The sequence below is a fragment of the Microtus pennsylvanicus genome, chromosome 5 (assembly GCF_037038515.1).
Source record: "Microtus pennsylvanicus isolate mMicPen1 chromosome 5, mMicPen1.hap1, whole genome shotgun sequence".
NCBI classification, from domain to species: Eukaryota; Metazoa; Chordata; class Mammalia; order Rodentia; family Cricetidae; genus Microtus; species Microtus pennsylvanicus.
The window spans coordinates 66223362-66295450 of NC_134583.1; positions in this window are offsets into that span (position 1 = coordinate 66223362).

A 72089-nucleotide genomic window follows, 5' to 3' on the forward strand; every position below is an offset into this window, starting at 1 on the left:
CCAAACATGCACAATGGCTTAAATACCAAATATAATATATGATTGTTTCTCCTATGTATGAAGTCCAAAATGGACACCATACACAAGTGGGCCATGCTCCTCCGCATGGTGATTCAGGGCTCTGATTTCTGACTAGCTGTGCCTTCTGCATCTTTGACTCTGCTTATCTGTTTGGAAAGAGAAGTATAGGTGAGTTTTATGGATTGGATCTGGCAGGCTTGAAATATCATTGGTTAAAAAGCAGCCTCAAGTCATCTCTTGCATGAAAATTTTTCCATACCCTGTCTTTTACTTTCTGGGTTCTCAATCCTTTCATAAAAAATTCATGCCGGATAAAGGGTTTTACATACCAAACAGGCCGGAGATTTAGGGGGCCAGCTTAGTGTTTCAAAAATGTTCCACTGCTTTTTCAAATTTTTACTACAATCACTCTGAAAGAAATCCCTATTGCTTGATATTAGCAAATGTAGCCATTGAAGCAGATGCACATATCCGAAAACACCAGGAGAATTAATTACCTGCAGTTACATTCGTCTCATCCTTTCTCTTCCTGGGCAGTCTGTGAAGTTGGATGATTTTTCTTCCACTCAGCCACTGAGCTGCGAGCCTTGTATTGTGCAACAGGGCCCAGCAGGCAGTAAGATGACAAGAAGATGTCATGATGGAATCCCCTCGGCACAGCCCTCTGGCTGGATATGTCGGGAAATGAGAATCGTCCTCTAATTTAACTACAGCAAGTCTGAGGCGATTCCTGCAGGCATAATAGTTAGAAAAATGGCATCTCACGTGTGGCCGGAACCTCTACTTTACAGAAGAACCCGCTGGCTTCCACCAGGGAGATAATCTGAAATTACAATAACACTCTCTCTAATTTTGTGCACTTATTACATGGCAAGCATCGCCTTTAGCACTGTGTGGCACTGCGGTACAGCAGCTCAGCTAACGCCTGATGGTCTCATCACCTTTACACGAAGAAGGAGGAGACAGAAGAGCACAGAGTTACGTAACTTCCTCTAGGAAGGGCTGGAGCCCTAGACATCTGAAGTCTGGAAGCCTCGATTTAGTCATAGACGCTGTTATTTGGGGCAAAAAAAAAATCCCTGGATTAAGAAACTATCCAAAATGTAATCCAAATTCTACCACAAATAAATTGGGATTTTTTTGGTTTGTTTGTTTGTTTGTTTACTTCAGGGGTACTATGGATAAGCATGCAGGCAAGACTGTATCACTGAGCTATGAGCCTGCCAGTGGGTTTTTAAGACAGGGTTTCACCATGCAACCCAATCTATTTTCAAGCCTATGAAACCACTGGAGTGCTGGATTCCCAAATATTCACTGTCAGCCCAGTGACCAAACGATTTTAACACAGAGAAAACTGTTACATTTCTCTTCAAAATAGCATTCCTATTCTTGGTGTGGTAAAGCATTTGTCTACTGTGTGGTATTCAGGTCCTCCCTTCTCACACTGGCACTGAGCTTGGTCAAATGACATATTATGACCAACAGGATAATAACAGAGGTGAACTTGCACAGTGGGACTTGTCCTACCTTGCTATTTTTGAGTACCCACGATTGTCACCCTCATGAGTCACAAGCTCTCTAGGCAATAAGATGTGTGCCGCCATTTCATTGCACAGTTCACTTTGAGCCAGTCTCATGCCATGTGGATGAAGTACCCAGCCAGCCCAGCCCAGAAGAGCCAACATGCCAATCCACAAAGCCAAGGATAACAGATACTGTGTAAATCCACTGAGAGTTATGTTTTATTAAGCAACAAAAGCTATCTGGTATAACCAGGTAAGATTAGTTTCCTAATCCTGTGACTGCTTTGGCTCCAGCCATCTCTTATGTATACCAGGGTCTAAAAATAAGGCAAATAAGAGCATATCTTGATGATGTGCCCTGGAAACAGTATTTGCTTACTCATAACAGTTCTTTGGCTCATTTTCTGTTTGTCAAATCTTGATTGGTAACTGTCCTTGTTCTAGGAAGGGATGCATACAGAAGAGCAAAATGGGTGCTCTGCCATTTGTAATGGTGGATGCTGGGAGATGCCCATTGCCAATTGTATATGCAGAGTGCCCATAAACAGGGGGATTGCTTTCTGCTAATGACCATATGTGAGTGATAGCCACATGGAAGGGAGGAATCAAGCTAAAGAAGCCAGAGCTCTAAGAGGGTCTATGAATGGATGATCTGACTGAAAAGGCTGCTTGCCTCAAACTGGGTAAGATGGACAGATAGACAGGTTTGAGTGATATCAGACAGGTAAATGGAGGAGACAGTGATGAATAACTGGCTGGATACCAGCCACAGGCCTTGTCAGTCTTACCTCTAGCCTAAGCGCCCTGGGTTCCCACCAGACCTTCCAGGCACTACAGAAACTTCTCTCCAGTTCATATCAGAGCCGTCCATCAGCACACTCCCATAGGTTTGCACATGGGAGGAGAAATGAGCACCATTCCAGGTCTTCTAGAAATGCTTGTCCTTTGGAAACATCGCGTATTTCCTCTCTGAGATGGAAGAGATATTGGAGGCTGAAGGCTGAAGTCTGGATCCATGGAGGCTGAAGATTGAAGTCTAGATCCATGGAGTCTGAAGTCTAGATCCATGGAGTCTGGAGTCTAGATCCATGGAATCTGAAGTCTAGATCCATGGAGTCTGAAGTCTGGAACAATGGAGGCTGAAGTCTAGATCCATGGAGTCTGAAGTCTAGATCCATGGAGTCTGAAGTCTAGATCCATGGAGTCTGAAGTCTAGATCCATGGAGTCTGGAGTCTAGATCCATGGAGTCTGGAGTCTAGATCCATGGAATCTGAAGTCTAGATCCATGGAGTCTTAAGTCCAGAACAATGGAAACTGAAGTCTGAATCCATGGAGGCTGAAGTCTGGAACAATGGAGGCTGAAGTCTAGATCCATGGAGTCTGAAGTCTAGATCCATGGAGTCTGAAGTCTAGATCCATGGAGTCTGAAGTCTAGATCCATGGAGTCTGGAGTCTAGATCCATGGAGTCTGGAGTCTAGATCCATGGAATCTGAAGTCTAGATCCATGGAGTCTTAAGTCCAGAACAATGGAAACTGAAGTCTGAATCCATGGAGGCTGAAGTCTGGAACAATGGAGGCTGAAGTCTGAATCCATGGAGGCTGAAGGCTGAAGTCTCTGCTCCTTTGCACCTGGTGTTCTCAGCACAGGGTTTCTACTCTTCTTGCCAATGTCTTAAACACCTGTTCATTCTTCCAGACACACTTCATGCCCCCCAACCTTATAAGTTTTTAAGCACCCTCTCTTTTAACTCAAAGCTCTTAGAGTGTCTTTATTCTCTTTTGCCAGAAGGTGACAGCCAGAGACAGGGTAATTGGGGGTTAAAAGGAAGTGAAGTTCTTTCCACTGATTAGGAACCTTGTAACCTGACCCTGGACAGATGATTTAACTTTTCAGAGATGTTATTTGCACAGTCCCAAAATAAGATAATGACAGCACCATCTGAAATTAAATAAAGATGCACAAAAGTTCTTTGTGTCGTATTTTGCTAAATAACAGCTACACATTTTATTGATAATGACCTTGAAAAACTTTAATTTTTCTTTCTGTAGAAGTAGGAGTCATGATTTTTAGGAAAGGAGGAATTAAGAGTTACCCAAATCCATGTTCTAGAAAAAAAATGCTCATTCTGTGCTTTATGTGTTTTATATGAATATTGGAGGAGGAATAGATGAATGTGTGGATATAGATCAATGGGTGTGTGGACAGGTCAATGGATGTGGGGAAGGGTAGATGGGAAGGTGTGTAAATTGGCAGACAGATTAATTTATGAATGTATTTATGGTTGGGGAATGGATGTGCAGATAGGAGGACAGATCAATGGACGTGTAGATAATTGGGTATGTGCAAAAATAGATGGATGGATGATGGAGGATGGATGGATGGATGGATGGATGGATGGATGGATGGATGGATGGATGGATGGGCATGTGGATGGGTGGGTAAGTGAATAAGAAGTAGCCAGATGAATTTACAAATTGATGGGTGGATGTATGGATGAATGACTTGATCCATCAAGCTCAGTGAACATGGATTTTTGGTTTTTCTTCCTTTCTCCTCAATATTCTACAGTTTCCAGTGCTTTACCTTTCACAACCATTGCTACATTGACTCCTTTTTAATTTTCAATGAATATTCATTTGTAAATTATTTTCCAGAGAGCTCTTGTTTGTGTATACAAATGGTATTAATATTTGTATAGTGAAGTAAACACATAGAAATTATGGAAGATGCATCAAGCAAAAAGACCAATGGTGAAGCAAAGGCTCCAGCTGCACAGAGCAGACCAAGAGGTGAGTTATCAGCCATCCAGCTGGGCACTCCACCTTCTAGACCCTCGGTACCAGAGCAAAACTCCGGGCCCCTCCTCCACCTGCCTCAGCTTCACTAGCCGGGCAACAGGCAAGCTTCTTGCAGGCAGGCTGCTCCAACATCGATCTGACCCTGTAAGCTACAAGGCCCACTTTGCCCCCAAACCTGCCCATCCCCCATGACCTCATAAAACTCTGAAGCACAGACTGCAACTGCACAAAGGGAAATAAGAGAGCAGGCCAAGAGAGACCCCAGCGGCTCCTGAGACACAGATAGTGACGGCACAGAGCAGACCAAGAACAGCTCCCTAAGACACAGGCAGCAACTGCAAGGATTGGGCCAAGAGGCAAAAACACTGCCAGCACCAATTGGAGGAAGAGATGGGTATCCACTAATACAAGGATTCATTCAACAACCTAAAAAGCAAAACAGTAACAGCAGAACCCAGTGGACATACAACAGAAGACATGATCATCTTAACCCAGAAGAAGGAGAATAAAATGATCTTAAATATAATGTAATGAAGATGATAGAGACCCTTAAAGGGGAAATGAAAAATCCCCTTAAAGAAATGGAGGAAAAGACAAAGAAAAATTGAAGAAATCAATAAATCTCTTAAAGAAAACCAAGGAAAAACAATCAAACAGGTGAAGCAAACAGTTCAAGGCTTGAAAACTGAAATAGAGGCAATAAAGAAAACAATCCAAGGGAATTCCGGAAATAAGAAATCTGGGTAAACAAACAGGAACTACAGATGCAAGCATAACCAACAGAATAAAAGAGATGGAAGAGAGAATCTCAAAAGTTGAAGATACTATAGAGGAAATAGATTTATCTGTCAAAGAAAATGTTAAATCCAACAAATTCTTAACAAAACATTTAGGAACTTCAGTACACCATGAAATGAACAAACTTAAGAATAATAGGGATAGAAGAATGAGAACTCAAGCTCAAAGGCACAGAAAACATATTCAACAATATCATAGACAAAAACATTCCCAACATAAAGAAGGATATGCCTATGAAGGTACAAGAGGCTTAAAGAACACAAAATAAGGATCAAAAAAAGTTCCTTCACCATATAATAATTAAAACACAAAACATTTCAACCCAAGCAAGCTAACTATACCAAAAAAACCCTCACAAACAACAGATAACCTCACACCAGCAAACCCAAAAAAGGGAAACACAATACACTACCACCAAAAATAACTAGAATTAACAATCAAAGGTCATTAATACCTCTTAATACCAATGGACTCAATTCACCTATAAAAAGACACAGGCTAACAGAATGGATAAGAAAGCAGGATCCATCCCTCTGCTGCATACAAGAAACACACCTAAACCTCAAAAACAGATATTACCTCAGAGTAAAAGAATGGGAAAAGATTTCCTAATCAAATGGATCCAAGAAACAAGTGGGTATAGCTATCTTAATATCTAACAAAATAGACTTCAAACTAAAATTAATCAGAAGATATGGAGAATGACGCTTCATACTCATCACAGGAAATTTCCATTAAGATGATGTCTCAATCCTGAACATCTACACCCCAACTATAAAAACATCCATATATGTAAAAAAAAAACTAAAGCATAAATCGCACATCAAACCCCACACATTAATAGTAGGAGATTTCAACACCCCACTTTACCTAATGGACAGGTCAACCAGACAGAAACTTAACAGAGAAATAAGAGAACTAACAGATGTCTCAAAAGGACTTAACAGACATCTATTGAACATTTTACCCAAACACAAAAGAATATACATTCTCAGCACCTCATGGTACCTTCTATAAAATCAACCACATACTTGATGACAAAGCAAAGCTAAATATATATAAAAAAGAATAAGAATAATCCCCTGTATTGTAATCTGATCACTATTGTTTAAGGTTAGAATTCAACAACAATACTAATTGAAGAAAGCCTACAAACTCATGGAAATTGAACAGTGCTCAATTGAGTCACCCCTGGGTCAAGGAAGAAATAAAGAAATTCAAGACTTCCTAGAATTCAACAAAAATGAAGACACAAAATACCCAAACCATGGGACACTGGGAAAAACACTGGTAAGAGGAAAGTTTTTAGCACTAAGGGCCTACATAAAGAAAGTGGAGAAAGCTCACACTAGGGACTTAACAGCACACCTGAAAGCTCTAGACCAAAAAGATTGAGGCTCACCCAGGAGGAGTAGACAACAGGAAATAATCTCATTAAGGACTGAAATCAATAAAATAGAAATAATACAAAGAATCAATGAAACAAAGATCTGGTTCTTTGAGAAAAATCAACGAGATAGATAAATGCTTATCGAAACTAATAAAAAGGCAGAGAGAGAACACCCAAATTAACAAAATCAGAAATAAAAAGGGGGACATTATTAGAGACACTCAGGAAATCCTGAGAATCATTAAGTCATATTATAAAAACCAGTCTTCTACAAAATTGGAAAAAATAAAAGAAAAAAAAACAATTTTCTGGATAGGTACCACATACCAAAATTAAATCAAGACCAGGTGAACAATTTAAATAGACCCATAGCCTGCAAGGAAACTGAAACTGTCATCAAAAGTCTTCCCCTGCCCCCCATAAAAAGGCCAGGGCCTGATGGTTTTAGTGCAGAATTCTACCAGAACTTCAAAGAAGAGCTAATATCTATACTCCTCAAAGTGTTCTACATAATAGGAATAGAAGGAACATCGCCAAACTCTTTCTATGAGGCTACATTTGCCCTGATACCAAAACCACACAAAGACTCAACCAAGAAAGAGAATTACAGACCAATCTCACTCATGAACATTGATGTGAAACTACTCAGTAAAATACTGGCAAACCAAATCCGAGGCCACATCAAAAAAAAAAAATTATCCACCATGATTAAGTTGGCTTCATCCCAGAGATACAAGGATGGTTCAACATATGAAAATCCATCAATGTAATTCACTATATAAATAAACTGAAAGAAAAGAAACAAATGATCTTCTCATTAGATGCTGAAAAAGCATTTGACAAAATCCAATACCTGTTCATGATAAATGTCTGAGAGAGATCAAGGATATAAGGAACATATCTAAACATAATTAAAGCAATATACAGCAAGCCGATAGCCAACATCAAATTAAATGGAGAGAAGTTTGTAGTGATTCCACTGAAATGAGGAACAAAACAAAGCTCTCCACTCTTTCCATATCTATTCAATATAGTTCTTGAAGTTCTATCTAGAGCAATAAGACAATTAAAGTAGATCAAGAGGATACAAATTGGAAAGGAAGCAGTCAAATTTTTATTTGCAAATTATATGATATTATACATAAGTAACCTCAAAGGTTCTACCAGTAAACTCCTACAGCTGATAAGCACCTTCAGTAATGTGGCAGGATACAAGATCAACTAAAAAAAATCAGTAGCCCTCTTATATACAAATGATAAAAGCTGAGAAAGAAATCAGAGTACATCACCCTTCACAGTAGCCACAAATAACATAAAATATCTTTGGGTAACACTAACCAAAGAAGTGAAAGACTTGTTTGATAAGAAGTTTAATCTTTGAAGAAAGAAATTGAAGAAGATATCAGAAAATGGAAAGATCTCCCATGCTCTTGGATAGATAGGTTCATCCTAATAAAAATGATGATCCTACCAAAAGCAATCTACAGATTCAATGCAATCCCCATCAAAATCCCAAGACAATTCTTCACAGTCCTTAAAAGAACAATACTCCACATGGAAAAAAACCAAAATAACCAAAACAATCCTTTATAATAAAAGAATTTCTGGAGGCATCACCATCCCTGACATCAAGCTCTACTAGAGAACGACAGTTTGGTATTGGTATAAAAACAGACAGGTTGACCAAATCGAAGACCCCGATATTAATCCACACACCTATGAACACCTAATTTTTGACAAAGAAGCTAAAATTATACAATGCAAAAAAGAAAGCATCTTCAACAAATGGTGCTGGCATAACTGGATGTCAGCATGTAGAAGAATGCAAATCGATCCATATCTATCACCATGCACAACACTCAAGTCCAAATGTATTAACGACCTCAATATAAATCTAACCATATACAACCTGATAGAAGAAAAAGTGGGAAGTAACCTTCAATGCATGGGCATAGGAGACCACTTCCTGAATATAACACCAGTAGCACAGACTTTAAGAGCATAGTCAATAAGACAAAAAAGGCAGCCTACTGAGCAGGAAATGATATTCACCAACCCCACATCAGACAAAGGACTGATCTTCAAAATATATAAAGAAATTAAGAAATTAGACATCAAAATATCAAATAATCCAATTAAAAATGATGTACAGTTCTAAACAGAAAATTCTCAAAGAAGAATCTCAAATGACCAAAAAGATACTTAAGGAAATATTCAACATCCTTAGTTATCAGGTAAATGCAAATGAAAATGATTCTGAGATACCATCTTACACCTGTCAGAATGGCTAAGTTCAAAAACACCAATGATAGCTTATGCTGGAGAGGATGTGGAGTAAGGGGAACACTCATCCATTGCTGGTGGGAGTCCAAGCTGTACAACCACTTTAAAAATCAGTATGGCAGTTTCTCAGAAATTTTGGGAATCAACCTACCACAAGACCCAGCAATACCACTCTTGGGCATATGCCCAAAGGATGCTCAATCATACTACAAGGACATTTGCTCAACTATGTTCATAGCAGTAAAATTTGTTATAGCCAGAACCTGGAAAAAACCTAGATGCCCCTCAACCAAAGAATGGATAAAAAAAAATATGGTACAGTTGTACAATAAAGTACAACTCAACAGTAAAAAATAATGACATCTTGAAATTTGCATGCAAAAGGATGGAACTAGAAAATAAACATCCCGAGTGAGGTAACCCAGATCCAAAAAAATGAGCATGGTGTGTACTCACTCACAAGTGAATACTAGCTGTAAAGCAAAGAATAAGAAGCCTATAGTCCACAAACCCAGAGAAGCTAAGTAACAAGGAGAACACTAAGAGAAACGTACATAGATCCCTTTGGGAAGGGAAAATAGACAAGCTCTCCTGACAAAATTGGGAGCATGGGGCTAGGGGAAGAAGGGAAGGCAGAAGGAGAGGAGGAGGGGAGAAAGTGAAGGGGAGACTAGGGAAGGGGGAGAAGAACTTGAGGGAACGGTATGGTCAAGATGGGGGAAGGACAGAGATAGAGAGCAAAGAAAGAGATATCTTGATTGAGGGAGCCATTATGTGACTAGCAAGAAACCTGGCATTAGAGAAATTCCTAGGAATCCACAAGGATGATCCTAGCTAAGACCCTAAGCAGTAGTGGAGAGGGTGTCCAAACTGGCCTTGTCCTGTAATCAGATTGATGACTATCATAAATGTCATCATAGAACCTTCATCCAGCAACTGATAGAAGCAGATACATAGATCCACAGTGGATCACTGGGCTGAAATCCCAAAGTTCAGTGGAAGAGAGGAAGGAGTAATAATATGAGCAAAGGGATCAAGACCATTATGGGGATACCCACTGAAACACCTTACCTGAGCTAATGGAATCCCAACAACCCTGACCTGACAGCAGGGGCACCAGCATAGGACCAAACTAGCCCCTTGGAATGTGGGTGACAGTTGATGACCAGGGCAGACTGTGGGGCCACTGGCCGTGAGATCATGATTTATCTCTACTGCTTGTTCTGACTGCTTGGAACCCATTCTCTTTGGAGGGATACCTTGCTCAGCCTAAATATAGTGGGAAGGGCCTTGGTCCTGCCTCAAAACAATGTGCTAGACTTTATTGACTCCCCATGGGAAGCCTTACCCTCTCTGAGGAGTGGATAGAGGGTAGGAGGGCGTAAGGTGGAGGGAGCGGGAGGAGGGGAGTGGGAATTGGATTTGGTATGTAAAATTATAAAATTAAAAAATAATTATTTAAAAAACACCAATGGTGATGCCATTGAATAGCTATGCTGGTGGAAAGACACTGAGAAGATTCCAGCAACTACTCTTGAAAACTGTCTGAATATGGAAAGGTAGAACATCAAAAAAGAATCTGAAATTTCTGGCTTAGGTGGTGGGGTGTGGTAGGGATACTCACTGAGAAAGACAAAATAAGAATGTTCTATTGAACCCATTCCCATCCATTCAGACTTTCTCCTTGAACACAAAAGCATAAATTATATTTTGCTTTTGCTCACCTTAAACAACATGGTTCATGATCAGACTGAGGTCAGTCTCTTTGCAGCCAAGGAACCCAGTTCAGTACTGTAGGGAGAAAGGAAACCAAATTACACAGAGCACTGTAAAATGGTTCCATTAGTTTCTGACAAGTGTTTTTTTTTAATGAAAACAATACAGACAATTTTTCACTAAGTTAGTTTTATTAAAATCTTAGAAGAACGACCTTTACTCTGATACTCCGCCTCTTCCCCATTTTCATGTAAGGATGTCCTTTCTGTGCAAATTAAAGATAATAACTGGTAGTTCTTATATATTTTTAATGATCTATTCAGCAAAATTAAAAATCAGTAACCTTCCTGGTGTGCTTTCTTCTCCTTTTGGTTTAATTTAAATAGCACTGATAGAACACTAGCCAGCGGGCACCAGTAGCTAAGCAGACACTGCTCTGTCACTAAGTGTATAATGGCTTCTTCCATGTCCATAGTCACCCTAGAAGCCAACACTATTCTAGTTCACACTTCCTGGTGGGCACACTGATATCAGAGATGTTGCCCAGGGTCAGAGAGGGCAACTTGGTAAGCTGATTCTAGTTATCTGTTCATTCCCAAGTGTATCCACTCAGCTACCGTCTTCAGGGATTCGGGGACTCCAATAGACTATGGAGACACCACAGTGACCCTGTGGACAAGGTGTCTGTCTTTCTGAAACTTGAAAAGTAACACTAAAGACACAAATGGATCATCTGGGCTCAGAGCTCAAATAGGGAATAATGGCTTTCTGTGACGTCATAAGGGCTTCATATGAGAGGATCGAGCAAGTGGTGATGGATGGGTGTGTGAGTGGAGTGGTCAATGAGTAGACGGATGGGTATTCTGTTTTGTCTTACCTTTCAGAAAGTCCCTTTTAAAAGATCCTATTTCTCTCTGAAGAGTTACCCCATCTCCTTATGAAACTGGCTTCACACAGATCTTGAATCTGGAACAGAGCGTATCTCGTCCATCCAAATAACAACTTGGTGGGATATCAGAAAAGCCCAGCAAGACTGGTAAGTCTCCTAATTTAGACAAATGGGGTCCTTAAATCACATACCTGAAGGACTGAAAGAGACCGTCATTTCCCCTGGTCTTTTAGTTCATGGTAATCAATGGCTCCTCTGTTTTGATTAGGTCTAGTCTCAAAGCTGAATAGACTGAATGGACTTGACACAGTGAGTCAGCTCGCAAACACAGCTCCCAGACTTTGGTTCAGCAGCATGTGTTACAATAAGTTGAAGGAAGGGATTCCAAAATGCAGATCACAACAGTAAATTGCATGCCGTTTATATATTGTTTAGGCTCCCCCAAACAATCCCCATACACATCAGCGTGGGAAAGCTGATCTGAGCATCCATCCTCCCCAGCCTCCTACCCCAGTGTTCTACCTCTCACTTCACTTTTCTGAGGGTGAGGGGCTAATGAGCACGCGCTGCATTGTGAGTCCAACTCTTCTGCAATCCTTCCATCAGGTTCTGAACACAGCAGCCCCTTACTGCAAAGCGATGTGTTGTTTGCTGTTGTTCTTCTTGTGTGACACTCTCTCAGGATGCCATTTTCAGAGGCCAGACTGTGAGTAGACAAGCCAGGCAGCCCTGGAATCTAGCTGAACTCTTGCAGAGCCCTGCAGCTTCTACTCACAGCATTCAGCTCTCTTCACTCAGGTGGCTAGCGCATCAACTTCATGAAGCACAGACCACGCTCTTGGGGAATTAGCAGGGTGTCATCATCCACGGCTGACAGCAGGTTTGAACTGGCAGTTTTAGGCTCTGCCAAGATTTGTCTTCATCTCTATGATGCTAACATCTGGTCCAAGTTCAGCAGATGGGGGATTACTGCAGAGCTCACAGCTGTTTTTAACAAAATTGATTAAAGAGAAAGTCCAGGACTGAAGATGTAGCTCAATGGTAGAGCACTTGCCTTGCATATATGTGTGTACAAGGCCCTGGATTCAGTTCCCAGAGCCACAAAATTGGAAAGAGGGAAAAGGAGAAAGACTAAGAAAAAGAGAGGTCTTGTGGAGAAATAGGATCCCATTGTGAAACAATAATCTATATTCCTACCTAATCAGATTTGCTTGAATCCAGCCAAAGTTATTGGGGTTACAGATTAGAGTCAAAGGTCTGTATGTAGAACTCCCTACATCAAGGTCTCCTCCTCCTGCTATGGTTCAGCTATGGTGACTTGAAGACTTTGTTCCCAATACAGAAGCTTTCAGAGCTGGGGCTTTCTGATCATTTCTGAGTCTTGAAGGCACTGACTTCCCGAATGAATCAACCTCTTGACAGATTCCTAAGGTGGTAGTAGTAGGAGGCAGAGCTCATTGAAGCAAATAGCTTACTAGGGATGTGCTCTGAAAAAATAAACATTGTCCCTGGTCCCTTCACAGTCCATTCCTCTCTGTGCATTCCACATTTCCTGCCATGACGCTCAGCATTGCCACAGACCCACGGCAATGGAGCCAGCTGACCATGGACTGAAACCTTGGAACTCTCAAGCCAAAATAAATCTTGCTTCTCTTCATCTGTTTATCTCAGGCATTTACCACAGCAATGAATGTCTGGCTGACTGATGGGCACACCTCCTTAATTCTCTTTTGGCTTTATTTGCAACTAAGGGGCTCACATATACTTACCCCTATCTGAGCCATTGGGGCTGTGCGCCTCCCCATCAAAAGGTAGATTCAGCACTTAAAGATTTTATCAGTAAAAGATAGAGAAGGATGGGTGGTGTTGTCATGGAGAGACTGCGGTGTTCTCTGGGATGGAACCTCAGTGTCCACATTTGTAAAGGAGGGCCAGAACTGCCTGCTGCAGAGTGCTTGGCTTGTGACAGGGAACAGATGGTATTCCGATATTGTGTGTTTTCGATTGTTGTTGAAGTTTCGGCCGAGTTATCACACAGCCAAAGAAATAAAACAGAAACAAAAAGGCAAGTTCTTGAACCACTCTGGCTCTAGAGGACAGACTTGCCCAAGGACCTGGGCAAAAATTGTTAGGGAGGAAAGCTTCTGTTCACAGAGTGACAGAAAACTGTGGTCGGAACTTTGAAAGAGGAACTTCTAATGAATTGGGATAGATTTTTTTTTATAAAAACACAAGATTTTAACTTGTTTTTGGAATAGAAACAGTAGGAAAGAGACATAAAAGGAAAAACACAGATGAGGTAGCACCTAATGGGCTCCAGTAAATAGCCTCAGCCCTGCGTGTGGGAGAGCAAAGGCAGAGCCAATTTGAGAGGCAGCTTTTAGGTTCAGAATCCTGGCAGGAAGGACATGAAAGAAGCTGGGAAGCCAGAGGGATATGGAAACGGCATGCAGAGAGGAAACTGAGAGAGACCCATTGCAATGGGACAGCAGTAGCCAGGAGAGGCAGCTATGCTCACATCTGAGGAAGGAAGGTTGCCCAGAGCCTGAGAAATAAATTCAAAAGCTAAGGGAGGAAACGTTGCAGGGAAACCATGGGCTAGAAAAGATTGACTTTCAGGAAACCTGGGGGTGTTTATGTACAGGAAAGCTGCATCCAGCAGGAGAGTACTTTTTGAAATCTGAAGTCCAGAGCTTTGTGCAGAGCCCCTGCGTACCTTGGTCTTGGCACTGGCATTCTGTGCCCATAGTGCAGAGGGATAAAAAGACATTTAAAACACGAAAATGCACAATGCAGACAGTAGGAGCCAAAGGAAAGCCATGAAACTGGAAACAGCCGCATTGCGGAAGTTCACTCAGCTCCTACTTACCTACTGGATATTAGCAGACATCCCCTGTGTCTTGTCTCTTCATCTGCAGGACTGCAATTCAGTAGAGGTAGTAAGGTGCTAAAACTTTTCTGTGGAATTTGAGAAGCACGCTGTTATGCTTAACCACGTGCATGTGTGTGTATATGTGTGTGCATGTGTGTGTATAAGTGTGGTGCACACACATATGTGTGTGAGTACACTTGGCTATGCATGCACACATTGAGACCAGAGCATGACTTCAGGCATTTTCTGTATCTTTTGCCACCCTGTTTTTATTTTATTTTGAGACAGCTCTCTCCATAAATCTTTGTTTTGGCTAAGCTCACTAGTCAGTGAGCTCCCAAGAATCCCGTTTCCCTCCTCCATCTCTGGGGTTACAGACAGGGCCTACCCTATTCAACCTGTGCCTATGCACTCAAGTTCACATCTGCATTACAAGCGCTTTATTCACTGAACCATCTCCCCAGCCCCATAGTCAACCTTGGAATTGGTGATATCTATTTGGATTTAAGTGTAGCACAAAGTTTCTGTCCCACCCAGTCCTGCTGCCATTTAGTTCCAAAGAAACACACAGAGGCTTATACTAATTATAAGCTGTTTGACCTACTGTTCAGGCTTATTACTAACTAGCTCTTACAACTTAAGTTAACCCATAATTCTTATCTATGTTTAGCGACGTGGCTTGCTACCTTTTATCAGTAAACCATTCTCATCTTACTTCCTCTGTGTCTGACTTGAGACTTACTCTCTGCCTTTCCTCTTCCCAGAATTCCTCTAGTATGGTTGCCCCACCTAACTTCTTGCCTGGCTACTGGCCAATTAACATTTTATTAGATCAATATGAGTGACAAATCTTTACAGTGTACAAGAGCGTTATCCCACAGCATTTAAGTCTTGAGAACTGTGGATATCTCTGACCAATCAAACTAAATGTAAAGCAAAAAAAAAAAAGCCACCCCTTTCTTCTCACTCAATCATCACCATGCACTTTCAGAGAGTTTCTAGTCTGTGGCAGGCACAGAAATGGGAAGACTGCGGAAGCTATGTGGAAATCTCCGGGGAAAATGCTATTATCTAAGGGAGTTTGCTATAATCTTGGCGCCACCCCTCCGACTCCACCCCAGCCACACACTGACCTCCACATTGCTTCCTAACCACCTTTTCAATATCTCTTCCCACTATTGGTTGATTGATTATTTTTCCCCTAGGTACTAGTGCAAATGCAGGCCTTACGTGTGCTAGGCAAGAGCCCTACCTCAGACCCTGCCATTCTTTTAAACTCGCATGTGGGGTATAGCTCAGTGGTAGAGCATTTGACTGCATAAACTTGCATGTACCCATAAGGTCCCTCATCTCCCTCTCTCAGTCTACATTTTTTCTTGTTTCTTTCTTTTTTATTGAAAATTTTCCACCTCCTCCCACTTCCCTCCCCTAGTCTGCACTTTTTCCCACACATCCCATACATTACACCTCTAGCTTCCTGTCAGTCCCCTTGTAAGGATGTGGTTCTCATGGGAACAGAGAGCTGGGGTTGCTTCATTCACTGCTATGTTCCAGGTACCTGAAACAGTGTCAGGCTCCTAGCAGCAGCACTCAGTGGTCATTGCTAGAGAGAATAAATTAACTCAAACTTAAGAGCAAGAAAACTGGGGCAACAATGGCACAGAGCGATTAAGGGAGCAGCCTAAAACTCTAAGCCCAGACAATCTGGCCAGCACATTTATCTCCTCAAAGAGACACAAAAGATTAATCATAATGCAGCTAAAGGTGATTTCTATTAAAACTTCCTTTCCCTCCATAACTACTTTCCATAGACACCTGCTTTCTCATCTTCTCACATGGATAGGAATCTGCACCTTACAGAAAATGCAAGAGAGAATAGATGAAGAGAGGCAAGGAGCAGGCAGGCGGGGAGATCAATCCTGGGCTCTTTTAAAATTACATTGATTTGCACAAAAAGTCCCAGAACCACCTTGCAGCAAGCTGGAGACTGAATAAGGTGCAATCAGAAGCAGAACAGTCCAGTTCCATTTTAAAAGTGAGTTCCTTTCGCTCACATCCACGTCCCGTGATGGTTCAGTACCCCTCGGATGGACCAGGTATTTTTCCAACCTTCACAGACAGGCCTTCAGCATGCTTTTGGTTCAGAAGCCCCAGAGAGCAGGTGCCCCTCACTCTACTCTGCTGTAGTAGAGTGACTTCTTGAGACAAGCCCCAGGAGGGCCTGAAGGTCCATCTCACTTGTGTGTATTTAATCACCTGCCAAGATCTGAGAGGCAGGTGCAGAGGCGAGACTTCTCTGAAGCCCCGTATGTCTCCTCTGCAAAGCTGGAGCGTTTTTGACTGACCACACCTCTGGCTAAGACCATGATGCTCATGGGAGAAAGAATATGAGCAGACATCTCCAGTCTTCTCCATCTCTGGGCCTCATTTCAGGAAGGTAGGCAACTACGTGCACATGCAATAACGTGCATTTGGATCATGGCCCAGGAAAGGAGTATACTTTTCCTAGTTAGTGAGCTCTGTCGCACCCAACGTTCCCCCTTCACCTTCCTTTTCTGGCCAGCCGACACGGCCATCAGATACTGCTATAGAAGGAGAAAAGTTCATCTTTCTCCTCAACGTTTTATGTATCTGCTTTCTGCACCCCTTCTTTACCCCTGCCCCATGCCTTCGCTGGAGTTCTCATTCCTATGAGAGCAGCAATCCCATACGACTAGGCACACTGATCATTGGAAAACCTAATACAAAGCAGACAGACCCCCAAGGCTGTGCTTTCCTCAGTCTGAGGCTGACGATCTCACTGGTTCCTCACTCCCAGTACCCAGAACTCCGAGCATTGGTGCCTACACACCTGAGCCTAGAATTGAAACTCTCCGCACTCTCCCACATAACCTTGTTGCTGACTTCCTCCACTGCGCCCACATCCCAGTAGTTAGAACTGAGATCCCTCAAGCAGAGATAACCATGTTGTTCTGCGATAACATAATACAACAGACTGGGTCATTTATAAAGGCAAGAAAGGGATTTTTTTTCATAGTTTTGGAAGCAGCGATGTTCAAGATTGAGGTGGCAATACCTGATGAGAGCCCCCCTGTTGTATCAATCTACAGAGGACAAGGAGAACCCATGAACAAGAGATGGATTCATATCCTCCAGGCCCACTAGGGTTGGTCCTTTCATGAGGGCAGAAACCCCACCCCCGGGGTTTAGCCACCTCTCCATTACCATCGCCTCGTGGTACTATGTTGAGGAGCTGGTTTCCAACACATTTTTTTTTCAAAGACAGCATACCCACTTCACTTCACACAGAGTAATTTCCCCTAGGAAACTGCAAAGCCTTTATGTGAGATCCTTTCAACCCCTACCCATGGTCCTCTTCATCCCAGGAAATGGAAGCATGCAACTACGCAGATGGACAATTCTCCAAGAGACATTCCTGCCGGGTGCAGTTTCGCACAGGGAAGCTGACACCCTGTCTTCAAACATTTTTAATTGCCCTGTCGAGCTGACAATTATAGAACTAATTATTGAGGAGACAATACCAGATACACTGACTGAATCAAGCGTCAACTGAGTTTTTATGTAATTATGCAATTTAATGAATTGAAGGCTACAGTAATGGACTATTGCTAGTTAATTAGGGACTCCCTTTATGCTAATAATGCCATTTATTTTCAACTCAGGGTATTTATTTTCAGCATCTAAAGTATTGGACATATCTTCCTCTGATGCTGGCATGTCGAGTATTTTTCCAAGCGCTTTGTCTAACAATTATGTTATTTATAGGCAGCCATCTTCTTCCATTCTCTGGCTGAAGAACTCCAACTGGCTTCTATTTTATTACACGTATCTCATTTCAACCCTTGTGTCTACTGGGTGAAGTGCTCATGTTTTTCTTTCTGGGTTGTGGAGAAAAGTAAAAGATTGAGGCAGAGGGTCAATGGGTTGCATTCCACCAAGGTCAAGCCCCAAAGGGTGGTATCTATCATCCCTTTGAACTTTGGACATCTCTGTATGTGGTACTGGGGAAGGAACCAGGCCACGTCCGCAGCACTGTGGTCTGGTCTTCAGCCTCACAACCTCCTTGATTTCTTGCCTAACGTATTGTGTTCTCAAACCTTAGAGAAACAGTTTTCAGTCAGGGGCATGTTGGGTCCCGAAGGTGGGAGGGCGGGGCTTCCATGTGGAGATGCTATGGGCTGTCACGCTGAGGACATTGCTAGTCGCATCTGATGAGTGAAAGCCTGGACGCTGTTAAACATATAGCAACACATGGGACTCCCAGCACAGGCTCGGCTTGCCCAGTGTCTTGTCAATTATCTTGTCAATGTGTCTGAGGCTGAGAAAGTCTGGCACTGAGTATCAATAACCATGAAGTATGTCGATTTTCACCAGCCCAGCTTTAAGGAGGAAAACAAATACTTCACAGCATCGCAAACATGATAGAACTGTCAAAAGTGTGTGAAGCCGGCAACATAAATTGTGAAGCATGAATCACAGGGATGTTTGTTCTTCAGCCCTTAAACATTTGGAGAGTATATTTTTTTTTTATTTTATGAAAACAGAAAAAAAATGATGACGGCTGTCCCATGGGAGAAGCGAGGGTCTCTGGTGCCTAAACCCGGTTGTTCCAGGTATGTCTGAAGCAAAGCCATTTATTGGTGGAGGACACAGAACAACCTGGTCAGGGTCCGGTTATGCTGAATTCATAGAGCTCCCCCTTTGAAGAGTCTATCCTTCGAGCTTTCCAAAAGGATAAGCTATGGACTCAGTATTGCTTTTCTCACGCGTTTTTTGTCTGTTGGTTTGGATAGGACTGGATGTGAGGTTGACAGAGCCAGGAGATTCATGTCTGACTGATCTTTGAGACTGCTCTCTGGTGCCATTGAGCAGTTGTGTGGGTTTGAGGACCAAGGAGTTAACCCTTGACTGTTAATGAACATCTGTGTGGACCAAACTCATTGTTCACCTGGAACTTGAGATGGCGACACCTTGAAGCAGATGGATCTGCCTTTGCTGTCCCAAGGAGAAAGCTACCCCAAGATGGATCATCACCACAGGGAGAGGAGATGAAAAGGAGGGGGCAGCAGAGGAGGAGAAGCAGAAGGAGATGCAGCAACCCTACCAAGCCTGCATCATTGCTCCTAAGGACTCTGCCAAGGACCTCTCCTCTCCACTCTTCTTCTTCCGAAGACTCTGTCCCCTTTTCTTCAGTTACCATGATCAAGCAGAGGACTCTTGACCTCACAATCTCAGGCCTGCTAGACATCTTCAATTACATCCCCCAGCAACTCCACAAAATGCACAGCTGTGTCCCCTGCCCCCCAGCCCTCCTCCGCACCATCCTTGGTATATTACTTCTGCCACTGCTTTGCCTTTCCCCCTCCCATCTCCACCCCTCCACTCTTTCTTCATCCCTCTCCACACACTGCTACCAAGCTTACATGCTTGCTCAAATGCCTTATCCATTCCCTTTTCCTCAGATCCGACTCCAAAGATCTGAGGGGCTTCTTCCTTCATGTGAACTATTCCTTTCCACAGAAATAGTTCACTTAGGTCATAACTACAGTGACTCTACTTCTTATGTGTCGCCCTTTACCAGTTATCCGTAACGCTCATGGCATGTCCTTAAACCAAGGCATTATTAACTCATTTCTACAAATGAGGAAACTAAGATTAGGCACCTTAGGTCTATGGCTCAAAGGAGAGTAGACAAAAAAATCAGCCTCATTCAGATGGCAATCTGTTTTGTCAGGCTGGCCATGAAGCCCTAGTAGTGAGGTGGGTCTGCCACACTGTCTACCCTGTCTCCCACACCAGAAAAGCAGGTCCTTGAAGATAGGGTGTATATCTTTATCTCAGTGTCCCCACTACCCAGAAACGCTAGTGAGCATCAAGAAATGTTTGGCTGGCTTAATTAGTGGAAGGACAAATGGAATTCCCCTCCTCTTTTGGAGCACTACAAACTTTTTTCTGTAAAGGATGGGGCTGAGTCTCCGTCAACACTCGGATGCTATTATGCTGTAACTCTAATGAGCTCTGTCCAGCTCATAAACTCCAAAAACTAAGTGGCTCATCTGTTTCTGTCCTTGCTTCAGTCGCTTTCCATCTAGAAAGAGCTTGATCATGCACCGTTTGCATTGTCCAAGGAGAGACGACGCCAAGGGAGCCAAACTTAAGGAAATCACTTTCTCTGCCTTCAATCCTTCCCACGTCAGAAGGCTCAGTCAAAGAAATGAATGATACACGGGGTTGCAGAGAACCCAGCCTTCCTGATACCAGCTCCTGCTTAAAGACCGTGAGTGTGTGTGTGTGTGTGTGTGTGTGTGTGTGTGTGTGTGTGTTGCATGTGTGTGCTTTATGACGAAGGCAGGAGAAAAGCAAACATACTCACTAGGTTGGCACTGTCTCCTCCAACACTAGACTCCAGGTTGGTCTAATTAGCTGGGCGGAGAGCAGAGGGAGATTCCTGCAGGGCTGGCTCCCTCTTGGAACTCCACAGTAACAAACCATCTGCAAGACAGTGGCAGCTGAAGGGTGTTTAATAACCTAAGTGGATTCAACTGCAAGGCATCTTGGAACACAGTGGTGCTGGCCAGTGGGAAGTGGAAAGCCTCAGGGACACTGGGCACCCTTTACAGGACAGACACAACTCAGGGGAGGAAGGGGTTCTTCAGTTCACACCTCCAGGGGGTTTCAGGATAGCAGGGGAGACCTGGCAGAAGTGTATGACAGAGAGAGGGGGGGGGAGGTAGGAACTAGGGGCCCCATTCTCCTGTGGAAACCTTCCTTCAGTGCCTTGGTCAAAAGCCCTGAGGGACTGACTTGTGTGTTAGGCAGGTCTGAACATTCCACAGCCTTCCAACATAGCGCCATCTGCTGGAGAACACCCGTTTAAACCAGAGCCCGAGATAGGCACTGCAGATTCGACCTATAACAGATAAATTCAGAGCTTCTCCTCCAGCACAAGGACAGTGATGGTCAGTGTGCATAGCCCCAAGGTCTCCTGTCACCTTCAGCGCTGCCCTCAGTGGCACAGCTTCACGACACCCTCAGCGATGAGTGCAGGCAGCAGAGGCCCAGGTGACAGGTGGCAATTAAAGTTTGGTGTGTGGGAAGATGATAATTCCTAGTCATTTATAGCAAGCCTTGAGCAAATAAATGAAACGATGAGAACCAAAGTCTTCCATCCTCAAGAGAAGGAAGCTAAGGGAACCCAGAGGGAATTTTAGAACAAAAGGCACTTGGGTAGAGGAGCACACTAGCAGCGCAGGCCCAACAAACAAGTGAAGATACAGGGAGAGAATGAGATGGATACAGCTCCACAGTGCCAAGGAAAATGGCAAGATTTAAGGTGCAGTACCTAGAGTGGACCCCATGCAGCCTGAGTCGGGTGGCCCAGGGGACTCTGGAGATCCCAAGGGCACAGGTCCCAGCTAAAGGAGCAGTTCCTAGGCAACCACAGCCCACTGCTGCCACATATTGCTCCAGTCCCCACACTGCCAGGTCCTCCACTATTTCAAGAGAAGCCAGAAACCCAGAGCGTACGTGAAATCCCACACATCTGAAATGTTGGCACTCCTTCCACGTATTTTAAGATACTTCACAGACAAAATAAAACTGTCTGGGGGCTAAATATGAACTCGCCGTCTCCTTGCTGAGACTGCTGCAGCACGGGGTTCCTCTGGCAGGACAGCATCATGACTCCATAGTGACAGTGTGACAACACTCATTTAAAACATGGGCTCCTCTGGCTGTGAAGAATTGCAAAATATAAGGAACTGGGTAGGATCTTAGATATAGATCCAGACACATACATAGAAAGATTGCAAGTAGGTGATAGATATATGATGATGATAGACAGAGGATAGATAGATAGATAGATAGATAGATAGATAGATAGATAGATAATAGATAGATAGATGATAGATAGATAGATAGATGATAGATAGATAGATACATAGATAGATACATACATAGATAGATAGATAGATAGATAGATAAATAGATAGATGATAGATAGATACATAGATAGATGATAGATAGATACATAGATAGATAGATAGATAGATAGATAGATAGATAGATAGATAGATGATAGATAGATAGATCGATGATAGATAGATAGATGATAGATAGATACATAGATAGATAGATGATAGATAGATACATAGACAGATAGATGATAGATAGATAGATCGATGATAGATAGGTAGATAGATAGATAGATAGATAGATAGATAGATAGATAGATAGATAGATAGATGATAAATAAACATATGATAGAAAACGAGATGATAGATTGATGGGTGGTAGATGATACACAAATTAATAGATAGATATATGATAGACATTTAGATTGATTGATAAAAGGTGATAGTATCAGAGGATTCCAAAAGTCTCTGCTCATCTCACCACTCATCCCCGCATGTATCACATTCCAATGCACCTATCAATTTCCTCAGAGTATCCTGTAAACAATGGCCATGAGGAGAAGGCAATTCAAAGGTGGCTGATCCATAGGCCACCTTGGGAACGATTTCCTGTGACATGTCCTAGGCTTCCTAACAACCTAGATTTCCTGAGTTGAGTCACTGGATTGTCTTGCACTGGAGCACACTGTGGTTTATGTGGGTAAAACATGCAGTGTGAGGTGGCCCAGTGTAACAGAAGGTTCTAATCGTAGAAACTGAAATCTTACTTGTAAAGTCATCCTGTTGGACAAAGCCACTGGACTGCTTCTTGAGACCTGAAACTTCTTCAAACAAAATCAAAAGCCCATTATTTCCAGCAAATGGAACGGCCTGAAATTAGCAATAAATATGACAGATGCTAATATCAATATCTGGACAACCTCTGTGAGGTGGCCAGCAAGTCCAGGATGACACGCAGGATGGGAGGCACGATATGACAGGACAGATGTCCATGGGATGTGGGTCAATTACAGCAATCAAGCACATAACATAAGCACACATAGCTGATGTTATTCTCTGAACATAGAAAGCAAAGAAACTAGACTATAGGCGTGTAACCAAAACAGAAGAATCCAAAGGACTGCACCCCCCTGCCACATTGGGATCTGGAATGGAGCAACCCAAGACTCACTCCTGTCTTTATCCTTATACCAGTTTGGAATGTGAGTTTACTCTGTATGCCCAAGCTGATCAGTTAGCATAAAGTCTAGACCTTCGTTGCTAGGATCCCGGGATAACTTGAAGTAAAAAATATCAGTGAGCAAGAAAGGTGTACTGCCACACCTTGTCACACAGGAGTTCCATAGGTAAGAGTCACTAAAGAGGTTCTCAATCCAACAATCTCAAAATGGACAATAGTGTACCATGAGAAAAGCAGCAGGCACAAGACCCACAGACCCAGTAGGATTCCAAGTCTAAGAATCTTAGGCCAAGGATCTACGCAGCAGAAACCACGCTATGGGAGAGCTCACACAGCATCCCAATGTGTATACACCACACAAAACTAGAGCTACTCTGATAGGTTGGAGAATTCCTAGGAAACCTCCAAGTCACCTGAGTCTTGCTGAGAACCCAGGTGTCCAACTGCTGCAAGAGGACACGGGGATGGCACCAGCTCCCATGGTTGGTCTTTTCCTGCCCTTTTCTTTCTCCTTTTCCCTCACAAAGGACTGCATTAGCCCTGCCCACAGAAAGCAAAGCCCAAAACCTCAGACAAGCGCCTGTACCGCAGGGATGAGTAAGACCTGAGTATAAACATGGCAGTACTCCAACAGTCAGCTTCATAGTTGAGACAGCTACTGAGTGAAGACTGGGTGGATGACATATACCACATGGACACACTGAACAAAGGCTCATTCGTACCAGAGGTGAGATAAAAAGAGATGTCATGGGAATTGATAATGCTAGTCAAAACATCATTCATGTTAACATTCATGAGTTGCTTATTTCTGCAATTTTCCACTTAATATTTGCAGCAACAGCAGTTAACTGTGACCACAGAACGCAAAACTATTAATCCCTACTCGACTGGTGATTGTTCTTCACCCCGGAACCTGATGCTGCTTTCCTCGGCTTGTGGGAGCAGTCGCATGAACTCTGGCTGCCGTTTCCCCGTCTACAAAGTGGAGCTGTGCTGCTCTGAGCTCTTCAGCGGGTCACAGGAAGTCAACTGCCGGTGCCCTGCAGGCTGAGAGTTCCAGAATGAAATGAAGGCAAATGGCAAACCATAAGCAGAAAAACCCATTCTGTGTGCAATCTACAAGGCCTAGCCTGAAAAGAAACATGTAGATATACATAAATTACATGCATATAAACTGGCAAATTCATGAATCGGAGCTGAGTTGAGCCTATGCTCATCAGCTACTGCCAACCTGCCCACTCACTCCATTAACTCTACTTCTTGGTTCTGATCAATAGCCTAAGAAGCAGTTTCTTCTCGGCTGCCTTTGAACTCTGTCTTCTAGCTGCATTCCAGCTATGGAGATGCAGGCCAGAACTTTGAAAGATGCTGAAAGTATAGTGTCCCTTTCCTCTTCCCAAGGTGGGACCCTCATGTTGAGTCCCACTCTGTGGCCAGATCCCAACTTCCACCCCCTTTGTCATTATTTTCCTAGTGCTTACAACTGAGGATGATGAAGGCTTTCCACTTAACTTCCCTCCCTGTCCCTTTAAACTGTGTGTGCAGTCTTCTTACTTCAGGCCCTGCCTTTATCCCCTCAAGCTTCCTGCTCAAGCCAGCTGATGAGACACTTTGGAAGAAGGCTAGACTTCATGCTGAAGGAAACTAACTGGGATATTAGGAGGAGTAGCTGTTCTTATTTTTAATCCTCATTTTGTCTTAGTTTTTGCATCTGGAAAATGACCATAAATATCTCATATCTCTTAATCATGAGGGAAAACATATGAAGTGTTTTAAGGTCCCTGAAACTAACCCTAATTAATAGAAAATATTTCTGGCTAGAAAGCAATCCCAGTAGGCACGCCATGCCAGTCTGACCTGGTGGGCTGGTGTTCTGCCAAGACCTGAGGTCAAAAAAGGAGAAGGAAAAGAAGAAATTGAAACTTTTTGTAAAAAGAGAAAATTTGACAAATTGAAGATTTTTAATTCTTCATTGTGGAGAGAAAATTGGGACTTAAATTATTTATTGTATTTTAAATTTACTGACAGAAGCAGTTTGGAAACTTCTGGTTCTTTCTGGAAATAATTAACCTACTTAATGTTATAAATCTTCTAAAGTGTCTCCGACTAAGCAGTAGAACATGAGGAGAATCATGCAAAAAGCTGAGAGGGTTCAAATCCACATCCACAGTCACAGCCACAGTCACATCCACAGTCACATCCACAGCCACATCCGCATCCACAGTCACATCCGCATCCACAGTCACATCCACATCCACAGTCACATCCACATCCACAGTCACATCCACAGCCACATCCGCATCCACAGTCACATCCACATCCACAGCCACATCCACATCCACAGTCACATCCGCATCCACAGCCACATCCACATCCACAGTCACATCCGCATCCACATCCACATCCACAGTCACATCCACATCCACAGTCACATCCACAGTCACATCCACATCCACAGTCACATCCACATCCACAGTCACATCCACAGTACATCCACAGTCACAGTCACATCCGCATCCACATCCACATCCACAGTCACATCCACATCCACAGCCACAGCCACAGTCACATCCACAGTCACATCCACATCCACAGCCACATCCACATCCACAGTCACATCCACATCCACATCCACATCCACAGTCACATCCACATCCACATCCACAGCCACATCCACAGTCACATCCACATCCACATCCAAGTCACATCCACAGCCACATCCGCATCCACAGTCACATCCGCATCCACAACCACATCCACATCCACAGTCACATCCACATCCACATCCACATCCACAGCCACAGTCACATCCGCATCCACAGCCACATCCGCATCCACAGTCACATCCACATCCACAGTCACATCCACAGCCACAGCCACAGCCACATCCACATCCACAGTCACATCCACATTCACAGTCACAATCACAGTCACATCCACACCCACATTCATGGCCTTTCTTCTGGGATTCTTGGGTGAAGGTAGGAATAGAAGTTGATCCTTGGTCTTCTTATGGGATCTATACCTTAGTCAGAGAAATGGGCACAGGTCCAGAACACATGCCCTGCCGTGAACCAGGAGGATCCCAAGTTTATTGGCTATGTCTGGTGGAAGGAAATTTACAAAGTGATGGTAATTGCTTGGTCTTTCACTAGAAGCCCTTGGCCTTTTGCTGCTTTGAGGGTCTCTAATAGAAGTTTGTCTTTTTCCAAGGACACCAGAGAAAAGAGGTCCGGACAAGGCAGAGATGACTAGCTTGAAGTCAACTGCACACGCTGGCCCATCCCCAATCCTCCCACTGTGCCAGCACCACGGTAAAAGCACCTGGGAGGTTAAGGGTACAGAAAGATTCCAGAGGTTGACCCCAAACAGATGATATCTGCTCCACCAACTATATGTGAACCTATATGTTTATCTTGGACTGGCTTTTAAAAACAAGCCAAAGTGGGTTCTTAGGACTGGAAATAAGTCCATCAAAGAAGGGAACTACTCAATCTGTTTTGTGTTACTAGGGCTTAATGCCTCAGACTGTAAGGAGTAGAGGTTTTCTGAGCTCACAGTTCTGGAGACTGAGAAGCCCAAGAGCATGGGCAGCATTTGGTAAATAGTCTTGTTACTATAAGTCTGATCAGGGGGCTACTGTGGGTTCCGTTCCTCTTCTAAAAGGCCAGCAAAGCCATCGCAGGGCCCTCACCCTGGGGACCTCAGTCTAGTTCCAATCACTTCCCCAAACTGCTCCCAGATTCCATCAGCATGTAAACTGGAAAATGCAGTCACTAACACCTCAACTCTTAGAACAGTGCAAACCCCAGCGGGAACCCTCCCATTCAGCACAAGGGAAAAGGAAAAAACAAAACAAAAAAGAGCCCTCTGGAGAGGTAAATTGGTTTATTTACACAAGGCAAAACAAGACGGAATATGAGCCTTCAATTCAGAAAGTTGAGTCAGGCTGGCTGTAACAGACCTCAAACAACAGTGCCCTCAGAAAGTTGCCATGTTGGTCTTCAAAGCCATCTGCAACTGTGAGCTCCTCAGGCTGACCACACCCATTTCCCACCAAGAGCTCCTGCCAGGCCTAATCCACTAACCTGGTCCTGGGAGCAGAGAGACTTAATTTAGACGACTGAGTCTCAGTCTGGACCCTCCTTGCACCATAGCTGGAGGAGCTTAATTGGCAGGCAGGAGACTGATTGGCTGGTAGGCCGATGGTCCTCATTGGTTCCTTAAGAGGAGTAAAGACAGCAACACAGGTTCCCACTGAGTTCCCTCCTGGAAGGGGAGAGGCAGACTTGGGTTAATGGTCTATGAAGCCACAGTACAAAAAAAAAATAGCTTGGTGAGTGATGGGGTAGGGGCCCAGAGGGACTGCACAAACACCAAACACCAGGCTGTCTCGGGACCGAAGAGCATAGCTAGAGAAACTGCTACTTGGGTCCGTGTTTGGAAGCTGGAGCAGAGTCAATAAGACCAGTACACTGTCCACCTATTTTTCCCCAGTAAGTGAATCCCGATTATATTTTGGTTGGAAGAAGGTTTGTTTGCAAACACCCCTGCTATTCCTTGCAGATAAGGGTGACCACAGGATGTGATCACAGTCAATAAATATGAAAAGGGAGTGAGTGAGGTCTCTGGGCCTTTGGAAAAGAAAACAGACTCAGCGGGCTTTAAATCTTACTTTCTTCTTGAGGCTGTGCCAGGAACTGCAGCAGCCTTTCGGGCTGTGAGGTATTGCACCTAATGCTAAGTGTATTGATGGCACAGCTGAGCTGCCAGCTAAACCCCCGGATGGCTCGCTCAAGCTTGATTGTTATTTGGCAAGAGCAAACCTCTTCAGTTTTTTTCCTGATAATAATGGTTTCTCGTTGCCTGATTTTAGGGAGGAATTTCTTTGTGTTACAGATCCAGACCCAACGGGACTTCAGGTGGACTGTCAAGGGAGCTGGGAAGCTGGCAGCAGTGATTCTGAAAAACTACAGCCAAATCCACGCAAAAACCATGCTTACCCTATGCTCGCCATAAAGCCACATGAAGCCAGGGTGAAGCTCCAAGACTCTATAACAAAAATCTTAAATTAACAGCGGAAGAGCCTCTCTGTTGACAAGCAGAGTACCCTAGGAAGGAGCCAAAGTACAAGAGGGAGGAAGAGAGGATTACGGGACCGAGCCCCAGGCTGTGCTCTCCTGGCTAAGAGCACAGGACTGGGAGTCATCCATAAGTGGGTCCTCATCCCTGCTAGGATGTATGCGAGGTGTGTGACCTATGGCGTGTCACTCCTCCGTTCCAGTCTGGGTCTCCTCTGCATGGAAACAGCAGTGAGTCCCTTTGCAGCGTTGCTGTGAGAGTCTGAAGAAGCACAGATAAAGTAACGAGCTGAGTTTGGCACACGGTAAATGCCAAGAAAACTGAAGGTGTATCTTTCACTGTTGCATCCCTCCCTTCTGGGACCACCCTATCTGCCAGGCTACTCCAAAGGCTGTGCTATAGGTGCAGACCAAACCTTCGGGGGTAAATTATCATCATCCCACTTCACAGGCAAAAAAAAAAGGTTCAGTTTGGGTGTTGTGGTGCACACCCTGAATCCCAGCAATCAGAAGACAGGTTGATGTATCTGTGAGTTCTAGGGCAGCCAAGTCTACATAGTGAGAACTTGTCTCAAGAAAAAAAGGGGGGGAGGAAAGGAAAGGGAAGGGAAGGGAAGGAAAGGGAAGGGAAGGGAAGGGAAGGGAAGGGAAGGGAAGGAAAGGAAAGGAAAGGAAAGGAAAGGAAAGGAAAGGAAAGGAAAGGAAAGGAAAGGAAAGGAAAGGAGAAAGGAAAGAAAAGAAAAGAGAAAGGAAAGGAGGAAAGGAAAGAGTTCTCTGGGCAGTGGTTACACACACCTTTGGGAGGTAGAGGCAGGCATCTCTGTGAATTCAAGGCTAGCCTGGTCTACAGAGTGAGTTCCAGTACAGCCAGGTCTCCACATAGAAACCCTGTCTCAAAAAACCAGAGAGAGAGAAAGAGAGAGAGGGAGGGAGAGAGAACACTCAGCCTCAGAGGGAACTAAAACCAAGACCCAGTTCATCTATCCCATGGCAGAGAAGAGGAGAAAGCTGGTAGGGGCAGGGGTGGAAGCATGGGGGATGGGAGTTGCAGGAGGCTCTGCTGCACTGTGGGTAATGAAATTCCACTGTCAGAACTATGCGGACCTCTGACAGGCAGTCAATAACCCTGATGAGATGGAAACAGTCACGTATCCTCCTCAAAGGCCAAGGGATGAATGGCAGCAGACGGGAAGGGGAGGGAGAGAGGCTGAGAGTCCAGTTCTAGCCCACGTCTGAGGAATCATTGAGAACTGAGATTTGTTGGTCAGAGTTCTGTCCCTTCTATCATCAGGACACCCTGATTGCCCTCTGAAGACCCCTTCCCTGCCACCAGCCATGTGGTGGTGGCCCAAGCAGAGACTTTTTCTGGGGCTATGAGAAAACCTACATTGTTTTCTGAGGTCACCAAGTTAATAGCCATAAATTCGCCACTGTAGTCAACCAAGTAGGTGCTCTGTGGTGGGAATCTTTGAGACACCAAGGTTAACCCAGAGGAAAGCTGGATCAGAGGGCACGGCAGACTCCTGATAACCTTGAATACCTAGATCCAGGCCCACTTCAACGCAGAACTTTCTACGGTGTTTTGTTTTAGGGAGCCAATGAATGTTTTTTGTTCTCCCATTAATGTATCTGACCTCTACAGATACATTTTAACATGTGCCTCCCAGACTCAGGTCTTAAGGAAGAAATTAGAACTATCCAGCTGGAAGTATCCTCTCTCCAGAGGGACTCACTCTTGAAGTTGCTGCTGTAGTATTTATTTTGGTGCTACACACAACAGCTAAGTTATGGACTCAGCCTGGGTGCCCATCAACAGATGATTAAGGAAATGCCATGTAAACACAGGAAGGAGTTCTATTTAGCAATAAAGACAAAAGGGATGATGTCATTTGCAGGAAAATAGACATAACTGGAGGCACTAGCCCAGTGTCGAGATTTACTCACCACCCTGATAGGAAACAGCAATATTCTGAATTAGAATTGGTGCCCCCTAGAGGTTTGTAGAACTGGGTGGAGAGGGTTCATGCAGATAAGTCTGAGGCTGAGCAGAAGCAAGAGCCACTCTGGGCACCTTGTGTAAGACCTGTGTGCATCCCAGCACATGTGAGAATTTGTCTCCAGCAATCGGGGTGCACAGTAAATGTCACAATATGTTATTAGCCTAAAATCAAATTAAATCTGACTTTAATCCCCAGGTCCCTCCCGGCTAGAGGGAAATTCAATCTTGGTATTATTGTGTCTCTACTCCTGTGGTGTGTACAGGCTCCTGGGGGCTGACAAGAAAATGTCCTTGAAAAGGTGGCCTGTGCCCAGGTCTGTGCAGGGCCATGCTGGGCAAGGAGGCACAGGACACAAAGTGCCCTGAAAAGTCATGAGGAAGCAGAAGCGTAAACTGTGACCACTAAAAGGTCAGGGCTCTGCTGCAGGTCTGGGGAAGGGCCAGTGCAATGGATAGTTCCAGAACAATGACTTCATTAGCATAATTTAGCACTGAAACATTCTTGGGGATAATTGTTTTGTTGTCCACTTGCACAACCAACCATCTGTCCAGTCACTCCACAGCCATGAATTGGTTTCCAATGGATGCTTTGCATGTCTGTACATCTGTGTGTGCTGATGTATTTGCTCGTGTACATGTGCATGCATGTGTCTGTGTACATGTGTGTGTATGTGTGTCCACATATGGACAGTGGTCAGAGGTTGACATTGGATGTCTCCTTCAATCACTCTCTACCTTGTTTTTTGAGACAGGGTTTCCTACTGGATCTAGAATTGTCAGTTTGGATAGAACAGCTGGCCAGAACGCCCCTAGGTCCACCTAGCTCTTCCTGTCCCCCAATGCTGGTATTACAGGCACACCACTGTGCCTGGAATTTTAGTGAGTGTTGGGGACTTGAACTCAGATCCTCATACTTTCTTGCCAAGTGCTTTACCCACTGAACCATCTTCCAAGGCCCCTGAAAGAAAGACAACTTTTGCTAAAGACAAACTCAGTTCCTGCTCAAGTAGAGCCTGCTTGTTAACCAGAAAATAACAAGAAGGAAGTAGCCAACTTTTCACAAATGGTGAGAAGAAGCAAGAGAATAGGTGGAGGGTAGGAGCATGTGGGGTATGGAAGCGAGACAGGAAGCAAGCCAGTAAAGTGGCCTGACAAGTGCCCAGGCTGCAGGAACAGTTTTGGGCTATGTATATCTATGTTTCTGATGGCAGACACGGCCCTCAGCAAGTTGTGAAGTTGAGCTGACTGCCTAGGCTGGGAAGATGGATCTGTCAGTAAGTGCTTGCCACACATACATGAGAACCTGAGCTCAGATGTCCCAGAACCTACAGAAAAGATAAGGCATGGTGGTAGGTGCCTGTAAATTCAGTATTAAGGGAACAGGGATGAGAGGATCCATGAAGCCCACTGGACAGCAGCCTGACTGAATTGATAACCTAGTCTCAAGAAGTAAGGGTGGAAGGAATTGGAGAGCTATCACAGGGTTAAGAGTGCACACCGCTCTTGCAGAGGACCTAGTCCAGTTCCCAAACCTATATAAGGACTCACAACCATCTGTAACTCAGTTTCAGGGACCCCAATGCCCTCTTCTGACCTCAGACATCAGGTATTCACATTGTACACATATAGGTAAAACACACATATACAGAAAATTTTAAAAATAAATGTGTAAAGCAATTAAGGAAAGGCACGGACATCAACCTTGGACCAACACATAGACATGTGTATACACTCACCCTAACATCTATATATACTACACCTAACATACCATACACAGAAAACAAAGAACAAATACGTTATATAATATGATATGATATGATATGACATGAGGATATTGAAAAGTTTTTGCACCCCAATAAACCTTTCTGCTGATGCAATTATCCAAATCAAACCAAATTAGAAAAAGTCCAGGTTTAATGGATGCCAACATCTCCCCCAGAGATGGAGATGGGACTGAAGACTGGAAAACCACAGAGGAGGAAGGAAGGCCAGAAAACCATGTGTTTATTATCTAGGGGCAGTTTAAATACCCTGTGGGAGTGATCTTGAGCCTTTCTGGGGAGGGGTCACCATTTGGCATGCTTTTTTGGAGGTGGAGTCTGGACTGAGGCAACTCCCAGGAGAGGGGGCTTGGAATGGAACTTTTCACCCAAACAGATATGATATGAAGATTAGCACTTACAGCTTGCCAACACACACCTGTTCCCAAGGGCAGGCTGTCATCTTGCGGTGAACCCCAAGACTGTCAGTCTCAAGGTACTAGGCTCTCTGTGTGACATCCTGTCTTTAAAGGGTGCTCTTCCCTGCATTTCCTCTGCATTTCTTCCTTCCCCATTTTATGATGTCACCCCTGAGGTAGTCAGTCACTCTCCTGACTCCCAAGTGGGTACAACTCAAAACACCAGCACAACTGGAGCATGGGAACTACACACCCCACTCACCGCCACCAGGGCAGGCGCCTGTGAGCACTCTCACAGCTGAGGAGAAGGATGAGCCTTAGCACTTCAGCTGCATGTCCAGAGCAGAACTGAACCCATCTTTTCTGGGAACGCCCTCATAGATCAGCTGGACCACTTGTCAACCCTGCCACCAGCTGCCACTCATGAGTAGTGTCCCCCAGCTTATTGAAGTAAAAGAAGAAAGGACCAAATCTTAATAGCAGGCCCCAGGAAACAACAAAAGACCTGCAGAGACATAACAGTGACAGAAATAGCAACAGGTGACAGCTGAGCAAGTGTTTTCAACAGGGCACCTCTAAGCCCAGGAGTCTCTGGTCCTTAAGTCACCAATTTGGTCAAATCATTTGGCACGTGTTGTGGGTTCCATGGGCTGTATGTTAAACAATCCACATGAGCTGGGTTACGTCTCAAGATGTCCGGAGAGCTGCCCATTGTGAGCCCAGCTTAAAGATGGGTACACTGAGGTCAGAGAGGGCAGAGCTCAAGCAGCTAAGTGGTGAGGTTACATGACTTCTCCAAGAAAATGCTTCTGGGGCTGGGAAGATAGCTCAGGTTGGTTAAGTGCCTTCTCAACAAACATACGGACTTGAGTTCAGAACACCAGCACCCACTTAAAAGCTGGGTATGGTGTGTAGGTGTGGCTATAGCCAGAGCGCTTGGTGGGACAGAGTCAAGCACATACCTAAAGCTTATTGGCTGGCCAGCCTGGTCAAATCAGTGAGAGGTCCTTTCTCCTAAGTTAAAATGGAGAGGTATAGAAGAAGACACATGGGCAGACAGGTGCACATACCACACAAACATGTACTTACATAACACACATAAGACACACACTCAATAATAATGAAAGTATAATAATTTTAAAAAGTGGCTGCTAAAAAGAATTGGCCTGTGTGGTGGCTGGGTGTGTGTTGTGGTTTGAACATAGTTTGCTCCTGGAACTCACTCAGAAGCTCCATTCCCTACATCATGTACTAATGGGACCGAGAGCATGAGAACTTATCCAGACTGTGATGTTCCAGGATGAGACCTGCAGAAAGTGAGGAGCACTAGACGAAGGCATTGGGGAGCCCTGTGATAGACCCCAGGTGGCATCATAGGAAGAGAAACAGAGACGGACACACAGATGTAGCCATGCCCACTCCCGGGGTTCTCTATTTCATCAATGTGAAGCCATGTATATCCTCAGACCTCTGCCAACATTAAAGCAAGCCAATGCCGGTGCCAGGCCTTGACCCTCAGAAATTGAGCTCTGTGTGAGCACATCCCTGTGGTGAGAACAACCTACAAGTAAGTACCCTTTGCTTCCTGGTTTCTGAGGCCTTAGCCCATAGCTTGTCTGGCTCCACTGTCTCTGAATGAGGCAGAAAATCACGGCAGAGTGAAGCTGTTCATCTCACGCTTTCCAGCAAGCAGAAAGACACAGGAAGGTGCCAAGGACATAGTATATCTTTCACAGACATACCCCTGGTGACCTACTTCCTCCAATTAGATCTCATGCCCAATGTTTACCACCTGCCAATGATGCAGCCACTGTGGCACCCATCGAGGAAGTGCTCCATTGCGAAGTCACCACCCTCAGGATGCCATCACTGCAGAAGTCCCATCCTGAACACTGCGCTGGAGTCAACGCCTTTCACCCATGAGCCTTTCTTAGGGTAAAACACTTCACATTCAAACCACAACCCTGTAGAAGCCATGTGTCCTTACGTTGCCCTGCCTCGCATATGACATCATGGCAACAAAAAGTGGGCTGATGTTCGGGGTCAGCAGCTCCTAGGATGGTGTCTATGAAAAGAAGAGACACAGTCATCCTCTCCCTATAGAAATGGCCCAGAGAAGTCGAGCAGTTAGCCCAAGTGCACACAGCAAACCAGATATGGGGTCCTGCCTTTGCTTGGAAGCAGCATACATTCTAGATTCCTATGCTGTCTTTCTTCATATCGCTCCAGGAAATAGCCCCGTGGTGCTGTGATCTCTATGAGACAGAGAAGGAAGGGAAATGGCAGTAATGAGAATGGTGGGAAAGCCCTGTGGAGGAAGCCAGCATGAGACTGAGACCCAGCAAAGCTCAGGGGAGCAGGATTGGATGAACCAGAAGACAAAAGGATTGCAAGGTGCAGAAGTCGGGATGAACATGCAGCAAGTCACCGTGCAGTGAAAGTGAACAGGCAGCTAGTCACCATGCAGTGAGAGTGAACGGGCACCTAGTCACCATGCAGTGAGAGTGAACAGGCAGCTAGTCACCATGTAGTGAGAGTGAACAGGCACCTAGTCACCATGCAGTGAGAGTGAACAGGCAGCTAGTCACCATGCAGTGAGAGTGAACGGGCAGCTAGTCACCGTGCAGTGAGAGTGAACGGGCACCTAGTCACCGTGCAGTGAGAGTGAACGGGCGCCTAGTCACCATGCAGTGAGAGTGAACGGGCACCTAGTCACCATGCAGTGAGAGTGAACGGGCACCTAGTCACCATGCAGTGAGAGTGAACGGGCACCTAGTCACCATGCAGTGAGAGTGAACGGGCACCTAGTCACCATGCAGTGAGAGTGAACGGGCACCTAGTCACCATGCAGTGAGAGTGAACGGGCACCTAGTCACCGTGCAGTGAGAGTGAACGGGCACCTAGTCACCATGCAGTGAGAGTGAACGGGCACCTAGTCACCATGCAGTGAGAGTGAACAGGTGCCTAGTCACCGTGCAGTGAGAGTGAACAGGCAGCTAGTCACCATGCAGTGAGAGTGAACGGGCAGCTAGTCACCATGCAGTGAGAGTGAACGGGCAGCTAGTCACCATGCAGTGAGAGTGAACGGGCACCTAGTCACCATGCAGTGAGAGTGAACAGGCACCTAGTTGCCGTGCAGTGAGAGTGAACGGGCACCTAGTTGCCGTGCAGTGAGAGTGAACGGGCGCCTAGTCACCGTGCAGTGAGAGTGAACAGGCACCTAGTTGCCTTGCAGTGAGAGTGAACGGGCACCTAGTCACCATGCAGTGAGAGTGAACGGGCAGCTAGTCACCGTGCAGTGAGAGTGAACGGGCAGCTAGTCACCATGCAGTGAGAGTGAACGGGCACCTAGTCACCATGCAGTGAGAGTGAACAGGCACCTAGTCACCATGCAGTGAGAGTGAACAGGCACCTAGTCACCATGCAGTGAGAGTGAACAGGCACCTAGTCACCATGCAGTGAGAGTGAACAGGCACCTAGTCACCATGCAGTGAGAGTGAATGGGCGCCTAGTCACCATGCAGTGAGAGTGAACAGGCACCTAGTTGCCGTGCAGTGAGAGTGAACGGGCACCTAGTCACCGTGCAGTGAGAGTGAACGGGCGCCTAGTCACCGTGCAGTGAGAGTGAACAGGCACCTAGTCACCGTGCAGTGAGAGTGAACGGGCAGCTAGTCACCATGCAGTGAGAGTGAACGGGCAGCTAGTCACCGTGCAGTGAGAGTGAACGGGCAGCTAGTCACCATGCAGTGAGAGTGAACGGGCACCTAGTCACCATGCAGTGAGAGTGAACGGGCACCTAGTCACCATGCAGTGAGAGTGAACGGGCACCTAGTCACCGTGCAGTGAGAGTGAACGGGCAGCTAGTCACCGTGCAGTGAGAGTGAACGGGCACCTAGTCACTGTGCAGTGAGAGTGAACAGGCAGCTAGTCACCATGCAGTGAGAGTGAACGGGCAGCTAGTCACCATGCAGTGAGAGTGAACGGGCACCTAGTCACCGTGCAGTGAGAGTGAACGGGCGCCTAGTCACCATGCAGTGAGAGTGAACAGGCACCTAGTCACCGTGCAGTGAGAGTGAACGGGCGCCTAGTCACCGTGCAGTGAGAGTGAACAGGCAGCTAGTCGCACTGCAATGAAGAGAGTAACGAATATGAGGAGAAGCCACAGCTGGGAATCGACAACTCCTCCCTGAGGGACCCTTGAGGAGGACCAAAGGGAGGGAAGGTTTGTAGCATCTAAGGACAGTCTAGATGTCAGCCAGGACAAAGTCCTGAAAGAATCCATTATCTGCAGCCACATGGAGAGACAGGAAATAGAGACAGCCATGCAATTCCCAGCAAATGTGGGAGCAGAGTTTAAATGATGAACAGGCAGATGGGGGCTGGTTCAGGGGAGAGCCATTCTCTTCAGGTGTAAGGAGGAAAGAGAAGAAGAAAATGGAGTCAAGAATGTTCCCTTCACCACCCACAACTCCTCTGTCTTTTCAAAACAAGGCAAAGTCTTATTTTGTAACTATGCAGCTAAGGCTGTACTGGAACTCACGGTGTAGACTAGGTTGGCCTTTGTCTCACAAAGGTATGCCTGCTTTCTGCCTTCCAAGTGCTGCCAATAAAGCCAGAGCCACCAAACCCAATTTACTTTCACTTTCTTTTACACAATCCACTATATGTAATGCGACAATGGACGTCTAAATGTGGCTATTTGTCTGTTTTTATTTATTGAATTTATAGTCTATTCCTTCCTCTACATTGTGCCCTTATGTGAGATAACCCATAATAATGTGCCATACATCTTCGCTGTTTTCTTCTGTGTTCATAAAATCGGACCAAAAGACTGGGTAGCACTAGCATTTCACAACACAAGTGATGCCGATGGCTCATGAGGATAATGAAATATCGGGGTGTGGTTCAGTGCAAGAGTGCTTGCCTAGCAGCTGCAAGGTTCTACTCCTAGCACCACCAAAAATAGATGATAGATGATAGACAGATGATGAAGAAGATAGATGGATAGATAGATAGATAGATAGATAGATAGATAGATAGATAGATAGATAGATAGATAGAAAGATGATAGATCAACAGGTGATATTTACCTGACAGATAAATTAATGATGATAAACAAATGGATAACAAATGATACCTAGGTGTTTGTAACTGATACACAATAGATAAACAACAAATAGATAGACAAGAGATAGGTGATAGATGATAGATTGGTAGACAGATTAAGTGATTAATGGACAGATGGTAGGTGCTAGAAGATTGATAGATTGATAGACAGCTGATAAATTGATGCTATGTTATATATATATAGATAGAGATAGGATAGACGGATGATTATTAAATAGATAATAGAAGACAGGAAGACAGATAAATTATAGCTAAAACAATCCCACATCTGTTAGTATGTTCACAGTTCCTCAGGCCTGTCAGATCTTCCCTCTCGTTGGTGTTAGCCTCATCCAGCTCTCATGACCATGGTTGTCTTACACGCACTGTGACAATCACATGCACACATGGTTCAGGGGGGGTGCTTTATTAACCCTTATTAGCAGAGAGTCTTACTATTTGTGTTTTTCTGCCCCTGACTTTCCAACCCTCAACCTTGCTTCCTGGGCATCCTCCAAAACCCTGGCTATGGCATTTCCTCTTCTCCACAGCTACATATAAAGCCTTGGATTCGCTGTGTTGTGTAGTGTTCAGCCACACCTGTGTTGAAGAGCCTGCAGACTGACCAGTTAGAACGTTATCATTAGGAAGAGTTGGGATGCTGCGGATTGGGAGCTAGAGTTACACTGGTCATTAGGTAGCAGGAGACCTTTAGCCGAGATCACCCTGCTTAGCCATAGCCCATCTAGTTGAAGTCCCCACCAATGTGTTTGGGAAATGACATGATTTATGAGTTTCTCTTGTTTTGTTACTATAAAAGGTTCATGTAGCCCCTTCTCTGGTGGAACCTGACATTTAGGGCATCCTAAGTCTGGGTCCCCAGAGCTGTGATCACTTGAATTGGGTTCAAAATAAATTCTTATTCCATCTGAAGTGACAGCCATGTTTTGCAGGGACACACAGCCACTGCTTCTGTTAGTGATTTGGTAATATGGGGGTGTGACCCAAGTGAAAAAGAAAGAAAGGAGCAACTGGAGGTGCAGGAGAGAGAAAGAGGAAGCTGTTGGGATGCCCAGCATGACAGGAATGTGGAGAGGGAGAAGTGCTATGACCAGGAAAAGGCATCTTTCACAGTGCCCCCATGCAGCCAAGGAGAGGGTGCAGTGAGCATGCAGGCTGTTCCCCACTGACGTTCTCTCCTGCCCACAACCTGGATAGGTTCTACACAGTGGCAAGACTTGATTGGGACTCGGTGCCCCCTTGCTCAATGCCTACTCTGCTTCCTAAACCCCAGCTATTCTGCTTTCCTTTTCTTTAAATTCATCATTGTCCTCCTGCATCCGGGGCCTTTCTCATGCTGCTCTTGGTATCTAGAATGCTTCAGCTCTTTCCCTTTCACCTAATTTCTTAGGCGCGTTTAGGGAAGAAAAAAAATTCAAAATGTCTGTGGACTCCCTTAAGACCATCCTGCAATGCTATTTATGTGTTACACAAGGTTAATAAATTCCAGCTCAGTGCTAAACCAACTAAAACCTTTGCTTGCTACTAATAATAAGGTTGCCACAAAAGGCCACTGCAGGGACGCAGTGACAGCATCTTGCTTTCCTGACATGTGTATACAGAAATGTCTCTACAAACAGATGAAAGAAAACCCTGCCCAGTCACAACACAGAGGAGAAAAGCCCAGGGGAACAGTGTGGAAGGAAGTCAGTTCTCCATGACCTTTATAACTAGATCATCCCTAGACCCGACGACAAGGTGTCTACGAACGCCCCTCACAAATATGGAACCCCATTCTAACACCTTGTAATGCACCTTGTAATGAATCACATCACAGCTGAAAGAAAAGAAGAAATATAATGGCAGGTTCTCTTGGTCATGTCTCCTGATTGCTGATTCACCAGGAACTTACTAGGGGAAAAGCTTCTGCCTAGAGATGCTGCCACAGGCCGTGGCTCTGAACTGATTACTCCCGGAGCCCTCCCCAGAGAGGCTACTCCATCCCCACCTCTACTGCCTCTTCACCTCACCCCACCCCACCTTCACTTCCTCCTTGTTATGCCCAGATCCATGAAGTCCACCAAAAACCAACAAGGAGACCAAGTCCTGTATGTAAAAGCACAGAGCCTTTATTTTATACAAGTTTGCAAATTTGGTCTTTCCGCATGTCCAACGTATTGGAATACAAGGAGAGCCCCAAGCTCAGTTAGAGTTGGGTTTTTATAGTAGTAAAGATAGAGGTGAGGAGTTTCTAAGGTTAGGACCTCTGATTGACATTTGTCTAGGGGTCTCTTGGTGAGTGTACTGACAGGTGATCCTATCTACAGTGGTTGGAACATTAGACATTTCCTTGGGACGGTCTGTTCTTGGATGATGCTCTGGTAATCTCAGTTTGTGGTTCTTCCTGCAACCAGGTATTGCTTCAGGGTAAACTACTGAGACTCAGGCCTCCATCAAACTTATCGATGGCTGAGTCCTACTCTGGTAGGTGATGGTGATTGGAAGTAAAGAACGTCCTTTGGGTGGTCTGTTTCTATTTAGCTTCTCGTGGCTGGCTCCTACACTCCTCACCTCACCCCACCTCCATTCCCACCCATACTCTCAGCTCCCGTCACCCCACCCCATCTCTCAGCTCCCGTCACCCCACCCCATCTCTCAGCTCCCGTCACCCCACCCCATCTCTCAGCTCCCATCACCCCACCCCATCGCTCAGCTCCCGTCACCCCACCCCATCTCTCAGCTCACATCACCCCACCCCATCTCTCAGCTCACGTCACCCCACCCCATCTCTCAGCTCACGTCACCCCACCCCATCTCTCAGCTCCCGTCACCCCACCCCATCTCTCAGCTCCCGTCACCCCACCCCATCTCTCAGCTCCCGTCACCCCACCCCATCTCTCAGCTCCCGTCACCCCACCCCATCTCTCAGCTCACGTCACCCCACCCCATCTCTCAGCTCACGTCACCCCACCCCATCTCTCAGCTCACGTCACCCCACCCCATCTCTCAGCTCACGTCACCCCACCCCATCTCTCAGCTCCCGTCACCCCACCCCATCTCTCAGCTCCCGTCACCCCACCCCATCTCTCAGCTCCCGTCACCCCACCCCATCTCTCAGCTCCCGTCACCCCACCCCATCTCTCAGCTCACATCACCCCACCCCATCTCTCAGCTCACGTCACCCCACCCCATCTCTCAGCTCCTGTCACCCCACCCCATCTCTCAGCTCCCGTCACCCCACCCCATCTCTCAGCTCCCGTCACCCCACCCCATCTCTCAGCTCCCGTCACCCCACCCCATCTCTCAGCTCACGTCACCCCACCCCATCTCTCAGCTCACGTCACCCCACCCCATCTCTCAGCTCACGTCACCCCACCCCATCTCTCAGCTCACGTCACCCCACCCCATCTCTCAGCTCACGTCACCCCACCCCATCTCTCAGCTCCCGTCACCCCACCCCATCTCTCTCTACATTGTTCCTCACTCAGTACAGGCTCTTTGCCAGACTCCCTTGCAGATCCCACTGCCTCTCACGGTTCTTTGGAGGATTTGTTTCTCCAGACGGAACAGGTAGACCTCCACATCCAGGGGCTCTTCACTCATGTGTTCAATCAAGCCTAGATAGAAAATTTGGGAGCGCATTCTATCTGTAGTGAAGATGTCCATTTTCTTCCTGTCATTAGTCTCCTCGCCATGTAGTCCTGCAGCTACTTCCATTACTCACATGTCACTAAGTATTATGAATTCGGGTTTCAATAAAGAGTAAGATGTACAGGTCACACACAATTGCTAAGGCATTTTATAGGAGAGATTTGTGCATCTGCAAACAGTGACACTGGGGATCCTGGAACTACTCTCCAAAGGACACAGAGCAAGCACCCAGCCTACCTCAATCTGACACTGCCCAAAGGACCACCGCTTGCTGCCCACTGCAGGGTCAAGGACTGACTACTGTTGCCCACAAAAGCAATCATGAAGAAACAGGCATGGCACTGTTCAAATAAAACTTTATTTTTAAAAAAATAGACTCAGAGCCAGATATGGTTCCTGGACCCTGGTTTGCTACACGCTGACCCTGGGTGAGCACCTTCTGGCTGTGTCTCTTGCATTTTGCAAGTTACAGCATGGGAACCAGCACTCAGGGCACATCAGTCACTCAGCCCAGACCCTGAAGGGGCTCACGTCAGCAAGACTCTGCAGTGATTACAGCAAAGGCATGGATGGGCCATAAACTTTATTGCTCAGCAGTACTGTGGCCCCCAGCCTTGCTTTCTGCTGATTTGATGGAGAGGGGTGAGGTGGGCCCAGGTCCCCGATTGCTGATACGTTGGGGAAAGCAAAGCCTGCACATTTAATTAAAAGTTATTCGAGAAATAAAATCCAGGCCCTCCGCTGACAATGCAGAATATTAAAGCATCAGTTCCCTGAACGAAATCTGCCTTAATGAGATTCTCCAAATAACTGGGGGGGGTCCCATATTAATCCCAGATGCTAACATCTGCCCATCAATCCAGAGATGTCTTGATCAACAAAGGCTGGTACTATTGGTTTCTGAGGAAAGTTGGCCAAAACTCTGAACCCTGTGTTTTCCAGAGGAAGCCAGAACCCATTCATGAAAACCTGAGAATTAAGGAGGGGACATAATGATTTGCTCCTTCATGGCCAGGAGGCTAATAACTGATTAGAACAAATTGTGTAGAGGTCTACAGTGGCAGACCTAAGCAAAAGTTCTTTCTGAATGATATAGAAGGAAAACACAAGGAAACACAGGCAGATAGTGGCCTGTGTTTGTAGAATTTACCTTACTATATTCTAACTTATGCAAGATGACTGAAACTCTTAGAAGACATCTCAGAAATGGTTCCTGACTATGTGGTTTGGTTGGATTGGGTTTGGTTGAATTTGGTTTGGTTTGGTTGCGTTTTGTTTGGTTGGGTTTGGTTGGTTTGGGTTGGGTCTGGTTTAGTTAGTTTGGGTTGGTTTGGGTTTGGTTTGGCTGGGTTTGGTTGGATTGGAGATGGTTTGATTGGGTTGGTTGCGCTGGGTTAGGTTGGGTTTGATTGGATTTGATTGGACTGGACTTGATTGGATTTAGTTGGGTTGGGTTGAGTTTGGTTTGGTTGGGTTGGATTTGGTGTGATTGAGTTTGGTTTGGTTGGGTTGGGTTGAATGGGATTTGTTTGGGTTTGGTTGGGTTTGGTTGAATTGGGTTGGGTTGGGTTGGGTTGGGTTTGATTGGGTTGGGTTTTGTGGTGCTGGGGATTGAACTGAGAGTTTCACCCAAGCTCAGCAATGACTCTACCACTGAACTATATCCTCAGACTTCTTTTTCCTTTTTATTTAGGGAGAGGGTTTTATGGTGATATTTTATTTGTGATCTAACAAATAAAGCTTGCCTGAAGATCATAGTGTGAAGCTAAAGCCCCTAGTTAGCCATAGAGGCCAGGCAGTGGTGGCATACACCTTTAATCCCAGCACTTGGAAGGCAGACGTAGTTGGATCGCTGTGAGTTCAAGCCCCTCCCCAACAGGCTACACAAAATTGAGTCTATCTAAAAGGGAAACAGTTTAACAGAAGTCAAGATAAATCAGCAAGCATCTTGACCTCAGGTTCTTAGAATAGACTTAGTTTCCCATGGAATTTTCCATCAAGGAGATCAAATTCTAATCAAATCTAAACTGGTTTCAGCAAGAACCTCTGCACTGCCTTGCCCTGTATAACAGTATTAACTTAGCATTTTTAATTTAATTAATTCTTTCTGTGAAAGAAATTTTGTTGTTACTTGCCTCCAGTTAAAAGTAGCCATAAAAACAGATACAATGTGTGTAGATTCTAGATATAAATATATATAAACACCCGCACATGCATGTATGATGTGAAAATAGAAGGGAGAGTGAGGATATTGGGGAAGATAAAATGGAGGTGTGGGAATAAGCCAGGACAGACAGACAGTACATATTTTCTCTAGGATTAGCAAGGGGATTATTTACAATAAGGAAGGGTGCCAGTGGAGGAGAAGGGAGAAAAAAAGGGCAATGTAGGAGGGGCAAAGATGAGTAAAGCAAAATTATCTATGGGTGTAATGACATCATAATGAGACCATTTTTCATATAATAATTTAAAATACATTTTAAGGAAAATAAAATGAAATATTGGAAAAAACCAAATAGGATAAAAATGACCTGAATATCACCAGGTAATCCCTGAGCATCTGAAAGGTGAAGAGGCTGGGAGACAGCTCAGTAGATAGAACACCACTCACTGCTCAGCATGAGGACCTGAGATCAGATCCCGGCACAGCTGCATCTGTAACCCTATGTTAGGGAATAGAGACAAGAGGATTCACAAAGCCCGCTGGGCATTCAATTTTGTCTGATTGACAGCTCCACCTGCGATGAGAGACAGTGTTTCAGAAAATAAGGTGGCAAACTGTAAATGAGAACAGTGGACTTAGGGTCTTTAGCCTTGATATGAGTGTGCACACATGTGTGCACACAAAACTAAGGCTGGCATTCTCTCTGTTGGTGGGAAGAGATAAGCCAAAGCAAGATGATTAGCAATGCAAAAGGACATGCTGACACTACAGCATTTGCTTGAGTGCCCACTCCAGGTCAGGGGTAAGGGGGTCTGTGCTGAGCCCCACCTAAGGCTGGCCTGCACACACTTCCATTCCCAATGCTACTGACACGGGCCCTGGTTCAGGCTCAGCCCATGACAGTCCAGTCTTTCTTGCCTCAGGTCAGAGGTGGCTGTGCATCCACACTACCTCTGTCCCCTCCCCAGGCATTTCTGGTCCTTGGTGGACATGGCGGACATCACATGAGGTGATATAACAGTGACAAGAGCTGGAGTCTTGGAGGGCCCCTGGTGCCTGAGCAAGAAGTCACAGCATATGTCTGCCCCCATCTGATTCTGCTCCAAGAGTCTAGAGCCAATTTCTCAGCATTACTGCGGAGAGTGTCAATCTTTATTGTGAGTGGGATGCATCCAGTTTGGGTGATTTTGATTGAATGTCCAATAGTCACGATTAGTCTTCATTGAATACTAAATATAAATATGAAGAATCAGAAAAGACAACCAGATTGTGAAAAATCTCCCACATTTATTTTTGCAATTCTGTTAAATCCATTTCTGATTAAAATAATTCATCACTTATCTATAACAAGCAATACTGGATGCTTATCCATATGTGAATCTATCTTGAAAATAGGCACCAACTTAAAATAGTTTTTAATAAAAATACATTATTTTTAGGCAGCAATTTGGTTCTGAGGACCGGCTGCTGACAAAGGGAGGGCACTGTTCTAAGTCACAGAATGTTTCCCAGAAAATAAATTAAGGAGGAAAAAGCAGAGGCGGCTAACTGGCCGTGTGACACAGAGACACAGACTCGGGGATCCTACCTTTGCTGGGAGTTCATTTTTCTTAATTGTTGGTGGGGCATAGAACAGGGCAGCTGTCACACATCTCCCGTGATTCTACCTGGGCACGAAGTTCCCTTGAAAGTCACCCACGGAGACAGTGGGGCTGATCTATTGGAGCTCACCAAGGCCTGTGACTGAAAAAGCATGGGATAAAACCGGACTCTCTGAATATGGCGGACAATGAGGGCTGCTGAGAAGCCAAGGACAATGGCACTGGGTTTTGATCCTACTTCATGTCCTGCCTTTGTGGGAGCCTAGCCAGTTTGGATGTTCTCCTTCCTAGACCAGGATGGAGGGGGGAGGACTTTGGACTTTCCACAGGGCAGGGAACCCTGACTGCTCTTCAGACTGGAGAGGGAGGGGGAGAGGAGTGGGAGGGGGGGGGGAGGAGTGGGGGGAGGGGGAGAGGAGTGGGAGGCTGGAAGGAGGCAGAAATTTTTTTTTCTCAATAAAAAAAAGAAAGTACCTTGACTTGGAGACAATTTGAGAAATGACTTAAAATATGCTCAATTGTCAGATGGTCCTAAGCGTGGCATCCAATGCCCCTGAAATGCCCTGCACAACCTAATCTCACACCCTCTGCTTCCCCATCCCTAGACCTCAGCTTCCGCTGCATCAATTTTTCAGTGTTTAGAACAATGAACTTAGTGTGGCACTCATATATGCAGTGTTTGCACAAATAATGCAAAGAATGCCTGAAGGGAGCAAGGAAGACCAAGGAAGTGAGTGAGTAGGGTCGAGAACAAGAAGGGAGGGAGAAGTAGAGAGAGGGTAGGTGAGACCAGAAGGTATCGATTCCTTATGCATTTGGTGTTGCCTCAAAAATTTTGAACTTTGTAAATGTATCACCCACTCAGTAAGCAAAATAATTGAGAGAGGGACACAGAGAGGAAAGGAAAGGATGGAAGAAGGAGGATGGGAGGGGAGGGCTTTTGTAATTTCAGAAATTCATCCTGACCTTTGCCCTCTTGCTGCTCTTACTTCCTGAAATGATTCAACCGACCTCAGACCCACAAACACTGTTGCCAGGAAAATTCCTGTGGAAGCTTCAGCACAACTACCTCACCTGTGAACACACCACCCACAGCCCCTGGAGTCTCCCAAGTTATCTTGGTCAGACATGAGTTGAGCTAACCAGGAGGGTCAGAGGACAGAGGAGCTGCCACCATGCCTAAAGACCTGAGTTTCATGCTGGAAATCCACACGGTAGGAGAGAACCAGCTCCTACGAGTTGTTCCCTGATCTCTACATGTGCTTGAGTGGTTAGCTGTCAAGACTCGTGTCTGGGTGCTGAGGAACTCATAGGCTAGTCAGACCCTCACTGGGTAATTTCTGGGGTGTGCAGGGATGCCACTGCCTACCAGACTCAGGTCACCCATGCTCCACCACAGAGAAGTTCTCAAGAATCCGACAGCAGAATGCTGGGACTGATAACCCAATGTCTGGCTTTCGACATCGCTGGGTGGCCTTTCCCTGACTGTATTAGTCAACCTTCTGTTCTTGAGACTTGGTCACAGGGAAATGAATGCCTACTCTGCATCCCTCTTCCATCCTGTGCCTCAAACCCTGTGTGAACTGAGCACCCAGGTGAGCGTGGCAGAAGAAAGAAGAGTCTGTGAGGAGTGGCTGTCCCCAGGGTCTGTGCAGTGTGCTGCAGGGATACAGAGCAGAAGAGAGCTCCTTGGAAACCAGATCATTAGAGCACGTGCGAAAGCACCCAGGATCCTGTGGAGGGCGGCCATGCATATCAGAGGAAGAGTCGGGCGAAGAGATGGTGACTAAGAGAGAAACATGGCCAAGCCTGACTTGTGTGGGGAGCCCCTAGCATTTCAGGGTGCCTGGCAGCAGAGAGTACCTCAGGGAGATGCAAGAGGTCTGATCCACCGGGAATTTGAATACAGCTGTGAAACCTGAGTTAGGACTTGAACTAAGTGGTATGTGTGCACAGATGAGGCAAGACAGAGCATATGCCCACGCCCACTAGACAGGCTCCTCTCCTCTCTCCTCTCTTCTTTCTACCCAGCTTGGTCCCCAGAGCTGCAGCTGTGACCTTGGGTATTGTCACCTCTGGGATGGAGACTGTCTGCGCCTCTGAAGTAGACAGGCATGTGCTAAGGTACCCCGGCATGCTCAAGCAACTTGGCAGGTGACGCGCCCTTTCCTGACTCTGATAGATCCCGGGGCTGTTCATCGACCGGCTGGCTGGCCGACGCCCACACACTGTGGTTAGCCAGGGCGCTGTGACAGCAGACTGACGTTAATTATCTGTGAGTTAGATTATCTGAAAGCACAAACAGAGAGCTGTCAGCCCGCTGCAGGGAGTGATGTGACTTGCAGCCAAGACCAGGGCAGGAACAAGCCTCTGGGACCAAGGAGTGTGGGTTAAGCCAGTGGCCCTTCCCCACCCTGCCCAAAAAGTGTTTCATAAAGAATCTTTGGGCCAGGCTCCCAGTGGTGAGGAATTCATTGCCCCTGACCCATCCCAGGGCCCAGTTTATCCTCACAGATTGAAGCCTTGACCTCCTGAATAGTTCACAGACGTGTCCTATTCTCTGCACACACAACCACAGTGTGGTTGCACACACATTGTGGCAATCATAAAGGTCCAAAGTTCAACCCAGCTTCTTTCTTTTCTCCTAACTCATTCTCTTAATCTGTTTCCCAAATGTGGCCTTCTGCCTGGTGGCCTTTGCGCACCCACCAACACACTATAGAATTCCTCATATTCCACACCACATGTTCCTGCCCCATCACAAAGACCCCTAAATCCCACTAAACATAACAAGTCTCACGTGGAGATGACAGTGATAGCCCCTCCCACCACAGAAGCTGGCTGTCTGGCAAGCTAATGTTTTTCCTACTCTGTGCTAAACAGCTCTGACAAAAGCAGCCTTAGGGCGTGAGGGTTCGGCTCACAGCTCAAGGGATAGCCCAGGTATGGGAAACCAAAGCAGCAGGAGCCTGAAGTCCTGGTCACTTTGCACCAACAATCAGAAAACAGAACCATGGCTTGCTGGTATCCTGCCCACTTTCTCCATTTACACAGTCCAAGACTCCCTGCTTAGGAAATGGTCCCACCCACAATTAAGATGGGTCTTCCTGCACAAACGGACATAATTAAGGTAACACCCCGCAACAGATACACCCAGAAGCCTACCTACCAAGTGATTATAGATTCTCTCAAGCTGACAACCAACACCACCACACTGAAAATGTACTGTGTAAACTTGGTGTGCCAGACCCTGCTGGGCCCTGGAGCAGGTTTGCACCTCTTCCCCAGCTGTTTTGCAACTAGGAGAGATGGCTTCTCTCCAGCCTCTACACCAGGGTCAGCCATGTCTGGCATCATCAAGATGTGACAGGGCACGGGAGGATAATATACATCGCGTGTAAGGAAGATAATATATCCGCACATCTCCCTTTTAATAACGTTGTAAATATGTCTTATGGGAGAGATAATAGAGATACAGCATGCATAATGACAATGATGGATCAGACCGATTGGGCCTCATGCCTGTCACCAGGGTAGCCTGTCTGTCACTGCTCCTTTATGGATGGTGTCTTCGGTAGATTATGGTGTCAAGTGTGTCTTGAGTTATGGGAAGCTAGAGTCCTTTCTTGCACTGTGCATCTAATAAGAAGTAAAGGAACAGCGTGGAATTGAAAACAGTGCTGGTCGCCAACGTCTGGCCCAGCCAGGTTCAAACTCAGACTGGGCTGCTCCCAGCTGTGTGAGTTTGGGAGAATCACCTACTTTCTCTGGGTCCACCACTACGAGCCTGGTGGGAAAGATCTCCCTTTAACGTGGAAGTCATGGTAGGCAAGCAGACTGGCTCTGTCCTGTGTAGACTCCAGCTCCCCATCCAATATGCAAAGCAGAACTCCTGGCAGAAAATGACTGCACTCAGAATTTAGCTACCGTCCCCCTGAAACGGACCAGGGCATTCTTCAGCTGCCCTTGGACACAGTGGACAAGGTGCGGAGCCCAGACCAACAAACTGACGGTGGCTGAAGAACCTTCATGAAAGCACGTGAGTGTGAGAAGCTGGCACCACAGCAAGTTCAGACAGCTCATGGGAGTGATGTCTGGACAAGGCACACAAGGTACAGCATACCACGTCAGACATGAAAGCCAGATGCTCGGTGCTCAGTTCTGGCCTTCTTGGGTATTTCGTTCAGCCCATGGAATAAATTAAATCCTTTAAATTATCTGGCAGTATTTAGATGTTGTGTTTAAAGTAGAAGGATCCCATCAGCTAGCTCCCATGAAGCATTCTCAGTATCACCAAGGTGTTGATTGGCCCAGAGAAATTATTTCCCAGGGTTATTATCTACTATAGAGACGCTATTTGCTTTCACTATCAAGCCAAAGTCCCTGTGGGGCCTTCCTCCTGTTAGGTTACAGGCTATCCCAAGATATTTGCTCTTTTAGTTTTGTCATTTTGCCAGAGGCTCTGAGTCTGGCCAGCTCTGTGATATTAAACATTATCGGGCAGCACCCCTGTGCCTCAGAAGTCCGAGACCAACACAGGGCACTGTGTTATTCAGCTTCCTGTAACTGTGACAACACGCCTGAGGTAAGGAATTTCAAAGAAGAAAAATTAATTTGGGCTTCGAATGTGAGAGATTTCAGTTCATGGCCATTGACCCTGTTGCTTAGCACACCATGCTGGACTATTTCTCGGAAAGAAGCTACTCAACTCACAGACGCCAGGAAACAGAGAAACTAGAGGAACTCCAGGGGGACACTAGAGTCTCATGCCCTCTAAGGGTGCAATGCCAATGGCCTAACTTCCTCCCTCTAAGCTCCACCTCTTAAAGGTTCCAACTCTCCAATTAGTACAGCATGCAGACAGGCAAGCTTTAGCACTGGGCCATGGGGAATATTTACATCCACAGCAGGAACCTCCCTGGCCAGGCCTCTGTCTGGATGTCAGGAAGGGGTTGGTGTGGGCTGGGCCTGATGGGAGCCCAGGCTACTGGCTCTGAAGCCACCATGCATTGCCCCTAAAAAGCATGACATGAGCTTAGATCAAAAGATGAAATTAGTTTGGGAGGGGTGAGTTCGGCTGAGAGAAGCCAGTCTTCATGGCACAAAGATGATCAATGTGAGCTTGATGAATTCCCCTAGAAACTGTGAAATTGCATAAAAGATTTGATCAAGATCCCCATCAGCTGCCAAGCTGTAATAACATCTGTGGGTTCTTCTTAACTGGGTTTTAATTTTTATGATTATGATTTGGGGACTGATGGAGCAGAAGAGATGCTCTGATCTCAGGATCCCTCTTCCATTCCTTCCTGAGAGGGAAGCTCAATTGCAAGAGAAAAGTATTCCGCTCTCAGTGTCTTCACACTTTGCTCCTGTTCCCCAGCTTGGCAACAGCTCAGAAGCTGAAGCAGACTCAGTGGACGAAGAGAATGGAATAAATCACACCATGAGCATCTCTGGAAGTTGAGATCAGTGCTGAGGCCGAAAGGGAGAAAGGGGCAACCTGCACCCTGGCTCCCCTGGAAAGGGGGAAGGGAAAACAACTGTGTGCACTTGATCTCACCCTTCATCTGAAAGGCAGAATGTGAGGAAGAGGAGGAGGAAAAAGAAGCCGAAGGAATATATCTTTTCCCTGCGCTCTCTCGCAAAGAAGTTTTGGAAACCGGTCTGTTGCCAAGGAATTCAGAACCTGTGCCTAAAGTATACAAGGCCAGGGCCTTATGTTGAAAAAAATGGAGTAAAAAGTCCATATTTAGCTGAGTGTGGTGAGTTTGAGGCTAGCCTGAGCTATATAGTGAGACTGACAGGAAAGGAAGGACATAGGGAAGGGAGGGGAGAAGAGATGGGTGGAGAAGGGAGAAAGGGGAGCCATACTATATTCCAGTCTCCCTCACATGGGGCCCCATCCTTTATTCCACAGTCTCCCTCACAGGGGCCCCCATCCTTTGTTCCACAGTCTCCCTCACTTTCTGATAATAAGTGCTTAGCTCCATTTTGCGAAAGAGGTTAAGCAATTTCTGCCACGCTCATCTGGGCTTCACACAGCTTCTGATAACCATTCTTTACCTTGCCCTCTGCTAGACTCCCTCTCTGGCACAGGCCAGGGATTCCTTCTAGGGCTTGCAGACAAATTATTTCCAAGGCTCCAAATCACACTTAGAAAGAGGATTCCCCAGGGCCAGAAGCCCGACCCTGAGCCTCTCACCACAATTAGACTTAAATCACTCTGTCCCCAAGAGGATCAAACTTGTCCCTTTATGGCTCCAGGGGAAGAAATTTCATTCCACCTTGAACACAGCATAAGCTTTTAGCATCCCTCATTCTCCACAGAGGGGTGCCTGCTGGAGTCTCACCGAATCCTTTTGCTGCAGGCAGGATCAGGCCCTTGGACCAAGCTGAGACTGATGATATATTCTCAGTTCCTCTCCTCCCTCTGTCCTTAATCTCCAGACTTTTGCCCCCTTGCTTTGCAGCCTAGAACCCGATCAGCCCAAAGCTGGTATTTGGCACATATTAATTCCCTCCTTTGCAAGGCCTTCTGCCATGCCAGAATACTGGGGCGGCAGAGGCAACAGGCTATCAAGGCCCTTCCTCTAAAGGAGGGTCAGGAAAGAGCCTGGTAGCAGTGAGAGACGAGAGCAGATGCACATCCAGGACTTCCCAGGCCCAGGGGAGGGCCATCACTGTCTCTCAAAACCTAGCAACGATCCCATAGAGAACATGGTGCTTCGATTATGTAGTCAGGGAGAGGAGATATCAGATGAGGTAGGAACAAAAAGATGTGTCTGCAGTTGGATCACAGAATGTACTTCAGTGGATGCTGTACTAGTACCTTTTCATCAGCCACTAGTCCACAAATAATAACACAGAGACTTATTATTAATTGTGAAGGCTCAACCTATATATAGCTTAGACTTGTTCCTAACTAGCTCTTATAACTTAAATTAACCAGTTTCTATGAATCTATGTTCTGCCATGTACCACCCCCTCCCGCCTCTTCCATGTCTCCTAGCATCTTCCAAGCCTCTAGATTCCTCCTCTTCTCCCTTTCTCTCCCCAGAAGTCCCGCCTATACCTCCTGCCTAGCTATTGGCCATTCATTCAGCTTTTCACTACACCAATCACAGCAAATACATCTTCACACGGTGTACAAATATCCCACAGCAGGATGTCCTAATGATAAGCCTTAAAACTCAGCAGCTTGAAACAGAAAACATTGTCCGCATGCCTGTGGGTCTACAGGGTATGCAGGTGACTGTAGCGCACTGACCTGAGCTGCATAGGTGTCATCTCTCTTTTACAAGACAGGCAGACAGCTGCGCTCCTCTCGGGTTATACATGGCTCAGGGGAGCTCTATATTTGTGAGTGTTCTGGGCCCACCTGACACATGGACTTCTCATACTGAAGGCCCAGGGCCAGGGACAATCAGGGGCATGCAAAAACCTCCCATGGCTGACACCAGGATAGAGCATCTGCCTCCCTACTCCATATCATTGGCCAAAGCAAGTTCATGGCCAGTCTCCAACTTAAAGGGGTGGGAGGAGTCACTTTGGAAGAGTCTACAGAATCCCATGATAAAAAGCTTGGATAAAGGGTCTGCAAGATGGCACATGAGTTAAAGGAGCTTGCCACTAAACCTCAAGACCCGGGTTTGAACCCCACGACCCACAGAGTGGAAGGAAAGGACCAACTTCTTTGGCTTGTCCCCCAACCACATGCAATACATGCATACTCACGCATACACAAATAGAAATAAACGTAAAATAAAATACAGCGTGCAGGATGTGAGGACCTGCCAGGAAGAATCAAATGTCCCCGGAAGAGTGGGATGTAGAAGATGGGCAGAAAGGTGGGACCCAGCATGTCTGTTTTATCCTCGGAGGAAAATGCTGGAAGGAGAACACCTTGAGGGAGGAGGAGCCCGGATATGTGGTCCCTGGCCTCCACCTTCTCCAAGGAAATGTCTAATGTAAAATCTACAGCATGCATGCAAAAATAGCAGTCAGAGCTCAGGGAGCAGAGAAGGGCGGTAAATGGCAGTCATCACCTTCGGGGTGAACCTTCCCTCACTTCCTCTCAGCCAGGAAAGGCTGTGCAACCCAGTTTCTCTGATAGGATTTTGAAAGGTTCTTGCTTTACCAGTTGAAGGGAGATGATGGAAAGAGACAATCATGATCCCCATACCTGTGTCCCCTCCGCATCTTAAATGCAGCAAGGCCCTGGCTAAAGTCAGTAGCTTTGGCTTGGTGGACATGCAATGAGAGATTGAGCAGAAAGTGAAAAAGTCCTAGTCTTTAATGGCATCCTTGGTGAGCCTGTGGTCTCTAGAGAGCACTGTAGGGAAGCAGTAGGACTTCTTATGGTTTAACTGCTCCTAGAGCCATCTATCATTCAGGGCTAAATGTGTTTCTGCCCGATCTGGGGCACTACACTAACCTGGGGAAACAGCAGCAAGTATTTAAAGGGTGTGTTGCTGCAGAGGGGTCATGGCAAGAGGCAGGAAAGGCAAGAGATGCTCTGCACATACGTTACTGTCTTAGTCAGTGTTTTATTGTTGTGAAGAGATGCTATGACCACAGCAACTCTTACAGAGGAAAGCATTTCATTGGAGCTGGCCTACAGTTTCAGAGGTTTAGTCCACTGTCATCATAGCAGGGAACATGGTGGCACATGGGCAGACATGGGCTAGAGAAGTATTTGAGATCTCTACACAGAGAGAGAGAGAGACAGAGACAGACAGAGAGACAGAGACACACAGAGAGAGAATTTGGACCTGGTTTGGGATTTTGAAACCCCGAAGTCTGCCCTACTAACACACTTTGCCCACCAAGGCCACATTTTCTAATTCCTCGCAAGTAGTGCCACTCCCTGATCACCAATCATTCAGATATATGAGCGGGGACCATTCTTACTCAAGCTACAACAGGTACTTATGGTCATGGCGGACCCCTGAGTTTGTACCCAGGGCCTTTGTGGTAAAAGGAGAGAAGCAACTCCTGCTTGTTGTCTTCTGACCACCTCATGCTTCCTTAGAGTGTACAGGCTCCACTTCCACGTTTACATAAGTAAAAGAGGGCAGGAAAGTAGAGGCAACTATCTTGGAACATAAGAAAATACCAGATTGTAACCAGAGACAACTTTGCAGATAATTTTGTTCACAGATGATGGATGAGTGGCACACCCTGCATCTCATGAGCAGGAGGCCACCAACATCTTTGTTGAGAAAAGGTGGAGGAAGAAAGAAATGGGAAGAAAGATCACAGTGAAGGAGGAGTAAATGGTGAAAGAATCAAAAGAAAGTAAAGGAAGAAATTTTAAAAATCCCTTGGCACTCTCTGGACATCAAGGCACACATCTTTAATCTCAGCACTTGAGAAGCAGAGGCAGGCAGATCTCTAAGTCTGAGGCCAGCCTAGTTTAGAGAGCATGTTTCAAAACAACCAGGGATACAGAGAAACCTTGTCTCGAAAAGACAATAACAAACAAACAATGCCAGAAATCTAATAAGTATGAAACCATAACACAATGAAACCTCTGGGATATATTAAAAGCAGTCCTTTGAGGGAAATTTATCATTCTAAGTGCCTACATTGAAAATCCAGAAAGAACAAAATTGAATGGCTTAATGATGCAGATCAAAAATTTGGAAATACAAGAGCAAACAGAACCCAAACCACGAGATAGCAAGAAATAATAAACACCAGAGTCCAAATTAGTGAAATAGAAACAAAGAAAGCAATACCAAGAATCAATGAATTTAAGAGTTGATTCTTTGAGAAGATAAACAAGATTGACAGACAACTTTCCCAACTAATCAAGAGAGAGAGGGGGGGGAGCCAAAGTAACAGTCAGAAATGAATAAGCCAGATCAACACAGACACCAACGAAATTCAGAATATTAAAAGAGAATACTTAAAAAACAAACCCTGCACTCCATTAAGTTGGAAAAACATAAAGAAATGAAGAACTCTCATTTTACTAAGCCAGTCTAAGTTCTAAGTACATTCTAAATGTTTATCTATACAGCCACAGCTAAGTGTAGTTCTCTGCTCTCATCAGAGAAACTTGTCTGCAGCAGAGACCACTACAGAAAACCACAACAGATCAAAAGGCAGAGAACAGAACTCACATGGTACCGAGGCCCACATGGTACATCTGTGGTACAATTCCTGCACCTCTGGCTCAGGAATCATCATGGAAGAGGAAGTGGAAAGACTGTAAGAGCTAGAGAAACAGAAAGTTTCTGTGAGATTTTTTTGTCTCTTAGACACATCAGAGAGGCACTGGGTGGTGCAGGTGATGCATGCCTTTAACACCAGCACTCAGAAAGCAGAGACAGGAGGATCTCTGTGAGTTTGAGGCCAGCCTGGTCTACAGAGCAAATTCCAGGAACAGCTCCAAAGCTACACAGAGAAAGCCTGTCTCTAAAAACAAAAAACAAAAAAACAAAAAAGGCTACACCAGAAAGGTCTCAACAAGACAACATGGCTACCTAAACAAGAATTGAACAGCACTACGACCAGTGAACATGCTCACATCCTAACATGGGAGAAGAAAGCTAACCAGGCCTCAACCATAGGCAAAGAACTATAGGCAACTGGTGAACGCTGAAAGCAGATGAAATAACCTTTCCCAGGGAAGGGTCCTCCAGTTAGTTATCCAATTTCAAGTGGTAAGTTCTGAGATCATGTATATACAGGTAACATTGTTTAGACTGAGTATTTTATGTTATATATTTAGAAATATGAATATATTTACACATATGCATACATAAACAGCAATTGAAAGAAAAGAGGGCATGAAGTGGAGAGAAAGCGATTGCATGGGAGTGGTGGATAGGAGGAAAGGGATGGGAAAATGATATCATTATACTTTCAAATACTAAAACATATTATTCAAAAAGTTAATTCTACCAGGTGGTGATGGCACATGCCTTTAATCACAGCACTCAGAAGGCAAAGGCAGGTGGATCTCTTGAGTTTGAAGCCAGCCTGGTCTACAGAGTGAGTTTCAGGACAGCCAAAGTTACACAGAAAACAAACTCTGTCTTGAAAAACCAAAACAACAACAGCAAAAATGAACAAACAAAACAAAACAAACATAAAGTCACCACCAACAAAGCAACAAACCCCTCAAAACTTCATCTTGCCAACTGCTGGCTTCTCCAGGACTCACTGACAGCATCCTCAATCCCTTGTGGGAAGTGTCCTTTGCTTTTGCTGACAGAGTGAGCTCCTCAGTTTCCCAGGGTTGGTCATCCAACCTGTTTTCTTGCCTCAGCACTGCAGCCTCTTGAGACTGGCTGTAGCCTGTAGTGTGTGTCCAGCTCTGCCCTCCTTGAAGCTCCCTGAGCAGAGTGCTCTCCGTGGATTCAAAGTTGGCTCTTCTGTCATGGCAGATGCCGTGTACTGTCTAGAGCAGATGTCTAACTGGTGCCTTCATCTCCTTGTTTTGGTTTCATTTCTGCGGCTGTGACAAAACACACTGACAAAATGCAACCAGTGGAGGGGACAGGCAGGGATTTAGGGCATCTCCGAGTTCCAAATTATACTCCCTCAGAGCAGGGAAGTCACGGTGCAGGAGTCTGAAACAGCCAGCCAGAATTGCGTGTGCATCTTTGTCTCTGATCTTGGCTCAGGATGTGAGATGATTCATTTTCTAGTCCCCATCCTGATGTGCTCTAATCTGGAGTCATAAACTCCAGGAAAGTAGAGACAAATATCTTGGAATATGAGACAATACCACACTGTAACCGGAGGCAACTTTACAGATAATTTTGTTTATAGATGACGGATGAGTGGCACACCCTGCTTCTCATAAGCAGGAGGCCACCAGCATCTTTGTTGAGAGACACTTGGAGGAGGAGAAGAGAGATAGAAAGAAAGACCACAGTGAAGGAGTGGGCTTTGGGACCTTGTGGCACATCAAAGCATAGCCATATGCTCCTCGTCCTCCTTTTAATGGGGTCATTTCTTGGCTCGAGGATACTGCCTGTGTCTTTGAGCTTTCTGGAGAACCCAAATAAATCCCCTTTAAGATTAAGTGTTCGCCCCAGGTTGTGTCCATCAAGGCCAAACATAGGCCTTGTGTGCTTCAATAGGAAAAGAGATACGCCGGCTTTCTGTGAATTTGTTACATCTTTAATGTAGAGAACTTTTGAGAATCTGCAATGAAGAGATGAAAGAAATACATCGCCTCCATAAAAATGCTGACGATGAAGAACAGCCCGTCCGTGAGGCTGCCACAGTCTGAGATGCAAATGTTGCACAGACTTGAACTTGGAAGGATGGGAGGATCCAGTCACACGGCCACTATGTATGCAGAGACTCTGAAAATAGAGCCAGTTTGGTGGGGGAGGAGGGAAGGACATCAGAAACTATTTCCTGTGACAGTGAGGTGGGCAGGGGAATCCAGCTGTGCTAGAAGCCAGAGGTTGAGCTAGCCAAGACTTGGACAGTAACTTCCCTTTGTTGCTCTTACTGTTTCATTCAGGTTATCTTCTATTTGGATAGAAAGATTTCTGATTTAAAGAGAGACAGAGTGGAGGGAATGGGACTCCCGGCTGTCCTGTTGGTTTCCACACGCCAGCTGCAGCAGGCAGCGACCAGTGCCTCCCAGCCCTCTTACAGAATTGTCCTGTTAGGCACTGTGCCACAGTCAGCAACTTTCATTTCTACCTGACGGGTGGGAAGGGCTGTTCTGTCGCTTTAGTTCCTTACTGTGCACTGGGATCCTGGGCTCTTTCCTCCAACTAGAACAGAGGCGCCACCCATAGAACTTACCACTCCCAAGAGTCCATCAGGTTACTGTGAGGGACTATCCCCGAGAGTGTATCCAAGATGAGGCCCAGGTTTTGCAGCAGCCAGAAGCCTCTGCTGGGATGTAGCCCCTCCAGGTTTGTCTATATGGCCAAAGCTCTCTGCCAAGGGTTCCTAGTGATTCTCAGAGCAAGTTTTGCTCAGAGCCCTGAACCACAGCAGGGCAGAGCTGCCGCTGAGACTAAGTGGCCACAGCTGTGTGGGTTAAAGGTCTGCCCAGGCAGAGAGCCAGCCAATCATCCCAGGGCACTTCCAGTGAGAGAAAGATGAAGCCAGAGGAAAGAAGCCAGGAGAGAGAAGCGCTCTAGGGAGAGAGGCTCCTGATATAGACTCCCATCCCTGCGGATATGGGCTGAGCCATGGCACCGCAGCTCCAGATAACCTGCTTATGGCTTAGGTAGAGGAGATCTAGTTTCTCATTTCTTTTGCTAGAAAAAAACACCCTAGCAAAAAGCGACTAAGGGGAGTTTACGACTCCAGATTAGAGCACATCAGGATGGGGACTAGAAAATGAATCATCTCACATCCTGAGCCAAGATCAGAGACAAAGACACACAATTTGTGGCTGGCTGCTTCAGGCTCCTGCACCGTGACTTCCCTGCTCTGAGAGAGTATAACCTGGAACTCGGAGATGCCCTAAATCCCTGCCTGTCCCCTCCACTGGTTGCATTTTGTCAGTGTGTTTTGTCACAGCCGCAGAAATGAAACCAAAACAAGGAGATGAAGGCACCAGATAGACATCTGCTCTAGACAGTGCACAGCATCTGCCATGACAGAAGAGCCAACTTTGAATCCACGGAGAGCACACTGCTCAGGGAGCTGCAAGGAGGGTGGGGCTGGACACATGCTACAGGCTGCAGCCAGTCTCAAGAAGCTGCAGGGCTGAGACAAGAAAACAGGCTGGATGACCAACCCTGGGAAACTGAGGAGCTCACTCTGTCAGCAAAAGCAAAGGACACTTCCCACAAGGGATTGAGGATGCTGTCAGTGAGTCCTGGAGAAGCCAGCAGTTGGCAGGATGAAGTTTTGAGAGGTTTGTTGCTTTGTTGTTGGTGACTTTGTGTTTGTTTGTTTTTTGTTTGTTCGTTGTTGCTGTTGTTGTTTTGGTTTTTCAAGACAGGGTTTTTTTTTTCTCTGTGTAACTTTGGCTGTCCTGAAACTCACTCTATAGACCTGACTGGCCTCAAACTCAAGAGATCCACCTGCCTTTGCCTTCTGAATGCTGGGATTAAAGATATATGCCATCACCACTTGGTAGAATTAACTTTTTAAATATGTTTTAATATTTGAAAGTATAATGATATCATTTTCCCATCCCTTTCCTCCTATCAACCACTTCCATGCAATCACTTTCTCTCAACTTCATGACCTCTTTTCCTTTAATTGCCGTTTATGTATGCATATGTATATATAGATATCTCTAAATACATAAATATAACACACTCAGTCTAAAGAATGTTAACTGTATATACATGATCTCAGGACTGACCACTTAGAATTGGATAACTAACTGGGGGACCCTTCCCTGGGGAAGGTTGTTTCATCTGCTCCCAGCATTCACCAGTTGCCCATAGTTCTTTGCCTAGGGTTGAGGCCTGGTTAGCTTTCCCCTCCCATGTTAGCATGTTAGCATGTCCACTGGTGGTGGTCCTGTTCAATTCTTGTTTAGGCAGCCATGTTGTCTTGTCGAGGCCTTACTGGTATAGACTTTTTCTTTATTTTGATTTTTGAGACAGCTTTCTCTCTGTAACTATGGAGCTCAACCTAGAATTTGCTCTGTAGACCAGGCTGGCCTCGAACTCACAGAGATCCTCCTGTCTCTGCTTTCTTAATGCTGGGGTTAAAGGCATGCCCCACCACCACCCAGCACCTCTCTGTTGTTTCTAGGAGACAAAAAAAAAACTCTCAGAAAACTTTCTGTTTCTCTAGCTCTTACAGTCTTTCCACTTCTGTTGGGGACCCTTCCCCAACCTCCTCGGTTATGGATGACCCTGGGTAGTACCACATAAATCAGGACACAGGGGATGCTGGGTAGGAGATACAACTGCATACTTTATTAATATTTATTTATACTATATAAATCTATATATATAATATTTATTAATACTCAAATTACGATTCAAACTAGGTTCCCATAATTCATGAAAATAGTTTCATAGACTAGTCACTTGGTTGTGACTAATTTCGAGGGCTTCGTGCCCTAGCTAATCTAAACAAAAAGCTCGGTGTTATGGGACTAACTCTTGTTGTAATATAATATGTAAAAACACCTCATCAGAAGACAAACCACAATCTAATGAGAGGCTTTGAACTACAGTGCACATCTGTGTTCTCAAGGATTGACCATTGGCAAGGCACTCTACTGATGGGAGAGGTTTGCCCCTTCCCAACTTGGTTTGCCAAGCCTGTCAGCAAGAATGCTACCTCAAGTCTCCCTTGCACAGAGTTTCTATGCAGTTCAAAACCAGCCCTCTACACACTTCCTCTTCCATGATGATCCCTGAGCCAGAGGTGCAGGAATTGTGTGACAGATGTACCAGGTGGGCCTTGGTACCACATCAGTTCTGTTCTCTGCGTTTTGCTCTGTTGTGGTTTTCTGTAGTGGTCTCTGCTGCAGACAAGTTTCTCTGATGAGAGCAGAGAACTACACTTAACAGTGGCTGTAGAGATAAACATCTAAAATGTACTTAGAACTTAGGCTGGTTTAGTAAAATGACAGTTCTCCATTTCTTTATGGTTTTCCAACGTAACGGATTGCAGCGTTGTTTTTTTTAAGTATTCCCTTTTAATATTCTGAATTTCATTGGTGTCTGTGTTGATGTGTCCTGTTCATTTCTGACTGTTACTTTGGGTCCCCTCTCTCTCTCTCTTTTTTTTTTTTTTTGAATAGTTGGGAAAGTTGTCTGTCAATCTTGTTTATCTTCTCAAAGAATCAACTCTTAAATTCATTGAGTCTTAGTATTGCTTTCTTTGTTTCTATTTCACTAATCTGGACTCTGGTGTTTATTATTTCTTGCTAACTCGTGGTTTGGGTTTTGTTTGCTCTTGTTTTTCCAAATTTTTGAGCTGCATCATTAAGCCATTCAATTTTGTTCTTTCTGGATTTTCAATGTAGGCACTTAGAACGATAAATTTCCCTCAAAGGACTGCTTTTAATGTATCCCAGAGGTTTCGTTGTATTATGGTTTCATGCTTATTTGATTTTAGGCATTGTTTGTTCTTGGTTCTTTTGAGAATGGGTTTCTCTGTGTATCCCTGATTGTCCTGAAACATGCTCTGTAAACTAGGCTGGCCTCAGACTACCTGCCTCCTCTTCATTGTCGCAAGGGCTGAGATCAAACGTGTGTACCACCATTCCCAGAGAGTTCCAAGGGATTTTTTTTTAATTTTTTCTTTCATTTCCTTTTTTATCCTTCCTTCATTTAGGAATGCGATGTTTAATCTACATAAGTTTGTACAGTTAGAAATATGTTTGTTATGGATTTTAAATTTTATTGTATGTGGTCAAATGGATTACAGAGTTATTTCAATCTTTCTGAATTTGCTAAGATTTGTTTTGCATCCCAGGATGTGGTCTATTTAGAGAAACTTCAATGTGCTGTTGAGTAGAATGTGTATTCTTTGGGCTTTTTGGGGGGGAATATTCTGTAGATATCTGTTAGTCCATTTGATATGTGATATCATCTAATTCTGATGTTTCTCTGTTTATCTTTTTTCCAGATGGCCTGGCCATTGAAGAAAGTAGAGTGCTGAAATCAGCTCCTCTAATGAGTTGATGTTAATCCATGTCTTTAATTTCAGTACTGCACTTTTTATGGAATTGGGTGCCCCGAAGTTTGGTGCATATATGTTTAGAATAATATTGCCTTCTTGGTTAACTCTTCCCTTGATTAGAGTGAAGTGTCTCTCTTTATCTCTTCTGATAAGCTTTAATTTGAGGTACATTTTTTAGATATTAAAATAACGATGGCTGCTTGCTTCCTGGTTCCAATTGATTGGAGTGCTTTTGTCCATTTTTCACTCCAAGGCAATACCTATCTTTAAAGCTAAGCTGTATTTCTTGTAGACAACAGATAAATGGATTTTATTTCTGGATCCATTCAGACATCCTAAGTCTTTTGATTAGAGAATTTGGACCATTAATATTTAAAGTTATTATTGAAAGGTATCTTGATTACAGTCACTGTGCTTTTGAATATTGGTATTGTTTGTGGTCTTGGTGGTACTTTATGTTTCAGTAATTATAGCTTCCTTTATATTTATATATTTTCTCAGCTATGCTCATTTTTCTTTTGAGCCCAAAATATTGCACGATGCATTTTCTTTAGATGTGGTCTGTTGCATATATTTTTTTGGCATTTTCTCTCATGCAAGTTTCAGTACAATTTCTTTTTTTCTGTATGCTTAGTATTTAAATTATGATATGCTGCGAACATTCTTATTTTGGTTTTGGCTAGTTCTCTGTGTTTCTTGTGTCTCTATAGCTTAGATAGAATGAAGTCAGGGTAGACATGGTGGGGTAGGCGTTGGGCTGGCATGCAGAAAGTGCATCCCGGTATAAGCCTGGCATTTGGTGGTAGATCTGCAGGATGAAGAGGGTACATAGAGAGAAGGATCAGGTCAGCTAGACTCTAGCAATGGATTTCAGGATCCTGCCAGTCTGGGAGGCTTCATGTGGTGGGAGGAGGAGCCTGTAGGCAAGGCAGGAAGGGACAGGAAACATAGGTCTTGCAGAAGCCTGGAGGTTAGAACAGTATAGGCAAGGATGGTAAGATTAGGCTGGCCAGAGCACTGGACATAGAACCCAGGTTAGATCTAAGAATTGGGATAGGTGTGTGGAGGGCAAGATCAGACAGACTCACCCAACTACATCAGGTAAAAGTGGTCAAAAATAACTCTTAAATGAAATAATTTCACTTTTAAATAATTCATAATAGGTTTATGTGTTAGCTGGGCAATGATGGAGCGTGCCTTTAATCCCAGAACTTGGGAGGCAGAGACAGGAGCATCTCTGTGAGTTTGAGACCAGCCTAGTCTACAAAGTAAGTTCCAGAATAGTCAAGATGACATAGAGAAACTCTGTCTCAAAAAAAAAAGCAAAGAGGGAGGGGGGATGAAGGAAGGAAGGGAAAGAAGAAAAAACAAAAAGGAAATATTTTTACGTGTTTCTCTTGTCCACAGTATTAGGAATGGACTTGGGCTCCTGTACTCTAGGAAAGTACTCTACCATTGATCTATGTCATGAGTTTTTGTTTTTCTAAGGTTCAGTCTTATTGTGTAACCTGAGCTGCCCTGAACACTTGATCTTCCTGCCTCCACTATGCATATAGCAATTCATTCCTGAGGGCAATATAGACCTGTGGCTTTCAGTTCAGCCGATAAGGAATTATGTTTCCACTTCATCCTAAAAACATGGTAACATTTGAAGAAATTGAGAAATCAACAACTCATCAAAGAAATGAAATCTCAGGGCAACCTGCTGCCCCCAAACTGGAAACTCAGACAGGCCAATACAGAAAGTGACAGCACATCAGCCCAGGAAGGCAGGAAACCTTTCCAGGGACCAGTGACAGAGCATGAAAATCTGCACTTGGTGGCTTGCCAGAAACTCAGTGTAGACAAGTCTGAGAGTGAAATTCCCAAGGCTCTATCACTGGAGGTCACCGTGGCAGGAGGAGTTTCACCCTCGATCACTCCAACAGGGACATTATGAGTACGCCCAAGAGAAAGTCCCATTTGCTTTCAACAGGGAGAGGGCAAAGAATCCACTTTTTAAAAAATATTCTAGAACATAATGTTCTTCCTCCAAAAGGGCTTCTTTTAGGAAAAATTGCTTCTGCAGAGCTTAGCCTCTTGGAGCTGTATTGGCTCTAACTCACTGAGGGAAGAGCAAATACTCAAATTCAGCCCACTCCAACCATCTGTCCAGTCTATGGAACAGGAGTAACCATGAAGATCAGAGCTAGGGATGCAGACTCACCAAGAGATTGGACCTGGTTGTAGGACTGTACCCTGTGCCCCCTCCACCACCACCACGGTGTTACTGCTCCCCCCCCCCCGTGCCCATCATCTTCGCTTTTCAGCAAAGAGTGCCAAGGCACACTCAACAGCTGAGCACACACACCGACTAAGCACAGACCCAGACTCTGGCACAGGAAGATTGCTGGAATGATCAGAAGAGGGATCCTTTTAAAACTATGCTCGGCATGCTAAGAGCTTTATGAAAGGATGTGCCCATAAAAACAGACAGGTAATACCAGTAGAAAGATGGAAATTTCAAAAAAGAATAACAAAGAAAAGACATGCTGGTGGCCTGATAAATGCAAACAACACTGCAACAGAAGTGAAGAATGAGGGGGTCCTACCCATAAAATGCCACTGTACAGGCTCATGGACATGGGTTGGGGGATAGTCTCTTTGTACACTGTGAAGATGTGGTTTTTTTGCCATGGCATCTTCTGATTGGTTTAATAAAGAGCTGAATGGCTAATAGCTAGGCAGGAAGAGGTTAAGCAGGACTTCTGGCCAGAGAGACAGGAAGAGGAGATGAATCTGGACATGGGAGAATTGCCAACAGGATTCAGGGGAGGCAGGACATGCAGGAGAAGAAGTAAAAGCCACAAGCCATGTGACAGCACATAGCCTGATAGACATGGGTTAAGTTATAAGAGCTCATCAGAAACTAGCCCAAGCAAAGGCCAAGCTTTCATAACTAATAATGAGTCTCCATGTCATTTTTTGTGAGCTGGTGGCACAATGAAAAAAAATCCATTTGCAGACCTGAGTTCCAATTCCTAACATCTGTGTAAAAGCAGAGTGCACCATGCATGCCTGTAACCCTAGAGCAAGGGAGAAAATGCAGGAAATCCCTAGGGCTTGTTGACCAGCCAGTCTAGATGACATAAGGAGCTTCAGGTCCAGTGTGAAACCATGTCTCCTAAAACTAACAAGAAGTCACTATGTCATCAACCTTTAGCCTCTACATGCCCCCTCAAGAGAGCACACTCACACATGTGTGTTTACAAAGAGAGGAAAAACAAATGCTGTCTCTCGGGCTACAGGGTTTAGCTCAAAGTATTTGCTGAGCATTTGCAAGCTCTGGGTTCTATCTCAAGCATGGAAATAGGAGGACAGGGAGGGAAGAAGAAATGGGGGAAGAAGGGAGAGCAGAAAACTCATTGACAAGCAGAATATGTCTGAGAAGAATCTCTGGGCTTGCAGACAGGACAATACATACTTCAAAACTGGACAGAAGAGAGAAAAAATACAGAAAACAGAGCAGAACACCCAGACCTGTGGGACAGCAGAGTTCCCTCCCTGCAATGGGAGCAGAAGGAGAGTGTGTCTACCTACTGTGTATGAGAGAAACCTCACAGTGCTTACCAACATGCATGCATGTGGCTTTAAGAAAAGAAAACAGAAACTCCATCTTAGAGTGGTTTGATCCTAACTGGGTCCAAATTTGCATTTTCTACTTTTCCTCCTGTGTCTCCCATCTGTCCCTAGTCTGTGGTTACTGGTCTGTCTGTGTTGACTGTCTGCTGTAGAGGTTTGATCTGTCTGACCCCATTCTCTGTCTCTGATACCTGTCCCTGACAAAGGGCTTTGTTCTGTTTATTGAACAGCACAGAAAGAAAACATGGCTTGGGAAAGGACTAAGGAATCCCTTACAGAAATCTTTAACAGAGTTTTACAAGGGAAGACGTGACTTTACCGACCCCAGCTGACCCAGAACAACACTCCAGACTTCACAGAAATCAACCTACATTCCATGATACTTCTGGTATTTGTGAAACATTTGTTTTTTTAAGGTTACTTTCAACCTGTTGGCTGCTTTCAACAAATGATTGCCACAACATACACACACAGGGAAAGGGAGGAAGGGAGGAAGAGAGAGAGAGAGAGAGAGAGAGAGAGAGAGAGAGAGAGAGAGAGAGAGAGAGAAGATAACTTAAGAGCTTAGGTTGTAAAAGCCAATTGCATGGAAAATTCAAGGCAAAGTAATGTCTGCTACATGGTTCTCTTAAGTACACAGTAGGACAGCAGGTTAAATACTTAGACTTAAATTATCTCAGGCATATTTCTAACTTGGTTGCAAGGTCTGGAAAAATTTGACTCTTTGAAAACAAGAAATATTCTCAGAAAAATGTATCACCACAGTAAAGGACAAAGAAGGGTCCACAGAAGCAGTGTTTGGCACAATAATGGCCAAGGGTTTTCCCCAAACTAATGTTGTACATCGCACTACAGATCCCACGAGCACAGAGGACACCCAGGGTAAGTGCACAAAGCAACAATAACCCGCATCTTAATGAGTCATCTTCAAACTTGCTAGAATCAAAGCTCAAGAAACACTGTGAAAGAAGTTAGGGTGAGGGGAACAATGATAGCTCTGGAGGAGAAAAGGTAAGGTTGCCGGAACCTTCCCAGAAACCATGAGTCTTCTGGTAAAGTTTAAAATAATAGAAATGGGTTAATTTAAGATGTAAGAGTTACCTAATAAGACGCTATAGCTAATAGGTCAAGCAGTGATTTAATTAATATAGTTTCTGTGTGATTATTTCAGGAGTCTGGGTGGCCGGAAACAAATGACAGGTAAGAGCTATGTCTGACCCTCCTTGGAATCCACAGGAGGGTGAAGGCAGTGCAGTGAAGCAGTCAGATGGTGGGAAATCTACCAACCCAAAGCCTACACGCACAGTTTCGCATCAACAGCAGGGGCTCATTAAAGATCCTCTTGGACAAAACTGGAGAGATTGTGTCACCAACAGGCTCACCTTGCAAGAAATATTTTAAGTGGTTCTTTCAAGCATAGGAAAACAATGAAGAGAAACATGCACAGAGAGGATGGGAGGGTGCCGGAGACTGGAGACCCAAGGCTAAGATAAAGCTTTTCTTGGGTTTTTGTTGTTTGTTTTAACTTTGTCTTTTAGATTTATTTATTTTATGTGTGTGCCTTGCCTGCATGTATGCATGTGACCCACATGCATGAATGCTTTGCCTGCATGCATGCATGTGGCCCACATGCATACCTGGTGCCCACATAAAAGTTAGAAGAGGGTGTCAGATCCCCTGGAAATGGAGCTACAGATAATTCTGAGCCAATCATGTGCATACTGGGAACTGAACCCTGGTCCTCTGCAAGAACAGTAAGTAACCACTGGACAATCAGCATAACTTTACTTATCAATTAATCTAAAAAAAGATTCTATCTATAATAGTGATAACTTGCAATATATTTAACTGTGCATGTGTGTGTGTGCTGAACATGTGTATATGTGCTGAATGTGTGTGTGTGTGTGCTGAACGTGTGGTGTGTGTGTGCATGCGTGCGTGTGTGCGTGTGTGTGTGTGTGTGTGTGTGTGTGTGTGTGTGTATGTATGTATGTATTATAACTCCAGGATAATCATTTAAAATGGGAGGGGGAGGAAGAAATAAATAGATGTTTATATGCTAAGAAAAAAAGAGAAAATGAAGTAATGTAAAATATTTGACAAAATTCCTTAATGGCAGGAAATGTGTAGAAGAAAGACAAAAATAGTAACAAAGAGAAACATCAAGAAACAGAAATCAGTGACAACTGGCTAACAGATTTGATATGAAAGCAAAATCCATCCTTCTGCTGCATACAAGAAACACACCTCAAACTCAAAAACAGACATTGCCTCAGAGGAAAGGGTTGGGAAAAACTTTTCCAATCAAATGGACCTAAGAAACAAGCTGGTGTAGCTATCCTAATATCTAACAAAATAGACTTTAAACTGACAGCAGCTCTATAACAGAAAAATAAGGAAGCCAACAGAAGTTATGACTCAAATGGTCTTAACAGACATCTATAGAACATTCCATCCAAATATAAAAGAATATACCTTCTTCTCAGCACCTCATGGAACCTTCTCAAAAACTGACTAGATACTCAGTAACAAAGCAAACCTCAAGAGATATAAAAAAAAAATGGAATAACCCCATGTATCTTATTGGATCACCATGGCTTAAAGTTAGAATTCAACAGCAACACTAATTTCAGAAAGCCCACAAATCCATGGAAATTGAACAATGCTTGCCTGAATCACCAAGGGGGCAAGGAAGAAATAAAGAAAAAATTAAAGACTTCCTAAATTTCAATGAAGATTTCCAAACTCTGTTTATGAGGCTACAGTTACCCTGATACCCGAAACACACGATGGCACTACTAAGAAAGAGAATTACACACCAATCTCATTCATGGACATTGATGCAAAACTACTCAATAAAATACTGACAAACCGAATCTAAGACCACATCAGGAAAATCATGCACCATGACCAAGTAGGATTCCTCCCAGAGATACAAGGGTGGTTCAACATACAAAAATCTGTCAATGTAATCCACCATATAAGCAAACTGGGAGGGGGGAGAACATGATCATCTCATTAGATGGCGAAAAAGCCTTTGGCAAATTTCAACACCTCTTCATGATAAAAGTCTTGGAGAGAGCAGGGATAGGAGGAACATACCTAAACATAATAAAGGCAATATACAGCAAATGGACAGCCAATAACAAACTAAATGAAGAGAAATGCAAAGCAATCCCACTAAAATCAGGAACAAGACAAGGCTGTCCACTCTCTCCATATCTATTCAACATAGCACTTGAAATTCTAGCTAGAGCAATAAGACCACAAAAAGAGATCAAGGGGATACAAATTGGAAAGAAGAAGTCAAACTTTCACTATTTGTATATGATATAATAGTATACATAAGTGACCCCAAAAATTCTGCCAGGAAACTCCTACAACTAATAAACATTTTCAGTATTATTGCAGTATACAAGATTAATTTTTTAAAAAATAGCCCTTCTTTATAAAGGTGATGGATGGACTGAGAAAGAAATAAGAGGAATACCACCCTTCACAGTAGCCACAAATAACATAAAATATCTTGGGGTAACTCTCACCAAGCAAGTAAAAGACCTGTATGACAAGAACTTTAAATATTTGAAGAAAGAAATTGAAGAAAACACCAGAAAATGAAAAGACCTCCCATGCTCTTGGGTAGGTAGAATTACTATAGTAAAAATGGCAATCTTACCAAAATCAATCTACAGATTCAATGCAATGCCCATCAAAATCCCAACACAATTCTTTACAGACCTTGAAAGAACAAAACTCAAATTCATATGGAAAAACAAAAAATCCAGGATAGCCAAAACAGTCCTGTGCAATAAGGAAACTTGTGGAGGCATCACTATCCCTGACTTCAAACTCTACTATAGAGCCACATTACCAACAACAGCCTGGCATTAAAACAGACAGGAGGAACAATGGAATCGAATTGAAGTCCCAGATATCAATCCACACACCTACAAACACCTGATTTTTGACAAAAAAAAAAGCTAAAAATAATAAATGGAAAAAAGAAAGCATATTAAACAAATGATGCTGGCATAACTGGATATCAACATGTAGAAGACAAGAGTTCCATATCTATCACCATGCACAAAACTCGAGTCCAAATGAATCAAAGACCTCAACATACAACCAGCCACACTGAACCTTATAGAAGAGAAAGTGGGAAGTACACGTAAATGAATTGGCACAGGAGACCACTTCCTAATTATAACCCCAGTAACACAGACACTGAGAGAAATAAATAATAAATGGGACCTCCTGAAACTGAGAAGTGTCTGTAAAGCAAAGGACACAGTCAACAAGACAAAACAGCAGCCTACAGAATGGGAAAATATCTTCAACAATCCCACATCAGATAGAGGGCTGATCTCCAAAATATACAAAGAAGTCAAGAAACTTGACATCAAACAAACAAATAATCCAATAAAAAAAATGGGGTACAGACCTAAACAAAGAACTCTCAACAGATAAATCTCAAATGGCTGAAAGTCACTTAAGGAAATGTTCAACATCCTTAGCCATCAGAGAAATGCAAATCAAAACAACTCTGAGATTCCATCTTACACCTGTCAGAATGGCCAAGATCAAAAACAACACTGATGACAGCTTATGCTGGAGAGGATGTGGGGTAAGGGGAACACTCCTGCATTGCTGATGGCGGTGCACACTGGTACCGTGACATTAAAAAGTAAAAACAGAATGGATGTATAAATAAGTGGAGGAGGGAGAGAGGGGATGAAGGGTTCAAAGGGAACGAAACAAATGAGAAGGAAGAATGCTGAAGGGGGGAGAAGGAGAATAGAGGGAGAGGAAGAAAAGGAGGGAGGAAGGGAAGTGTGAAGGCACTGGCACTGCCAGAAGGCTCTGCTAGAATCCCTACTTCCAGGGACAGAGCCCACTGTCGTCACAGTGATCTGGGGATGGTCCAGAAGCCCAAGGTCCAAAAGCTACCAACCTGCATGGAGCACAGCAGCAGGCGCCTAGAATCCGCAACTTAATAGGAAGTCATCATTTTATTGTCAAGAGCATGTGCCAGTCTCATCCAAATCAATTAATTCCTTAATCACCCTGAGTGGAGCAAGATGCCAAGCGGCCATGCGGGAGCGATGAGTCTTAGTCGTATTTAACTGCCAGGCGCTGCTGACACCGTAAAGCATCCTCGAGGTTGCACAATAAAACCCAAAGTTTAATTGGTGGGTAACAAGGCCCCAGGCAATTGTACCTTATTAATGCTGACAACAGGAATATGTACATGAGGCTGCAACAGCCGGCTACTTACAGCAACCCCGGCAGACCAGTGCCAGGAGTAGGAAGGATTTAGCGTGTGGGCCAGAGAGACTGAGGATCTCCTCCACCTCGGGATATTCCGCAAACATAAATCTGTAAATAAGTCATCACCCCAACTCCACCAACTCTTGCCCAAGGGACCACCAGACAAAAAGGATAGGAGCAGAAAGGATAGGAACACAGAGAACTGAGGTAAACACTGGAGGAAAATCCCAAAGAACCGGTTGTGGCTGCTATATACTGTTGTACATGTTGTATACAGAACAGCACTTCTTGCTAGAATAAAAGCATGTGAGTAGAAACTGAAATTCTAGGCTGAGCTCTTCTCACCCAACTGTGAGTTTTGTGGGGGAACTGTAGCTAGCCTTAGCCCATTGTCCACCGCTAATGGAACATCTAATCACACAGAAGGTCCATCTTTTGCTCATTTGTATGGAGGTGTCCAGGCTAGACATGGCCATGCAGCAGACACAGGCAATCCTACCCCTCAGAAGCTATGGAAACGGGTGGTATGAAGGAGCAGGAAATCCTGCCTCAGCCTCCAGTCCAGCTAGGACCAGACAAACATGGCAGCTGTCGCTAAGTATAGGTTTTCTTGCTGGAGCAAAGAAAGGAGGCCACACTACTGGCTTCATGCTTCAAAGAGCCATTCCTCTGGGCACAGAGGTCACCTCCAGATGAGATACCCTGGATCGGAAGAAGCTTTGCATCTGTGTCCCGAATGACCATTTAAGTCTCTGGTCTGCTGCCTTTGGCTTTTATTGTTTTATTTATCTACTTACTTGCTTGTTGTTTATTTATTTATTTATTTATTTGATTTTTCCAGACAGGTTTCTCTTAATTGTTTTTTTACATAATAAAGAAAGAAGAAAAAAACTAAGAAAGCGGAGTGAGCACCAGCATCCCCCTCTCTCTGCTTCCTGACCCTGGGTACAGAGTGACCAGCTACCTCACACTTCTGCAGATATGCCATTCCTGCCTTTATGGATGGTGTCCCTTAGTCAACTGGAAGTCAAAACAAATTCCTTCTTCAAGATGTTTCATTGGTGTGTTGTCCCAGCAAGGAGACAAAGGATTCATGAAAACCCTTTCTACATTCTCCATGGCCACCTAGTGTATCCTACTGTGTGTCCAGGACAGTGCAAGGCTCAAAGATTTGAGGACAGCATCATCATGAACTCAGGCAGCCATTGGAACATGGTATCTAGGGGATGCCTCGACTGTGCTAGGACAGTATGGAGTTGAGTGAGCCATGCCTCTAGCATCTGTAGCACACACTGTCTCTGAGTCTAACACTGCACAGTGAGCCAGCCCAGGTCCTGTGTGTCTATATCAGTTTCTTCTGTAAACACCTTAATACACATGTTCAGAGGCATATTTCTGTTCTAGTTCACTTTCTGTTGCTGT